The sequence below is a fragment of the Acomys minous genome (assembly GCF_964271855.1).
Source record: "Acomys minous genome assembly, chromosome: 15".
NCBI classification, from domain to species: domain Eukaryota; kingdom Metazoa; phylum Chordata; class Mammalia; order Rodentia; family Muridae; genus Acomys; species Acomys minous.
Genome location: NC_140497.1, coordinates 73,316,616 through 73,388,704, shown reverse-complemented (window position 1 = coordinate 73,388,704; position 72,089 = coordinate 73,316,616). Strand labels below are relative to the sequence as shown.

At 41.0% G+C, this 72,089-nt stretch overlaps 1 protein-coding gene across 1 annotated transcript; it reads left to right on the top strand.

Moving 5' to 3' along the window:
* Nucleotides 1-17,574: 17,574 nt before the first annotated feature.
* BTC (betacellulin) lies at nt 17,575-64,040 on the top strand. Its single transcript, XM_084760547.1, has 6 exons — nt 17,575-17,897; nt 41,978-42,076; nt 55,106-55,226; nt 58,952-59,098; nt 60,621-60,728; nt 62,124-64,040. Exons 1-5 carry the CDS (start codon nt 17,834-17,836, stop codon nt 60,724-60,726), a joined length of 537 nt encoding a protein of 178 aa, XP_084616673.1. The 5' UTR covers nt 17,575-17,833; the 3' UTR covers nt 60,727-60,728; nt 62,124-64,040.
* The last annotated feature ends 8,049 nt before the right edge of the window (nt 64,041-72,089 follow it).

The window sequence follows — 72,089 nt, the reverse complement described above, 5'->3', positions numbered from 1 at the left end:
ATGTACACAGACACACAGAGTATTGATGCTCTGTATGACACATGTTGCATTATGCACAATGTGGAGGATGTAAATAGGTTCTCCACGATGTGATTAAGAGAAACAAACCATAACATAGGAAATCAATACAGCCGCTGTCTTGATGAGTTAGAGCCCTCTTCAGACTACACAAGGGCATGGAGTAGTAAGGAAACCTTCCACGAGGAATTAGACACTAAAGAAGAGCCAGGCAGATGAGTCATCATCCTGAAATTGGAAGTAGTACTACCAAGTAAGAGAGCACAGACATTTGGGTGAGCAGAAGATGCCAGGAAAATGAAAGCATCTTGAACAGTCCATGTGCCTGGAAAGAGGACTGTATGGGGACACCATTAGAGATCAGGGCTAAAGGCAAGTCAGGGGATAATCTTCAGCCCTTTTATATACACTGGGGCCAAGCATGTCAGAAATGCATTCATTTATTTACTCACTTGTTTTATAGGATAAGCATGTTGCATGTCAGCCATTTTTTCAGGTGCCAAGATGTATCAACAAACAACAGATAAACATCTCTACCCTTGTTAGCTCATTTATCAATAAGTTATACAGTACAATAAAAGACCATGAAAATTATGACAGATAGAGGAGCAAGTTAAAGGCAAATAATAATGTTGAGGTGAAGGAAGCAACGCAATGCCAACTAGGCTAAGCAAAGGAGACAGAAAGGAGAATGATGGAGATTGCAGAGGGAGGTAGAAAATGATCTCATGGGAAGAAGGGATGACTGACCCAGACATCCGACTGTGGGAGCAGTCCTGGAGGGTATGAAGGATCCTACTGAGTTCTGCCGTGGCTGAAGCTCAGCAAACATTGGGAATGAGGTTGAGATGAGGGCAGGGAAATAGGACCATGGGCTGTGAAGGGCTTTATTGATCTTTGTATTTTGCTGTGTATTTGTGAGGAGAAAGGCATGCATGTGCACGTACACATGAGAGAGAGAGAGAGAGAGAGAGAGAGAGAGAGAGAGAGAGAGAGAGAGAGAGAGAGAGAGAGAGAGGAGAGTTTGTAATGAGGTGGGGGAAGAGAGAGAGAGAGAGAAGGGAGGAGTGACAAAATCTAATTTAAAACACAACAACCCATGAGTTATCCTGAATTGACATCAGTCTGGGTGGGTGGGGGGGCAGTCAGGAACAGAAGTAGGCAATCTCATCAGGAGTCAATTGGATAATCCAGGCGAAAGATAATGGTGACTTGGATCAAACCAGTACAGACTGAAGAGATGTGGACTGATGGACCTGGATTGATCTGCCTTTCCTCTGCAGAATAATCCAGGAGCCTTGGCACAGCAGAGAGGATAATTCATGTGAAGGTAACATTTCTTAAATGCTTTCTGTGTGCTGGTCTCTTGTTTGTACACATCCGTGCACGAATACCAACAATGATGCTCTACTCACTATTCTCCACTTTACATGGTAAAGGACCGGAGCAGAGAAACGGTGCTGGGTCAGCAGTCAGTCAGCTGGGTGTTGCCAGCTGAGATGTTAAGACCTAAGGTGACAGAGTGGCATCAAGCAGAGTGCAGGAAGTGGGCCTGTGGAGAGGTGGGGGGGTACAGATGACTCTTCCCTCTTTGTCTGCCTTATGTTTTTCTTTTTGAGGAGAGTGTTTCAAAAAATCCCCTAAGCTGGAGCAGGTAGCTAGAATCTCTTTTTGGGTACAAGTACAGTTGGAGATACTTTCTCTGTAAAGACAAGGGGAGGTGCTCACTGCTGGAAGAGCTATCGTTTTGATTCCTGAAGTATTCCAGATGTTAATAAGGAGACGGCTGAGAATAACGGCAGTGTAGATACATCTTTAAGGCAAGACGTAGTGGGAATATATAAACCGAGACGGTTGAGGGGAGCTTTGTATAATAATGTTTAAAATTTTATACTGTCTCTAAAGGAGGGACTGTGTCCTCTCATTCCTTAGAGGACAGGAAATGAGAATGAGTAAGTCTAAATTGACCTGAAGGGATTTATTAATGCAATGCCAGTATTTTTGCATGCCAGATTACTGATTGGATTCAGTCAGAAAAGATCTTAATTCTAGGGTCAGCAGGTGACGTTGCTTACATCTGAGCCTGGTGGCCCAAGTTCAGTCCCCAGGACTGACTTGACAAGGAGAGAACCCACTCCTGGAAATTATCCTTTGACCTCCACACATGTGCCAGGCCATGTGAACACCCACATGCAGACACATACACTTGTGCACACAATGGGAAAAAAATATTTGAGGGTCATGTATTTATTCTAGAAGATCTGTTGGGTCGCTCATTTTCACAGTTTGCCATAAGAGAAGGGTACAACGCTTAAAAGTTATTAAGGCTTAGCATGTCATTTGTCATCAAGGCTGCAGGTCTCTTTCACAAATAGCTTCCCAGTCTAGATGAGATCTGAGGTCACCGTTCATCTACCCAGGCACCGACTGTAGCTAAAAAAGAGCCGCTCCCCCAGCTCTTCTGTGTGATTTTTTTTTCTGCTCCATGTACATGCCATCGGATGTTCTTATCAGTCTGCCAAATCATTTTGTGCACACACTTAAGAAATGTTCTAGGTAATCTACAGGCTTTTGTTCATGCTATGTGAAGACTTAACATAACTTACATTAGAGTGATTTGATAACTGACAGTGGCTTCACCTTCTTGATAGGCTACAAAATGCAGAAATTGTGAGTTTGATTCATTTTTGAGAGCAACGGTCCAGGGTTTGTAATAAATACAGTTAGAATTTGTTTTTGACATCTATGCGAACAAATGAGTATATAAATATTATGGACTGTGAACCTAAAGTACTACAGCTGCAATCTGTGGATGACTAGAATGTGAGGGGGTTCTCTGCTGTTTGTAAGTTAATTAATATATTCAAATTATTTCTTTTTTTAGTAGGATGAATTCTTTAATATGTGAGCATTGCAGAAGACATGATGATTTGCAGAATGACACAGTTGACTTTAAAATCTAAATATAAATAACGGATTAGGTTCTTGAATGGATTTTGTCATGTTTAGAGAAAAGATCATTATACTAACAGTGAGAGTCTCTAGTTTTCCAGACTTAGAACACTGTGTGGGCCTACCAAAATAAGCAACAGAAATAAGTATTGAGGATCTCTCCCTACACAATATTATAAGAAAGTTCCCATTAAACTTTTCTCTTTTTTTCACACTAGAAAGACTATTCATTTTATTGTGTTTATCATATTGTACAACTACATATTAATGATATATACAATATGCTAATATATTTCAAGTAATGCTTTCTTGTCTTTACCCTACAAGCTCCTTATTTTCCACTTATACTTGTGAGGGTCACTTTTCCATCTGATAATGTAGTGAAACATAGTTTCTGTGCCTTGTTTCTGAGTTACATCAATGTCAATCTTTTTTTTATTAATTTATTCAGATTACAACTAAATTCTTATCCCATCACTTGTATCCTCCCATTTCTCCCTCCCTCCCGCTTTCATCCTTAGTAATGAAGATGATAATGGTCATAAATTATTTCTTACTGTTTAATTTTATGGCAGATTTTAAAAAGGAACCGTATGGTCACTTTAAAACTATAGTAAAGTAACAAATCTCACTAACAAATCTTAGCATTTGCATGAGAAGAAGCTGTTTGGGGTCATCTAGTCTTTGAATTCTGGGGTCTCTTGGTTAGGGAGATGAAATTATTTTAATTTCCTTTGCACAGTGTATAAACACCCAGTGCCAAGAGCACACTGTGTTCCTCAGACATGTATTCTGTTATTAGCATCTTAGACTGTCCATTTCTATAGTGAATCCAAAGTTCACCTGCCTCTTTCCCTCACGTAGTCACTGTAGCCTGTGGGCCAGTGTATCCGTATGACTGATCAATTTCACAACATGGCAGAAAAGTGATCAATACTGACAGGTATCAATATGATTTATTTCCAGTGTGTCAGCTCTGCAAGTATTTGAAGACATCCATCTGTCATGCTAGTCACCTTACTTCCTCCCCCCTTTCCCCTGTCCTCTCTGCTGAAAGCTAAGCATGGAGAAAAGCTGTTTCAGGGACACGAAGTCTCTCAGGCCTGCTAAGGCCAGACACTTCTCATGTGCAAGGCATGCGCTACTCTCATTGTGGATCATTAGAAATAAACTTCCTGTTCTGCATCCCTTTAACCCTGATTTCAGTAGATCACTCAAGCTCCCCTCAGCCCCTGGCATGTTGGGATACAATCAGGATGAAATTACAGCGCTCAAATTCATCAGACTTGGGGAAATCTCAAGACCCCCCCCCCCACTGATCTTGGATGTCCATGTGTTTTCATGTGTTTTCCCTGCCCATTTTGTTTACCTCAGTGGAAAAAATTAAATTAAATAATTAAACAATTAAACAAAAAGTCTCACCATATCTCACCCCTACCTTCAATACATGTACACAATGATTTAACTTTTCAGTCAGTTTCTGGAAAGTCGCTGGATTTGAAGATTGCACCAAGAGCTCAGAACATGAACGTAGCAGAGCTCTCTCACCTGTTACATGTAACTTAGTGCACAAGGCTCAAATATTATGTTCTACTTGCCTTGAGTGTGAAATGAGTATAACAAGGGAGCATAGGGCACAGTATGCTGGAGGAAGTGGGTAGAGTGATTCCTGGTACATAACATCGGCATCAGTAAATGCCCAGCACTCACTTTAGCAGCGTGATGAGACTTTCATTGCTGTGGTTCGAAGCATTGTCTCCAGAAGACTCACATATCGTTACACCTTTGGTCCCCATCAAAGTACTATTGTAGGATTGAGTGTAGTATTGTAGTGCTATTGTGTGGTAAGATCTGGGAAGCAGAAACTACATGATGAAGGTCCTTAGGTCATTGAGGGCATGCACTTGACAGGATTGTAGTTCCCTGTTCTCTTTCTCTGTTTCTTGCCTTATGTGTGACTGGTTTGCTATACAATGTGCCCTCTCCATGTCAAGCTACCCTCACCAACAGACTCTAAGCCATGGGATCATTTGATCTTGGAATGGAATCTCTATAGCTATGAGTTGAAATAAAACTTTTTTCTTTATGAGTGGATTGCCTCCAGTATTTCATCATAGTGATTTAAAGTTAATAAGTATACTCATATATCTATAACTGAAGAAAGTCTTCCTCAGCCTGAGAAAGTGGCCTATGGAGTAGTTAAGATGAGCAGAAACACTAGTTCCAGAATAAATGTGGTTCTATTTTGGTGAAAGATGCTACAGGCAGAATATCCTCATCCAGAATGTTCTCACGTGAGTAACACCAGCACTTTCTAACAGAATCCAGAATCCTAGATAGCTAATGAGCATGGGTGTGATGGGCTGGACCAGGAATAGAAACAAAATCTTTCTTCCCCTGACAGCACCGCAGCGACAGTCCACGGGTTAGGAGGGTCCTCTTCATCTGAGCACCTGCTCGCGAGATGACTACCTAACTCATCGGACTTCAGTTTCTATCCCCATTTTTATGTAAAATTTATTTTTTTCTTGGCCCAAGAGTCTCAAAGCGTACACATCTCTCCCTTCTCTGATAAGCTGCGTCCTCGTCCAGTGGCTGTTATGGCTGTGTAGATCTAGGGATAACTTTGAGTTTGTCTTGATTGTTGCCTCGTACTGATGTTTGAATTCTATGAGCCAGGCACCTTAGGAATCTCCCACTTAAATTTTATAAGAACACTGCAAGTTTCCTATTGAAAATGTGGGCATGTGAAAAACCTAAGTAACTCTCATCCAAAGTCATGCTACTCATCAGAACCAGTCCTAAGATTTGAACCAAGCCTCAGTATTTAAATGTTTAGAGTACTCTCTGCCTTGTTTTACAACTTGCTTTTCCTGCTTATGACTTTAGCACACATATGATGGTACCATCAAAAACCTCCTCCCAATTATTTTTATCATGGGATCAGGATTCTCATGGATCCATTGCTAGCCACGTGTGTTCATTTGTAGGAGTGTGTTAGCTCCCTTTCCTGTTGTGTGATAGGATGTCCAACAGCAGCAATCCAAGGGGACATTACAGTTCACCATGGGGAAGGAATGGTGGGGAAGGCGTGGTGGCTGGAATGATTCCATCTGTGGGAATGGGAGATTGGGTCACACTGACGGCAAAGAGAAAATAGAGAGCTCAGGCTTGAAATAGGGTCAGGCTATAACCCTTAGGTCTCAACACCATAGCCTACATTGCTCAGCTCGAGTCCAAGTCAAAAGGTCCTGGAGCCTCCCAATGTAGCACCATAAACCAGGCACCAAGTGCTCAAACACAGGAGCCCGTGAAGGTGATTTCACATTCAAACCACAACAAGGAAGTTCCTTACCCATCCCTTCTTAGTTCATCCCAACAGAGGAATTCTGGCATGGCCCAAGGGCAAATGAAATCCTCAGATTCGATACTGGGTCACTTTGGTAAGAGATCCAGAGAGGCCAGCAAAGCAATTTTCTTTATGTCGTTGCATACTCACCTGGAGAACTGTGAAGCATTGCAGGTTGAGGATGAGGCACAGGGTGAAGGAGATAGGCCGGATAGGCCAGTTTTGTCCCCATCCAGGTGACAGACACTCTTGTCCTTGAAGTTGGCCTCCTGACCTCCTCTTGAAGTCTGTGTGGTAGTGTTTAGAGGGCAGAATTAGAACGTGGCTCAGGAGGGGCTAGGGCAATGGAGTGCTACAGAGGACATGAGTTCAGTTCCCAGCCCCCACATCAGGTGGCTCACCATCATGTGCAACTCTTCCTTTAAGAAACTTGACACCTCTGGCTTCTGTGCACCCTGCATTCACCACATGCTCATAGTGTGCCTCATGCACACGACTAAAAAATAAATAAATTACCAAATGACTAAGAGAAACAGGCCAGCACCTTTTTGGTGTCATTCTGCTTGGTCATTGTACATTTTCTGGGAAAATTTACTGAATAATCAAATGTGGAGCCAATGGCTTTAACAATTTAATTGGCCAAGAATACGCTGATGTAGTACTGGCTCTTTTATTGCTACATTTAAGTCTTTGAAGTTTAGTTCCGTTTCTTGAGAGCTAACCTAGAAGCTGGGGGTATAGGAACCTTCTGAATTTTGTTTACAAAGTTTTCTGAAGTCTTGCTTTCCACCAGAGAAAGAATTACCCACTATTTTCATTGCTAGTAAGTTTTTTCAAATCCAGTTTTCTGGCATTAGAAAACTCCTAGCCTAGATTCATCTAGCTTGGTTTTTGTTTTTGATTCCTAAGCTTTAGGCTGTATGCATCTATGCCACACCCAGTTTATGGAGGCTCAAGGACAAGTTGTCCGAGTTGGTTCTTTCTTGCTACCATGTGAGTGCTGGTGTTTGAACTCAAGCGCTCAGGGTTGGCAACAGGTACCCTTACCATTGAGCCATCCTGCTTGCCCTGGCCTGGTATTTTTAAGAGCATTAAATACTGTTTGATTGTAGTCAGAGCGGCAGTATATCATATCAGCAGTGTAGAAATCCTGCATGCCAGCTCAGGCTGGGAAGAAAGGTGGATCATGGCCTGGAGGCTTCCATAATTAGGAAGTATGTTGTCACCATCCTGTATGCTGGCTGGTCATTGCCACGTATGTAGTTATCTTCCAAACATTGCTGCTTCCTTCCCCAGCTTAGCAGCCCACAGAGAAGCTTCATCTTCTCTAAGCAAGTTTTGTGGTCCCAATTACTAAATACTTAGACAATATTCAGCCAGGAATACTTAGGTAATATACTGCCTTTTATGCAAACAAATTTACCTTGGCCTCAGTTGTACACCTCTAAGATGGGATTAAATGACACAGAGGGGCTTTGTAAAATTGGTAGCTGACATTATCACCGTTTCCTTGCTTCATTTAATCAGACTTTATCTATACAACTATAAATGAAGAAGGGCGAACCCATCCTCCCTCAGTCACCTCTACCCCCATCCTCAGTGCAGGATCAGGCCACACTGATGTGCACTGCCAGTGAAATTGTAGAGATCTATTCCAGCAAGCTGAGACAGGAAGAAAGATTGATTATATAAAAGATCAACAAAACGTTCTGGGTCTTGAGTTCTTGCAAAAATCCATGTGTTACAGGCTTGGTCCAGAGTGGCTCCAGAAGATGACCATGGGTGCTTTATCACATGGGGCTGAGTAGGAGGTCCTTAGATCATAGTGGCCATGACACCTAAGGGGACTGGGAGGTCTAGCTCTTTCCCTTTTCTGCTTTCTGGCCACGAGGTAAGAGCTTTTATCCACCAAACATTCCAGTCACCATGTATTGCCTCCATAGTTTCGAAGGTCTGCAGCCAATTGATAACAGACTGGAATTGCCAAAACCAAAACTGGTGTGGTCTTCCTATCAAGCATTGGGCAGTGAATACAAAGGCTAAACAATGGTCAGCTCAGGTCTTCCTCACTCATCCATTTGTAGCAATTAAGGCCCTTGCCCTGGCCAGCCGGGCCAGCGTTGAGCCTGCCTTACTAGCCTGGAAGTAGTCTTCAGAGACACTTTGGGCAGCAGCCCAAGATTGTGTGTCCACCTATACTGTAGCGCTGAAGGACAGTCAGCTTTCTCAGGTAACACCTCTCTAGTCTTTGCACAGAATCTTAGAGAACTTTACTTAATGACATTAAGATAAATAAAGGAGATTTTAGCAGACCTCATGGGGTGTGGCTTGTTTGATCTCTGAAATCACTAGGCCTGCTCTGCCAAAGGATGACAAGTCCCCCAATGATCAGGTATCAGGGAAGCTACAATTTTCAGTATTTAATGCAATATTTTTTTAACTCTAATATGCCATGATTTATAATTTTTACCACTTTTAATGGAAATTAAGGGAGATATTTTTCAATGAAAAATAACTTTGGATCAATATTTAATACTTAGAGTTTAATTTTTGTCTTATTGAAAGAAATGTTTCAGAAGTAGCCATGCATTTTTTATCATAATGTGGCATTATGTACACAGTAACAGAGAATAAAAGTGATAATCTTAGTACTTTCTAGAGCTTTAAAAATTCCAGCTTTTATTTTTCCTCATCCCTTTCCGTTTGAAACTCTGATGATCCTGCTTTTCCACACAATCCTCCACACCATTGAAGGCATCCATGAGATTACACAACCGAGTGCAGTACTGTCGTCTCTAGGGATTTCTCCTCACCTTGGGGACCGTGCAAATGCAGCAACAACTTCACCATGACTCATACTTGACAACAGTGGACAGTTGGTTAATGCCAGAGGGGTTGACAGTCTAAAACAATATGTACCTTAGCACCGATAATTTCTAAATCAGTTGTGATTGGTAAGGCCAGTACATTATCAGTATGTATTTTTCGATGCAAGACATTAAAATGAGATAACCATGACATTTCGTACCTATATGTAGTTTTGTTATTTCCAAAGCAATTTATCCATATCATCTGATACGTTTGTTAAAACTCTGGCCTAGAGCAAACATCAGCAAGAACATAATTTTTTTTTCTGGAGGCGTGCATATGGGTTTAAGATCGATGCTATTATCCATCAGATATGTACTCACGCACTTCTCATTTTTCCTGCTAATGATGGTAGAGACTATGTTTTTACTGAATCTTTTCTCCCGTCTTCCTTGGGCAAAATATTTTCACCTCCCTCAAACGGCCATACGAGGATTGAGTGTCTGCATGTATGGTGTACATTGCATTCACGCTTATCCTATGAAAACTGTCTTGTGTGGTTGCTGGACCAAGCTGACTCCTGAAATTCACTGTCACACTTCCACTCCTTGTGAAGCTGAAACTCTGCACAAAATTCTCAAAGCTTGTTTAATCATCATATAGAGACAATATTGTTTCCATAGAGAGATGACGCGTCATACTTTTGCTTGACATTATAGAACTAGCCAGCATACAAAAGGAAACACAGGCTTCCCCAAAGAATGCAAAGGCCTTAGGTGCTATTATTCTTCTATGTAATATCCTGTAATTTAAATTCTATAATACAAAATAAAGATCAAGTAAGTACTAATTGTGTAAAGACAATACGTTTTATGACACATGAGAGAAGACAAAGGGATTTGCTTCACACACACACACACACACACGTGCACACACACAGATGCTCACTTACACACACAGAGGCACGCACATATTCAAAACAAAATAGAGAAAGGCCTGAGCGTTATTATCTTCATTTTCTGCATCTGGTCTTGTGCTTGGAGCTGGTTGGTGTTTATGGTTACTTATTTACACTGACCGTCCTTTTCTGTGTCGTTTGTGTATTTTCAGCAGGCTGGAATATGGTGCTAAGTGTGTGACTCCATAGCTCCACCTTAAATAGTTACAACAGAAAAGAAAGGAACTGATGTTTTTCTAGGCCACTGCATTTTGACACCTCTCTGTAGCCATGCCTTGACCAGCTCTTACTGTATTACTGCAAAAATAATTAAATATGTCTAGCTACTCTACCCTCAAACAGGCAAGATAAATATCAGTACCCTCAAAAACAGGTTGGACCTAGGAAGTTTCCCACAGAAAGCAACAATCATGGCAGCAAGCAGGTGGAGAGAGACTGACTAGTCTGGTGGTGGTAGTGATGCACCCCTTAAATTACAGCACTCTAGAGGCAGGGGCGGGTGAATCTCCGAGTTCAAGGCAAGCTTGGTCTACGGATGGAGTTCTAGGACAACCGGAAAATTCAAAAACCAAAACAAATCAAACCAAAACATCAACAACAAAAATCCCAAAACACTAACAAAGTGATCGCATGTGGGTATCAGGTCGACATCAGCAATGCTTGCTTGTTGCAGCCGTCTTATGGTGTGATGTGGCGCTTCAGTATTGGAGCCTTCTGCCTCCTTATCTATAAGCCTCACCTAACTATGAGAAGACCAAGCAGAGCCTCTGTGTTTGGGCCACAGCTGGAAGTTGCTGCCCACTGTGGGTCAAGCTCTTTCGGTGATTCCTCTCCTTTCAGTTAGTTTTTCCTGGAAATGCCCTCTCAGACAAGCCAGAGGCTCTCTTAGCTGAGTCTACATCCAATGCCAATGGTGATTAAGATTGATCACGACCAAGAACAACTGTGGCTTTATTCCATATACTCTGTGCTCCTTGGCTTTTTAAGTCTGTACTTCCTTTGTGTTGTGGATTATATGACTTTGACTTTTAACAGAAACTTTTGTGAGTGATTGTTCTATGCTAATACCAATAATGACATCATTAAAGATTGTAGTCATTCGTGGGGACATCAGCAGAAATCTTTAATGCCTTTTAAAGAGAAGAATTTTATATAGCTGTCAAAGCTTTTTAAAAAGGTGCATAGATTAGCGTTTCATGTCTGTAAGTGTTTTGCCTATACTATGTATGTACACCACATGCATGTAGTTCTCCATGGAGGCCAGAAGAGAATGCCAGAAACCCTGGAAATGGGGTTACATACAACTGTGAGCTGTCATGGGGGTGCTGAGTTTTAGTATTTAAACACTGTATCTATAGACAGATGATAGATACACAGTACTGGACTAAACAAATGCTTTAGAGAAAGAAGAAATCAGCTTAAAGATATCACTGAAGAAACACATTGTCTTCTGTGGAGAAGGCCTAAATGCTAAAGATGGTTAGACTAAGATCATAATTCAATTGATTGGGAGACTCAGGATTTCACTGAAGCTAAGAACAAGTCTTTTGGTTTCTTCTTTGGCTATGAGGAAATACCTTGACAAAATCAGCTCAAGGGAGCTGCTCACAGTTGTCTCACAGTTCAGAGCGCAGCCCACCATGGCAGGGAATTCAAGGCAGCCAGAGCTTGAGGCAGGTGGTCAGTTCATATCCACAGGACAGAAACAGAGAGTAGTGGACATTTGTGCTCTCCCTTTAACACAGTCAAAGCCCCCAGCTAAGGAATGGCGCCATCCATGGGTTGGGCGTCCCACCTCAGTTAGCTTAATGAAGATAATCTCTCACTGTCTTGCCCAGAGATCTTTCTCCTAGGACGTTCTAGATATCATCAGATTGACAACTGAGATCAGCCACCAGATTAAGAATATTCATAATTTCACCTGAAAACCAGAGAAGGATAAAACACGATCATTTTTCAAATTTGAGTATTACATTTTTCCATTCATTAAATTTAAAATGTCCATTCTTCCTCTAAGAAGAATCTTTTAAAGAGTTTTTTTTTTTAATTCAAGACTTTCCATCTCTTTGCCATTTTCTTCTTCTTGCCCTTTCCTTTCATTTGTTTCTCTTTGCTAAGAAGACGTTGGAAGATGGGGGAATAGTCATGTGATGCTTCGGGAAGTTAATATTTTGTCCTCTTGACTGTAATCTCATTGAACGTTGACTTTGGAACTGGGTCATGGGTAGAGGATGGGGCAGTTCTAAACCAAAGATGATTATGATGAGATTGTTGGGGGTCTAGGAAGAGCCAGGAGCTTCTGAGAGAATAGAAATATAATAACGAATGAGGTTCTGATAAGGATCTCAAATGAGGAACAAAGTATTGGATTAAAGTTCACTTTGTTATAAGGGTTCTACGCATTTGACTGCACCGTGTCTAAGCTCTTTGACTGTGTGCAATGTAGGGCTTTAGGACAGCAAGACAGGCCATCTGGTATAGGGAACATTCTAAGCAGCAAGGGATTACGGGCTTCTGTGGAGTTACTTAGTTACTTTTAATCTCTTAAAGGGGGAAAAATGAGAGTACAAAGAAATAACTTAAAGACACGTTTATAATAAAAAGGGAAAGAGCAGAAAAATTTGGAAAATCTTCGGCCTCACTGTGTGGTAGAAAGGAAGGAACATTTCATTTTTATCCTGGGTGACCTTGGGTGACCTCTTGCCTAGATTAGAGTGGAGAGAAGGAATCCCCCCCCCCCCAGGACACTGGAAGACTCATTAAGCATTTCAGAGACCTTCATGTGTGTCCTTCCCACCAGAGTAAAGCACTAGGTAGGAAGCACGGCTTCAGAGCACCCTCTATAAACTCAGATCTCTGGCACCCCAATTCTGCCGCCATTCCTGGTCTACCTGTTTGGTCAAATGAAGTGAGACCCTACCCTCTGCCCTGGAAGGGAGCTGTGCAAAGATGGTGTGTATTCTGCAGGCCTGAAAAGTGCAAGAGCTACGAGGGCATGCACTCCACCCCCTAGATCTCGTAGGATGCTTTGATGTCCCAGAGGCCCAGGCAGAACCTTGAAACAAGGGTTGAGCTTCTACATAAGCCCTTTCTAGGGCAATGCCTCCTGAAACCAAGGACATAGGAGTATCTCTCTGAGAATCCTGGAATATAGAGCGACGATGACAGTCTTGGAGAGTCTCAGACAGGAAAACTCCATTTCGAGCGAGCTAAAGCATGGGGTGAGCCCGGGAAGGCCACAGAGAAGGTGTGTGGCATGCAAAGTCAAAGGATACAGCTCTCTAATATGAGACTGAGTTATTTTCTCTGTTGGCTTTTAGAGTTCTTGGGCTTTATTGCTCCCCGCCACCTCCTTTTTGCCTCACTTTCTTTCTTGGAGTGAGGCTGTCTCATCTCTGTGTTTTGGAAGCACAGAACTGTTGATTCCTCAGGCTCAGAGCTGGCCTGATTGCTCTAGGATTAACTTAGCCATGAATCTCACATCTAATTCAGACGAGACACTGGACTTTAGACTTTTAAATTACTGCTGCATTAAATTAAGATTTGGGATTACTGAGATTGAATGGATATATATATATATATATATATATATATATATATATATATATATATATACATATATATATTCATAAAGTGAAATATATATATTCATAAAATGAAATATATATAATGAAATATATATTATGAAAGGGATTTGCAGGGCTAAGGGAATAATTTTGTGATTTGAGTGTTTCTAACAAAAGCTCATGTTTTAGAAAGTTATTTATGTTAATTATATGTTAAGGGGCCGGGATCCTGAGTGGTAATTAGGAGAATTCCATGAGGTCACAGTGGCATTTGTGGCTTTGTAAGTAGATAATGGGGTCCTAGCAATGCATTCTGTGTCTTGCCATTTGATGCCCTCCCTGTCTTATGAAGAAGGCCTTCATCACATGCCGCTGCTATACTCTTGGGTCCTCCAGTTGCCAGAACTATGGGCCAAATAAAAATTCCATTCTTCATTAACCATCAAGTCTATGGTATTCCGTTATGATAATAGAAACCTGACTAAGACAGAGCTCAGTAAAAGACTGCATTCTGCGTCATTCGCTCCCTTTCCCAGTAAGGAGAACTGAGAGAGGAAGGATGAATGGGAGGGTTAGAGAAGAGAACCTGGAAGGCTGGGGGAGTGTGAGGAGGCACAATAGAGCCTCAGCTCAGTGCCTTATCTCAGCTTAGCCTTCACTCTGTATTTCCCTCACTCTAGCTCAGCTATTAGTAAGAAAACCAAGTCCTCTTACCTTTCTCTAGGAGTGAGCCTTCTAAAGTTTAATAACACAACAATTTAGTTCACTGAGTAATTTCTAATATACCAGACTTCCACCCAACAGGTAGGTATTAGCATAGTGTGCCATATAAACGATGCTGGTCTTCACCGTTACATTCTGTAGACGGGCAAACTGAGGCTTGGAGAAGTGAATCATTTGTGATTCATGGATTTGGCTATCCAGTTCCAGTTTGAACAGAGTCCTACAACAGTAGGACATGATAGGTCACCTGTGTTATCCCACCCGGAGCAGTGTCTACACTGATAGGAATCTGGCTCGGTGTGGGAGGGCATGAAAGCAAGCGTGTTAGTGAGGGATGCTAGGGTCTTGTCACAGAGAATTGAGAGCTGTGGCCCCTCAGGTGTTTGCTTAATTTGCATCCCTCTCCCCATTAACAGAGGACTTTTCTTTCTATAGCATTAATAATTTGAAGAAAAAGGATAATAACAGCAAGCCAAATCTATAATATTCAACAGCCCATAGGTGAACATGCTTGAGATTTGCTCATTTAGCTGCTATACAGAAAAGATGCCGAGTTGAATGGGCATTGTATAAAAAGGTAGCTCTCCAAAATTCTGTATAGGACGGTACCCTAAAGTGGTAATACAGACAAAGTGAAACAGGAGTTAGTCTTCCTCCGGGTAATTTGGCTGCAAAACCCAACCAGGTAAATAGAAGTTTTGAGTAGTAGTTACCAGACAGTGACTCAATACTTTAAATTTTTATTTCACCATTATAGCCGAACACTATATTTTAAAAAGCTTTTCTTTTACTACTCTTATTGAAGTCAGTCATACTTACTAGATAGCCACTTGAAAACCAGATCCTAAAACTGCTGAATCTATGGTCTCTGGGCAAAAATTGGAGACTATGTTGACCCAGAATAAATGCATTCTGGAATCCTACTTACAGCATCATGTGGCCTGCTTGTGTGTTATGACCACAAATAACTACAGGTTTATTTTGCCTTGTCCAGAAGAGGGGGAGGAACGTCTTTAATGGAGGCTACTCTGTGTGGGAAGAGAAAAAGGCCAATGCTTGAAGGCCCTTCAAAGGAATCTTCTTGAGCCTCATGCCAGGTTTGGGAGGGCTGCTTATGTGCCTGACTAATCCTGACCCGGGCTGACATCATGCAAACAATGGCTGGTTCAGTAGATGGTGGATGCAAAATCCATTTTGTGACTCCTGTGCCACACTGAGCTACTCTTTGGTTACAGGCCAGTTTATGAGCTGAGGCCTTGAGACACATCTTAGTAATACAAGTAAGGACGCAGGGAGATCAATGCTCACCTCCAGCTTTCCAACCTGAAATCTTGGATTTCTGCTAGATTCCCCTGTAAACAAGTCAGTGATGGAGGGTGGGGGGGGGGGGGGGGAGAGGAAGCAAGGGAAGAGGAAGGAGAAGGAAGAGAGTGGAAAAGAGGGAGATTTTCTTGACCTTGAGAAGAGACTGGCTCTCTGGTGCCAGGAAATCTAGAAGACACATTTTTGGGAGCATTTTATTTTACTTCTGCCAGCAAATAAAGCTCTCGTGGAAAGATGCTAATTTATCTGGCCTAGTTAGTATATTAAATTACACTATTTCATCCTCTAGTGGCCTGAAGAAGTTAATTTACCATTTGAATGTCAGGAATGCTAAATAGATCTATCATGTCCTAGCCCTTTATAATTTCTCAACAAATAAGCAGTAGGTTTTGCTTAGATGTACTTTTTCTTTATTAGCATTTACAGTTCCTGGGATAGCAAAAGAAGCTATAGAGGTCTGTTGCTGATAAGAGGGCAGATTTTGACTATGGAGCCATCTCAGAGAGTGCTTTGGCATAACAGGGGGAAAATGCCAGCGAATGGGGTGGGGGAGGGGAGAGGGGAAGGACAGGGGGAGGAGGGGAGGGGCAGACACATGCTGAGTGAATGCAGCAATTCTAAAACCCCTTCTGGGTTCCTCAAAAACTCAGCCCTTTGCATCAGTGGTGGGTGATCCTTTATCTCCCAGTCCTGGGATGTTCTTGACCCCACCCTCACACTGAGAAAGGCCCCTCTCCTAAGGCTCTAAATGAATGGACTTAAAAGTCCAATTTAAGAGTCAATTTTCACTCTTTCAGATGCATTTCCTGCCTAAGGCACTAAAATAATTGGGATTGGTTTGGAAACAAAATAATACTCGCTTAATTTATATAATGGGGTTAGAAAGGGGCAGACACGTGACTCACATTTCATATGTAAAACATGCTTATTATACTTTTTTGATGTCAGAAATGTAACTTCCAAAGGTGGTGGCTTATATATGATGCTTTTACAAGATTAGCAAATCAGTATACAAGAGCCACACTTTTGGTCATTTCAGAGGTGAATATGTTTATGCTATAAGGTAAGACTGGGAGCTCTTCTCCTCCTTTGAAGGCTGCTGTGTGTCTTTGGGCTCCTTAAACCGCCTGATGCATAACAATTTCCCATAACTAGGTACACACACACACACCCCTCTCCACAATCTTACTTGGAAAGATCCAACTAGAATTAAGAGGATAAATACATTAAAAATAATGGATAAATAAAATATAAATGAAGTTCTTTTATTTATCTATTTACTTAGTTGATTTGCTAGTAAGTTAGTTTCTGAGCTAAAATTGTTCTTTGTGGGCCAGGCTGACCCCAGAACTTGCTTCTGCTTTGAGTATTGGAATTTACAGGCACATCCTGATGATGAATGGAAACTTCTAAAGTAGATGTTGGTGAGCTAAAATCCCTGAATAATTAATAAATTAATAGGAGGCACTGAAAACAAATATTACCTTTAAGAATTCTACAGACAACAGCGGCCCTTGAGAAACCGCCTGCCTGTGTCAATTGTCAAATGCCTGAGTCTTTTTCAGTGAGCTGGCTCTGGTCTCTTTATTCTAGCTATAAGCCAGAAGGAGAGTTTCAGAAATGTTTGGCTCTGGTTTTCCTTCAGAGGACTCCCTGAGTTGAGGCCACATTGTGGCGGCCAGGTCATCTTCTGCAACTCTTCTGGGCCCAGTTTACCTTGTTTACTCCCCCAGTAGGAGAGAAATGAACAGTCAGGTGAGACCCAGCAGGGGGAGTGGGTGAGCTGGCCTCTGGCCATCTGAATATGTCCTTGGGTGTGGGTATGGGTGTGGGGCAGCTGTGTGGGAGCAGCGTGCTGGCTACCAGCACCGAGTGGTGCGCCTCTCCGGGGGTGTGTGCAGAAGGCTCCAGGATAAATAGGAGGCTCCCAGTTCTCGGGCGACACTGGAGCCCGCTGGCTGCCCGCCCCGGGGTGTTTCCCTGCCCTGTAGCCAGGCTGCCTGCTGCGTAGTTTCGCTTCCTCCTGGCTCAGGGATTAGTTTCCAAGCACCCTCTCGGTGCCGGGGCCCGGGAAGGGCACGAAGAAGAAACAGGGAGACTCCTCCAGGGGCTGCCCTGTCCAGCACAGCGGGGTTGATGGACCCAGCCGCCCCGGGCAGCGGTGTTAGCTCCCTGCCTCTGCTCCTGGCCCTTGCCCTGGGTAAGTGTTCCTTCTGAGAGCTTCAGAACAGAAGGAAAGACAGGGTGCTGGAGTCGCGCGAACCTTGATCAGAGAGTGAGACAGCGAAGTTAAGATCCCGCCTTTGGTTTGCACCTGCTGGAGCCTTCCCTGGGTGTGTGCAAGGCCCCAGGGTGGAAGGGACCCTGCTCAGGTGGCATGGCCAGCGTGAAGTATCCGGAACGGAGGCCAGGGGGAGGCGCTGGCAGGGACCCGGGAGGTGCTTAGCAGGTGGCTGAGGTGGAAGAACCCCAAAGGCAGGAGGGGACAGAATCTGCGCTGTGGATACCAGCAGGAGGCCGAGGAGGGAACTCCTTTGCCATGTAGGCTAGAGAGCAACATGCCTCCGTGTGTGTGTGTGTGTGTGTGTGTGTGTGTGTGTGTGTGTGTGTGTGTGTGTGTGTGTGTGTGTTTTCTAGGAATGTGTAAGAGACAGGACCACTGTTGAGACTAGCAGTGGCTTAGGAGGAATCACACACACACACACACACACACACACACACACACACACCTTTTCTCTTTCTCCTTTTTTTTTTCTCTTGCTTCCATTTGAGAGTAGCTGGAGCCAGGAAGGAGAAGCTGTCTCTTGGGACCTCTTATTTCCTATTTGAAGAAATACTTTTCTTCCTTTGGCAAACTTAAGGCCAGTTGGTTGAGAACGCTTAGCTGTGGTGTCCACAGGAGGGAAGGGAGGGGAAGCAGGTTCCTGGGAGCCAGCACTCAGGAAGAAGAGCCCTCTGCCCTCTGAGAAGGGGACAAGAGGACAGCCTGGTGGGAAAGTCCAACCATCACAAGACCTCTGCTCCGAGGTCCCTGAGGGTTCTGGAAGGAAAGGCTGGTTTTCCAGCCTTAGATGGAATCTCAGGAGGACTGAGACATTGAGAGGGAAGGGGCCTCCCAAGTGTCAAAATGCTATTACCCCTCCTTTCAAGCCAGGAGAGAGAGAGAGAGAGAGAGAGAGAGAGAGAGAGAGAGAGAGAGAGAGAGAGAGAGAGAGAGAGAGAGATACAGAGACAGAGACAGAGACACAGAGAGAGAAAGAGAGAGAGAGAGAGAGCGCTACCGCCTGTGAAAACGGGGGAGATTGTCTCTCACCCTGGAAAAACAGATGAATACAAGTGAGCATGTGCTTTGGCTATGTCCCCAGAATGGGAAAGAAAGATGAAATGGTTGTCAACATGGTGGCAGGTGGATTGGATGTGGGACACAGCTTCAAGAGGAAGGACTAGCTTGACCTTTAGTGGAAGATGTTCATATTGATCCAGCACAGAGTGCTGTGGACCAGGCAGAAGGATGCACCTGACAGGGAGGGCTAGAGGAAGCATTGATGCTATTGTCAGTATCACTTGAATGCAACTGGCCAGTCCCATCCTCTCCCACAGCCAAGGCCTTCACCGCGCTATAGTGAGCAAGGTTGTAAGGCATATAGGAAGTGGGCGGAAGAGTGTTCGAGAGACCCTTAGATGTGGTTCTTGGACTTGGGTTCAGTTAGAAATGCCGACAAAACGAGCTTATGTCGAACTGGGAATATCCAGACTGACAATACAAAACAACTAGGGGAAAGTTCTGACAAGCAGAGGAGGAAGAACTCCACGGCAAATATGGGGTGACGAGAAGAAGCTGCATAGAAATATGTGGGTGCTGGGGGTGCTGGGAGAATCTGAAGGAGGAGAGCAAGCCGGGGTAAGAGTAGGTAAGGCAAAAAAAAAAAAAGCATTTACTGGAGGAATGCTGACTCGCTGCTCCTAAATCTCTACTGGAAAAAGAAGCAATTGCATTGAGCTGAAACGCCAACAGATTCTGAAGACCCCCTCACCCCCCCAAAAAAAGTCAAGTCAAATTAAAATATTTGATCAGAAATCAATAGGCAGTCACGCAGACTCAATTACAAGTCATGAATGAAGGATGCAAACAATGAATCAGAGGAGATAAAACTGGCATTAGGGCGCAGTGTGGGAGGAGAAGGGACAATGGGCTAAATGGCTTGACTGTCTTAAAGAGTATGAGTTAAGCCTTAGCTATGTTTCCGGGCCAGAAGGAGAGTGAGCAAAGAACTGATCTTTCAAGGCTGATGAGCGTTTCCCCCTTTGCTGTCACAGAGTTATTCCATACCCTCAACATGTCCAAAGAGGGGCGGGGGGGGGCGGGGGGAACCTAACCCAGTGTTACAGTCACCCAGGGAAACAAATGTGCAACCTCCTTGATGACTGACAGCTTAGGAGGCTGCTCTCTGTCTCTAGATCCTTACATGCTTGCAAAGTGCCATGAGATGTAGTTTGTTGGCATCACTGTTTCCATTAAGTGTTCCTACTTCTAACACACGCACACACGTGCACACACACACACACACACAGTCCCACTGCTAAATTTAAACCATATGTTATTTTACTTTTGTAAAGACCGTGAGCAATGTGATGTGATGTGACGTGCGTGACATGACCTGTGTGACAGTGGAAAGAACGCTGTCGCCAAGCAGACAGGAGACCTGGTTCCACCCCTACTCCTCTGTGACTCTGGGATACCGCTAAGTCACACATTTCTTGACATCACTTTCTTTACTTGTAAAAGAGATGTTATGTCTTCATCATTACATTCTTCACAAAAAATAAACAAAAAATATATGATCAGTTAGGAATGGCATGTGTTTTAAGTGTAGATGCATCTACAGAGACTGGGCATTTAGTAGATTAATTTATATGAAATTTCATTATATATATATATATATATATATATATATATATATATATATATTATATGATACTACCTTTAGGAATTTTATGAAGGATAAAGTAAGTTGGAGATAGGAAAAAAGAGGCACACCACAAAACAATTAGTTTTGTATAATACACATAAATTTAGCAATATTATAAATCTGTGTAATATGTATTTACATATGTGCTTAATATATCCTTTATATACATCAAGTTGGCTTTATTTTACTAAAACTACCCAACATCATTTTTATAGAGTCAGTAGAAATCTTGACTTTGATTTCTCATCTATATTTTCTTGTTAACCAAATTCAGCTACTGATAGAATCAAATTCCACCACTGAGAGGGGCACCATCCAAGCAGGCACATTGAATACTATCTTTTTTAGCCTTGTCATTGTGTTTGAGAAGTGAGCCTGATGGAATTAGTCCCATCTTTTAGAATTATAGGAGATAAGATGTAGTCAGATTTATGTCCTGTATGATTCCTTAAATGACAAAGAAGCCACTCCACGAGTTGTCATTTGCCAAAAGAAAGGATCACTCTGTAGTGATTTCACTCCTGACCCTGTGTGCATTTGCTCGCTGTGTAAAGGCAGGCCATGAGAACCTAAGCCTGCTTTGGGTGACTCTTGTGTCTTGCTAACTTTAGTGCCCGCAAGTCAAGTGGAAGAAGAAAGCAATCTGATTGAAAGGAGTGTACTTTCTAAGGCTAATGACTGTATCTTAAAAACAAAAACCTCAGGAGTGGTAGGCCAGTCTTTAGTGGTGAGAATTTAAAGAAATAAAGGGAATGTTTTTTAGCTGGTTGGAGAGAGATGGGGTATTTAATCTGAATTTATATCAATTAAGTAATTGCCTATTTTGATTATCAGCTGTTCAAGTCAACTGACCATGAAATACTTTCATTCATTCTTTACATTTTTGAAGGATATGCAGATTGTTATTTTCTGATCTGTGGGCTAATGGCACGAATTACAGAATGAGTTGGAAAATACAGCAGTGTTCACATTCAGTGTTCATGTTTGCAAGTGTGGCACGAATCATATCAAGGAGTGTCTTACTAGTAGACCATTGTCATCCTTTCAAAGTTCCGACTTTATTATTTGCCTGTATTTGCTCATGAGGAGTTGCATAAAGAATGAATGCCTGACATAAAAAGAAGTTCAAAATAGTTAGTTAAATAAATAGGTGCACCCAGCTGTTGCTAAGCGTGCCCCCATCAAATAGGCTGCAAGTCAAATAAATCTCTTGATTTCATGTTGCAAAACAGCAGCCCACAGGTCAGAGATGCTGAAGGACATCTTCATCCCTTGCTGGGTGGGCCCCATGCTGCAGGTGTAAAAGAGCCTTCCACAAAAAGGTTGTGTTTTGCAAAAAGTAAAATCATTTCTTCTAGTCTGTGTTGAAGATTCAAACTTACTCTACATGTCTTATAGGTTTAGTTCTTTGGCAGGTCTGATAAGTGTTTAAAGATTTGAGGTGTATCTTGGTGTCTAGTATGTTCAAAGCCCTGGGTTTACTATCTAACATCAAGGGGAAAGGAAGAAGGGATTAATTGGGGTAGGGAAGGAGAGTGGATTTAAGACGGTCTCCTGTGGCTCATCAAAAATGCTCTTTGAACGTCAGGTGGTTTGTCTCTTGTTTGATTAGAGTAATACTTTTCACCAATAGTGAATAATAAAATTGTTATATTCATGCAATAGTCAATAGCAAAAAAAAAAAAAAAAAAAAAAAACCAACAAAATACAGCATTGGTAGCCTCTGTGGACACTGAAGTAGATTTGCTTTAGAGGCTATGGATCTTGGTCATGTTAGTCCTGGAAAATTCTTCACTTATTCTATATCACACACGAAGGTGGTAGAGCTACCAGTCGCCTAGTTATAAGCACATGGCACACAGACCTTTATCCTCTCTTCTCTGGAGTGAGCTGCATGGTCCAAGCTTGTTCAGAGCAGAAGGGTATCCAGGACAAAGCAACAAGGAGTGAGGCCGAAGGACCATCAGAGAGCTGACTGAAGATGCTTGGAAGGACTTAGACTTGATTTCCTCCTGGGTACCTTCTTAGTGCTCTGCCCTCTGGGCTTCTGGTGGATACAGGATGCTGCTGTGTGCTTAGGTCTCTGCTTGGCCTTTAGTATGGCATTGCAGCATTGCTCCTCTTTACACTTTATAAAATCATCTCGACACCTTGTATCTCATCCGGTCTTTAGCACAGAGTGATGGCACACCAGTAATGTAGTGCAGGTCAGGCGCAGGTCTAAAAGACCGATAACTTATTTAATCTATAAAACATACCCACCCAGGACAGGTGCTAGATAGCATTATTATTCCCACTGTAGAGGAGGAATATCAATATAGGGATTGTGTAATGAGTCCATGTTTCTGACTTTATTGAGCATGAATTTTAAAGTGTGAAGTGAGCTCCTGAGTCCTGGTGGTTAAGCATTCACTGCTGAGTGGGACAGACAGAGACATATAGGATGCTAAAAAGCCAGGGGTGTCTTGCTGCATCAAAGTGGAGAAACTGACACTGGCACCCCATACTCTTGGCTTATTTTTTAAAAAAATAAAGTTTATTATAGCTGGATTCTCACCTTCAGCTCTGTTTCCTCCCCGTGCATCTCTGTCATCTTTGGCTATCTCATGTATTTGGAAGATTCTCGCCTTTCAATCCACCAGGTACCCTGCCTGCCCATGACTCTGGCCTGGGCTTTCCTGGTTGGTACAGTTAGTTTGGAACAGATGTTTACTTAGTCTGTGACCAGCATCACTCCAGACATTTCAGTCTGATGCTACACTTATATCTGAATATACCTTCCCTTGTCTGTATTCAGCCATGACACTCACACAGGCTCCTGTGGGCAGTTGGGGATGACGTTGTTTTATACTATTCTAGATAAGATGCACTTGTTTGTTGCTGAGAATACGTGGAAAGGTCTACTCTGGTCTGGATTAATATAGGAGTTAGGAGGTAGACTCAGCCAGACCACTGGCTGGAATCCCTGGTGCTGTGAACTGCTGACTCTGATACCTCAATCCCTTAAACCTTCCCATTCTTAGTACTCATTTACAAAAGCTGGTAGGTAGGAAAGCAAGGCTATTGCATGGACGACCTTCATCACTGAGTAAAATGCCTGCAACGATTCCAAATGTGAATGTCAGATATGCATAATCTATTACGCTAGGCAGCAGGAACTCACAGAAGGAGTCATTGTGACCAATATCTCCTTAATGGTTTTGTTGCAATTTTGAGTCCGGCTTCATGATTAGAATCAGAATATATTGATGAAAAAAAAAACCCTCTTTTTTGCCTCAGTTTCTCAAGTTTACGATCCCACAAGCTACAAAATTGGCAAGAGATAAAAATCTCCTGAAGAATTTTACTCTGACTGATTTTGTAAGGAAAATGTGCAACATAAATTTGCAAAAGTGAAATGCATATCTACCCTCTGAATATGAAATACAACCATAGATTCTCTTTCATCTGCCAATTCCACCCTGATTTTACCTAGTTAAGAGCTTCACAGAGCTGTGTGACATTGACATGAGGCACAAAGTCATTCTGCAGTGGCGGAATGTATTTAAAGGTGATTTTGATATTTGAAATCATCTCATCACAAGGAGATTGTCTCATTTATTTGAATTACAGAAATAATTGCTTCAATTAAAAAGGATTAGAACTGTCATTTTGGAAGAATTGGTGGTGATGCAATGTCAAAATTTATTTCTGAATATCAGAAAAATGGAAAAGATATGATTTAATAAAGTTTTAGAAGAAAAAGTTTAGATTCTTCAGAGAGCCACTCATAATATTAAGTCATTCTATCACTGGCTTACAACAGAAACAGTCATGTAACTTTTTCATATCTCACACTCTGACATACTCTAATAATAATAATCATCATCATCATCATCATCATCTCTTAGGGATGCAATATCATTTTGCAGAAAACAGAATAATACAGGAAAAGATTTTTAGCACATTAATTGGAAAACAAATGTTTAAGACAGTAGTACGTACTACCATTCTCCACTTTGTGAATATGTCAGTAACTTTCAAAATATTTCCTAGGAATCATTTTAAAAGTAGAAATAGAATCATTGCTCTCATCGAGCCACGCGAAGTGATAGATTTTGCATCCTGAGCAAAGGAAAAGGAAATTGCCACACTCTGGAGGAAAAAAATGCAAAAATCTTTGTCCACAGCCACAACAGAGGTCTTGTAAGAGTGCTGCACACTGACATCTGAGTGCCTAGAGCAATGCATCTATGTAGGAAGTACTCAGTAAATACTTGCTGAGCAAGTAAATGTCAGTCAGTCCAGGAAGTCTTCCTAGACCAGTATCTTCTCATAGTAGGCAACAAAGTGCTTGATGTAGACCTTATACTACCACACACACACACAGAGACAGAGACAGACAGACAGACAGACAGACAGACAGATAGACACACACACACACACACACACACACAAACACTGGGGCGGGGGAGAGAGAGAGAGGGGTGGGGGAGAGAGAGAGACAGATAGAGACAGAGACAGAGACAGAGAGCTCTTTGATAGCAAAAATTTAGGAAGCCTGTACTTTCTCCTATAGTTCTTTGCATTTATGTATTTAGATTTGTTAACAATGGCTTATTTTTCCAAATGGCATCAAAACTTGATTTTTGAGTAAGAATACCTGGCATAATCTGATTTATTCATGGATTTTAGCCACATATCAGTTCACTATAAAATAGTGCTTTTTTTTTTGCATTGGCAAAATGCTTGGGGGTAAACAGAGAGCATTATTGTTACTTATAAAACATATAATAATGAGAAAGTTCTAAGTTTATTTTGATTTTACTGTTTTAAAGTATAACAAATATTACCTTAAAGTATGTCTGTAACTATTAGGCATTAACGAATTAAAAAGAATAATTTAATTATAAACAATTATCTTCTTTTTTTTTAAGAGTGACCCAACAGCTCAACTAACAATTATCTTCTAAAAGGAGTTTATAACATGTTTTGTTAAAACCTTCATTACAAGTGGAAAAGGATCGATTGCTTTAATTATACGATACGGGTTAAGTATGAGCCTCATAACAGGAGAATTCCACGGTTGAATGATGAGGGAATCCATCAATGGGGTGGAGATTGGAGGCGATCGATCCATCCATGCCCGAGGTGGGGGAGTACGTGGGAGAGACTCGGAGGTGGGCAGATGAGTAGCTGCTACTTTCCACGTGGGCAGCAGAAGCATGAGATGCCTAGAACACAAGGTCAGTTTTGTGGGGTATCGAGGCAAATATTGATGACAGGAGGGGCTCTCTAAACTAAAGCTGTTAATCAGGACACTGAATTCTTGGCACAGTCCTCTCTTTGGGGTTTCTAGGAACTGGAGCCAAGTGATTTTGTAATTCAGATGAAGTCATGTTCTTAGGGACAAATGAAACTTTAAAATATTTTATAGTTTCTTATGTGGTGAATTTATTTAAATACTGAGGAAAAATTCCCTTTCCCTTTGCCTTGCTCCCTACTGCTCAGTGATGGGCTGCCTCACCTTACTCAAAGGTCTGGACCAGTAGTCTGGCCCAAGGAGACAAGGTCTCATTATCAAAGTCTGGCCTTGAACTCCTAATCTTTCTACCTCAGGTTCCTGCATGCTGAGATTACAGGTATACACTACCATGCCCTGCTTCCCTTGTCCGTAGTCACTCACTGTGAGGCTTTATAAACCTGGAGATTGCTCACAGCTTGAAGGAAACATCAGGTCCATCTTGCAGTGAGAATACCATCTTCTTTTGTTTCTTTAGTTTTTATTTTGGCTTTTCGAGACAGGGTTTCTCTGTGTAGCCTTGGCTATCCTGGACTCACTTTGTAGACCAGGCTGGCCTCAAACTCCCAGAGATCCACCAGCCTTTGCCTTCCTGAGTGCTGGGATTTAAGGCGTACACCACCACACCTGGATAAGAATACCATCTTTTAAGAGTGACTAAGTTTTAATAATTAATAGGATTAAATATTTAATGATTATGATGTAATGACATGTTTAAGAGAACTGGTTCATGACCCTGATCCCGAAAGAGAGGAAACCCAAATGAAGTGTGCTTTATTCTTTTTCTTCAAAGTTTGTTTTTACTATATGGAGACTCTGTAACATCCAGACACCATTTTTTTCTCTAACTCGTGTCCAATGGCCTTTTCGGGGATGTAATAATAACAGATAAAGGTTCTAGATTGGCGTTCTCAGTAGGGTAGTAACGTGGTGAACGCAGTGCTTCAAGATTGACCTTAACGTAAGGAAGAACAGATGAGGTGAGGGAATCAGAGGGGAAACTGCTGATCAAAAGCTTGGCCGAGAGAAGAAAATTGCCAAATATTTCAGTGTAGGAATTAATCAGCTATAGTGACAGGTCACAGATGCATAAGAAGGAGGGACAAAGATTACAGCCCGTTCTAAAACTAATAGTCTGAAAAAAAACCCTAATAGTCTGAGGCGGAGAAGGAATGTCAAATGTGCACATCAAGGTGCCTCATCCCAGATCTATTAGGCTCTTCTTCAGCACCATCCTAGGAGTATTCATTTGAAAAGAGCCCAGGAGAAGAACGTTTCTTTATAGAGTAATTATAAATACATATATAGACACTCCTTTTAGGAGATGGAGCTTAATTTCTCAGCACCTTTCAGAGGAAAAGAGAGAAGTCCCTGAATCCAACCTAGTTTTCTCTCTGTATAAGACCAATACAACCTTCTGTAAGGCAAAGGAAACAGTCAACAGAGCAAAATGACTGTTTCCTTTGTCTTTCTTTTGTAGGCAAGGATATAGGAGCTGAAAAGAAAGAAAGGGGTATATATAAATATAGAGGGAGGATAGAATAAAAGGTAGATTATTAAATTTACTCCTCAACTCAAGGCTTTAATTGTTACTCACAAATAAGGTTATTTTTAATTCATTGGAATGGAATTTTGTGTATTGATGAAAATCATGGTCATGTCAAATCCTAGTCTAATTTTATCACAAGAGTATATATCCTACATCTAATAGACAGATATGATTCTATAGATATATAAGGTAAAATAGTTAAATAAGGTTTTCAAAAGCCTCAGAGACCTACAGGATATGGCATTTAAAGATGTTTTCACTGTTCTAAAGATTCTTTGACAACAAGACAAGGTAACTCCTGGCAACACCCAGCCTGCCTCAAAGAAGATGATGAGCAAGCACTAAAGAACCTCCTTATGGAGTTGGCTTCAAATGTGGCAAACCAGCCACTGGGCAAAAGGTCTTCATTTCTTCAAGAGACAGAATTCTGCCTAAAAATAGGCAAGCTTAGATGTAGGCAGAGTTGATGGCTGAACTCTGCCAAGACAGGGTAAACAAGTCCTCAATATTTCTGCCTCACAAATGTGTCTGTCAGATATACTGGGCTAGAAGGCCAAAGATGATGCTCCAACATTATGAAGAGTGTTGGATGACTTTTCAGGCAGTAAATTGTGTCAGTCATTTTTTTCCTTTTTGGAAGCTGCTAATCTGAACTTCCAGTTCACTCAGATATTTAAGTTTTATTCCTTCTCAAGACTCTGATGGGGTTGAAGACCAGATAGTTTAGTCACACAATTAAGCTTAGTTGGTTAGGGGCTAAGTTGTTTTTAATCAAGATAGATGTTTTAAGTTAATAGAGATGAGATATGATAGATATTGATCTTCATTCAGAAATATAGATTCAACAAGATAGGAAAGATGTTTACTTCAAGTAAGAAAAGAAAAAAAATAAACGATAGAAGCAGCAATCAGACTGGTGTTTTCCAGAGCTGGGGTGGTTGAGGAATGGGGAGGCGTTACTCTAAGGGTGCTAGGATTCCATTAGGCATATGATAACCCCGGGGGTTCACCAGAGTGAGTGCTGAGCTTGACATGACTGCACCAGGTACCTAAAACATTTGCTGAATTCCTAACATGGAACAGAGTGGGAAAGGGGAATATAGTGACTGTATAGTGCAGAAGTCTAGTGTGACCACCTGAACCAAGCAATCCAGGTTACCACAACCAACACTGTCATTTAGACCCATGTGTTCTCTATTAGATTATAGTGTGAGGAATGTATCAACAGTGTACTCTTCCCAACATTTATCACCACAGCCAAGCTACATAAAAACAGCAGACAACTTGCTTTTAGATCACGTACCCCTAGCGGGGCTGCCTTGTCTGGCCTCAGTGGAAGCTGATGCCCTTAGTTCTGATGGTACTGGATGTGCTGGGGTGGGTGGGAAAGGGGGAATGGTCCCCTTTTCTAAGGAGAAAGGGAGAGGAGGGAAAAAGGGAAAGAGGGTGAGAGGGTAGGACTGTGAGGAGAGGAGAGAGGGGTGCATTCAGGATGGAAATTGAATTTTTTTAAAAAGGAAAAAAGAAAATAATTTCAGGGTAAACCCCTCTCCCCGTAACCCCCAAACCCCCAAACCCAAACCAAACCAAGACTGATGACCTGAGTTTTATTTTCATGGTTCACATGGTGGAGGGACAAAATCAGTTTCCACATGTTGTCTTCTGACCTTCCCATGTGTACCCTGGCAGGCTATGACCAAATATAGATAAGAAATAAAGACATGTAATAACATTGTTCATTAAAAAAAAAAGAAACTCAAAAATTGAGGGACAATCTAGAAGATACTCAATGTGTCAATGAGGTCATGAACACCAAAGAAGGGCAGGCCCATAACAGGGCAGAGGTGACTAACAACCTTGACACAGAAAGACAAGAACAGCAACAGTGATGCAACTGAAATAGCTCTGACACACGGTAACGTGACCAGGTTACATCAGAAGCAGCTAAAAAAACGAGGAAGGGATGTAGTGTTAATGCTTAATGCCTTCCAAGTTTTCTATAAATATGAAATTCTAACATAAAATTGTCTCCTTAAAAGAGATTCCAGCTTGAACAACTACTTGTTTTTTTTAAAAAAAAAATAGGACTAGAAATATAAATGAATTGTTCCACTAATTATTTTTCTAGCACTATGCTGGGCACACAATGTATCCTGGTAACTATTTGTCCAGTAAATTGAGTCTATGGATGTTTTGTGACACTAGATGACACTTCATAAGAGAAGATGGAGGCAAAAACCGTAGAGACAGAAAATAGAACGGATGTTCCCCAATAGAGGAGTTAGAGGATTCAGAAGGGTATTTTATTTGATGAGAATAAAAATATCAATTTTACTAAAAAGTATTCTAAATATGGTTGGTGGTAAGTTTTGCACAATAATTTGAATTTATTTTATGCCACTGAATTATATTTTTAAAAAGGAAAGATTCAATTTTTCATGGTATACTTATTTTTTTTTCACAACAAAGAAGAACAGGAGATGCGGAACAGTGTCGGTGGCATTGTACTCACGATATACTAGTCAGAAAAAGGGGCTGGGGCTGAGGTAAAGGAAAGAGCAAGTCATGAGGCAGAGAGCAGGGATGTTTTTCTGGAAGGTCTGAGTATTAGCCGATTGGGATGCTGGGGATGCAGAAGATGAGGACGCTGGCACAAAAAGTGGACTGTGGACCACTCACTGGCACACTGGAAACCAGGAACCAGGGGCTGATGATGACTGAAGATGCCCAACATGCTCAGAAACAAGTCATTAAGGAAACGAAGTGCTGACTGGTAAGGATAAAACTTGATTTATCAGAAACAACGACATATGTGAGAACCAATTTCGGCTAAAGTCCCCTCCACGTGGTTCACAGTACAAGAAGACAGGCTCACCTTAAGCCAGGAAGAATTCTCTCCCCTTACGAAGCTTTGAAAACAAATGGAAATGGAATGCTGTGGGATGTGAGGAGTTTCCCACACCTGACCACACTGCGGGAGGTCTTAGCGCTTATGGGGAGCATGCAGAAGTGATCTCTAGGAGGGATGTAGGCAGACAACCTTTCACGGTGCATCGTGTTTTTATGATACAGAACTACTCCAGTCCACACTGAGGATGCTTTGAAGCTTAGGGTATCTTCACCTGAAGAAGCTGCCAGCCTTCCCAGAGGCAGAGCCCTTAGAACCGGAAGCGGACAGTGAAGAAGAAAACGCTTTGATTCTTTTCCCAAGCAAGCTTGGGCTCAGTGACTTTTCCTTCCTCATGGGCCGCAGTCTTATGCCAGAGGGTGTTTTCGCATTAAGGGCGCTGCAGACTTGATAGTTGAGTCATAACTGTCAAATGGACCTTAGTGTGTAGGAAATGGAACCGACAGCTCTATCTGCTAAAATATATTGATGGAAATTTCAACTATTGCTATGTCAGAGGCCACTTTTTCTCTAACATTACCCCCTTGCAATAGGAAACTGGGAGAAAAAAAATCCTCACTTTTTAGATAAATTTTAGTCTGTAATGGAGAGCTAGAAAAACGGGTTTGTCTTGATATAGTGGACTAGTGTTGTGAAGTGAGATTGCATACATAATTGTAAGCCTCACTCCCCTACCCCGCCTTTTTTTTTTTTAAGACAAAAGCCCACTGAAAATACCCCTTGTTCTTTCTCATTGATTTCTACCCAGCAGTGGTCGTCACCATTATGCATGAATTGAGTGGTTTTCTAGTCTAATCAACCTCATAATATTGAATCTGTCTCTCAGGATGTGGTGAGCAGACATTTCAAAGAGCCAACTAGAAATACGCGGTGTGACTGTTTCTTAATGAGTCTTATTTTCCTAAATCACACAGGAAAATCAATTGAATTATTTCACAGTCAGAGCACAGGCATCAAGGGGACCCTTGATTCTGGAGACTTTTTCTTCTTATTCTTTCTCCTTCAGCCAAACAGCTCTGCCCACAGTCTCCAACGCACACGGAGCTCATTTCTGCATCATTGCCTCGCCTTCATTTCAGTTTCCTGCTTCTTTGACGGAATTTTACCTATACTATCTCTCCAGCTTAACATATTGTCTCTCTATGGAGTGCCAGTACAATTTCTTTTCTACGTCCCTCGCACTTGAAATACGCTCTTAATGTAATGTGATTTTCACTCTTTTTATTTTTTTTAGTCTTTATGAACAGTTTTACTGATAAATATAATAATAGATGAATGCTAAGGGGAATTGACTTACTCAAACACATTTTTTAAAAACCTCTGGGGCTTGGCTTTGAAAGTACTATTGTTGAAGTTTGGTGGCTTTTTTTTTTAATATAAATTTATTTCTTGAGAATTTCATACAATATGTTTTGATTGTATTTCCTGTTCATCCAACTCTTGCCATATCCTTCCCCTCAATCCTACACACTCAATTTTTTTTTTTGGTTTTTCGAGACAGGGTTTCTCTATGTAGCCTTGGCCATCCTGGACTCACTTTGTAGACCAGGATGGCCTCGAACTCACAGCGATCTGCTTGCCTCTGCCTCCCGAGTGCTGGGATTAAAGGCGCGCGCCACCACACCCAGCTCCAACTTCTTGATTTTGTGAACTGAGTCCAGTTTGTGTTGGCTGGAGACTCTTGGGGCATGGAGTATGCCTTACAGGGCGGCTGGTGTATCTACCTTGTGTCCTCCATTGACAAAAACTGATCACCCGTCTCACTGAAGCTGCCAGTTGCAAATCGGTTCATGGATAAAGGTGGGAATTCATAGCCACTTCCTCTTCTCCCTGCCGATGTCTTGTCTGGCTTCAGCTTGCGTGGTTCTTCCCCGTCGTCTGGGAATGCTGTTTCCTTGAAGGCACCCACCACCTCTGGCTGCTACAATCTTTCTGCCTCCTTTTTCTGCATAGATCCTGGAGCTTTTGAGGAAGGAAGATAACGTAGAGATCCCAGTTAGGTCTGGATGCTGCAGAGTCTCTTACTTCTTTGTGTTTGTGGGTCTCTGTGTTAGATAGGGTCTACTTCAAGAAGAAGCTTGGCTGATGAAGGCTGAATGGTGCGCTGCTGTCCAGGGTGTAGCAATATGTCATCAGGGGCCGTTTCCTCAGCTATGTTCATTTCCTAGAACAATAATAATAAGTCCTTTCCCCTAAGACCCTTTCTCTATCTAGCATCAGAGTCTTGGCCTTATTGTCCATGTCAAGTATGGTTTCCAGTTGGTGGAGCAGGTCTTAAATCCAAGCAATAAGCATTGATTACTCCCATAACATCCATGCCACTAAGGTGGCTTATTTTATCATAGGTCGAAGATTGTGCTGTTGCTGGATCCAGAAGGCAACTACACAATTCCTTCTTCCTGTAGACTTAGATAATCATGCTTGAAAATAAATTGTCCTCTTTGGTCCATTCCTCCTCATTCTCTTTTGGAATATGATAATTCAGTGGGTCCAGAGAGTTTTATTTGAAATGATAGGATGCCTGAATATTTGGTCTGGTGTTATTCTTAAAGGAATGGGAATCAAAGTAAATCAAGTTTTGATAAGTGGTCATTTAATAAACCAGATCAAGGTGGTTGTAGGATTCCCGTTCAGGTTAGCCACCCATGACACATTCAGTAATGGTAAAGTAAACCAGAAATGAGACTGGCCAACCTGCAAAGGCATTGCTGTGTGTCAACAGTTCTTCAGTATACGAATTACGTGTTCCATGTAGTCTACATATGACTTTAAATGGGCTTTAAGAGCAACAGTTTGGAGAAACTTTCTATGTTAAAAATACTATGTTTTATCATTCTGAGTCTTTATTAGACACTAAGATATTGTATCTTCAGTTGAAAATGGAGTTTCATATTGGAGGAAGAAATACTTGTATTTTACTTTCCCGGTTTTGAATGAATTTGTGACGAATTTGTGAAGTCCCTGTGGGCTGCGTCTCCTTCTCTGTGCTTCCCCTTCAGGCCCCAGGAATGCAGAAGCCCATCTTTTAGTTTGATAGCATAGGAAGTTTTCCAGGCGAAATCATTTGAAGGAACTTGGAAACTCTACTTTACCTAAGAACACTTTTTCACTGTTTCCTAAAAGATGTCCTGCTACCTTGAACTCAGTGGTCTGGCTAAGCCTACGAGCCATCCACATAGGTTGTCCTACTTTGGACCTTCGTTAAAATGCCACACCCCACAGGATAAGTCCTGAGGAAATTAGCATCCAGCAGAAGGAATTTTGTCAATGGAGAAATTGGTTATGAACAGGACTGGGCCAATGCATTTCTCTTTCCTTCTGTTTTCTGAAGCATACTTTAGATTCAGTGACCACATGAACTACCAATGTAGCCTATATGTGGGTAATCATCCCTCTGGAGGAATTCCTTTGTCCCTGTGTGAGAAATATTTTAGTAGCTCCTTTCTCACTTTCACTTCCCTTTCCATCATTTTCATGGCCTTGGGATTGTAACCCCTTAATCTATGTCTCAGTCTATGTTCTAGGAAAGTTCTGAGTTAATTTCCTTTCTTCGAGCTTTGCTTTGAAAACAAGCTAGGTGATCTGTTATACCTGAGGGCAGGATTTATAAGGGCAATAGTTTATACACAGTGAAAGAAAGCAACAGAATAAGTAGAAAAGGAGTTGGTTTTGTTTCTTAAAGAAGAGCACAAATACTAAATTTTACCCCTTCACAATTTTCATCTTAGTCAGACCCAAGCCCAGTGTTGAATGGCAGCTTCACTCTGTCATTGTTTCCAGATCTACGTTAGATATGGCTTCTTTCTGACCATGGGAACTACTCAGGTCACACATTCCAGATTCTCTTTCTCTCCTTGGCAATGAAGATGCTATGGGGAAAGTCCTTCAATGCTTACATTTTTGCTCCTTGTATTGACTTACATTGTGAACAAACTTTATTAACTATGCCTTTTGGAGTCTAGAGAAGTGAATATAATTCAGTGAATTGTCACTGAATCGTACTGTCTCAGATCTGACCTTATCAACTATATTTGTGCCATTGACTCAACCAACCAAGTCATAAACTCCAGCTCAAATAAGTGGTGTGCTGACTCACAGAGCTATGCTGAGAACACAAAGACCCAACACACGAGAAAGCCTCCATGCTGCTGTTAATCAGCCAAGACCCCTTAACTTCAGATATCTTAAAATCAAAGCAAAATAAACAAAAATACCTGGAAGAAACAACACATGGAAATGCCCCTACACATTTTTTTTCTCATTAGCTACAAACACACTATAGGAATGCTACATGTGTATATGTATGCATTGATATTTTGCTGTCACTATATTAAACATTTTTACACATAAGTGAAAGTATGCTTAAAATGCAGAAATTAGTATCAATTTACCATTTATAAGAGTGAGAATATAACTTTCTATAAATGCAAAAGGCATTTAAGTAGTTAAAAATCACCATTTCCTCCCCCCTCTTTGTTTAAGCACATAGCTAAATCCTTGCCATGACGTGAAAGTTAAAGTCACAGAAAGCAGTTCGAAGGGCCATAGCTAGTGATGACCACAGTCACAGACGTATTGATGAAAATGGGTCTAGTGTTCAAGTCCTGCTCCATTGGATCCCAAAGCTGCTCTTTTCCTGTTGCTCAATGCTGTCTCTCTTTAATATGAATGCAGCCCCAGGGGCTTGAGCATGAAAGAGTCTCCCTGTTCCTAACGGGACTGGAGTGTGGTTCAAATCTTGTTGGTCTGACAGACGAAATTGAATTCATTAGATAATCAGAGGCCTGCGATGTATCTAAGAAGTCTTGAGTCACTAAGATAGAGATAAAGGAACATTTCGTGATAATATACTTGTTTTTTAAAATACAAAATGTTCTTGGCTTTAAACATGGAAAATCCAGCTCAGAGATGAGGCAAATCCAATGTACATGTTGTATAAGCTGGTCACATATGATCATTTTAAATAGTTGATCCAGCTGGCTTGCTACTTACCTCAGCACCAGCACTGCCTTTGAGACTGTGTGTCATGGGCCTGTCAGGCTGCCTCCTACTGAATGCCTGTATTGTTCGCACTGACTTCATTGCCCACGCTGACTGATGGGGATAAGGCTTTAATATGTTCTGTAATTTCTAAACTTGACGATCTCAAAGTGCATTAACATAGATGGGCTTAGACGTAAAGCTGGATTTCTTTTCCCCTTTCCCTGGATTTCATGAGTAAAATTGATATTTAAAAACTAACTTCAGAAATAAGAACTCAACTTCTGGTCCCTTAGCAAGTATAGCCAGCAATGTACCTTTGTTTTATTCTGGTTTTATTGTTTTCTTTTTGTACACCTGAGAAATTCTATAGGTCATGTGAAGCGGAAGATTTGATAGACTCAATAAAAGAATCCAAATGCAGAAGAAGAAGAAGCTGTGAATTCTTTTGACAGTTAAAACTTTATACAATGCATTTAAAAGGAAGAAAGTAATAAAGAACACTGCCTGCTTAGATGAAACACAAAAAATGAAGCAACAGAGAACAGAAACAAAGGGGAAACATGCCCATCAAGACGCTGCTGCCCAGCAACGTGAGACTTTAGTTGATGTGTTTTATGGTAGAAAGAACAAAACCCCAGTACTTATTGGGACAGCCCGGAGAGGCTGCAGATGATGGGCTTGTATTACGAGAGGTATTGGGGCTTAGACTCCCACTCCTGTCTGTCTTTGGGTGATGCTTTGCATTTAGAAGAAGATGACAGGGCAGTTGACACTTCTAACACAATATGCTTGAAGGTGCCAGGAAGTGTAGCTTGAGAAGAGAAAGCTCCGTAGGGAAACTTAATAGCTAGAAACAGATAGGTTACAAGGTTTTGTAGGAAAGAGAAGCTGTACTTATTTTAGGTGATTCCAAAGAGGAAGGGCAAGAAAAATGGGCTGCACAGACAAAAGGCATTTATAGAGATGTACAGAAAGGCGCTTCAGACACAGGCCTGAATGATGAATGAATGAATGAATGAATGTGATTGACAGCATGCATGAATGCTCTTGAGACCAGCATGCCTTAGGGCCAACTGGATCCTTCTACTGAAATTTTAAATGTGGATTTGACAGAACTCAGAAAGGATAGTTTCTGAATTCAATGTTGGTAGGGTATTTAAAAAACCTTCAGAATTCCTAGTAATTTGGTATAATTTGTGGCTCTTTTGATTGGGAGTTTTATGCTTGCTACATATGCTTTCTATGCATTTTTTTTGCCATGTGTTTTCCTGAACACAGTGCATTCTTGATCTCATAAATACATTGAAATTTTGAATGATACATGCTTGTTAACAATTCTTGTTTTTCATTGATTGTCATAAACTAGATTATGGGATGGGCAGAAAACCTATTATGATCCAACGGTTTCTTGAGGAGAAAGAGTATTTCTTCATTAACTCAAAGCCACATAGTGAACTAGTAACTGAGTCTGGGGATCTTTCCATGAGATGGTGACACCTGAAAAAAAGAGAAAAAAGACCTTATGATGGCTGTGCTGTGCGCAGTTGGGTCACATTAAAGGGCTGTGGTAAAATGCAAGCTGCACTTTGGATTAAAATGTGTGAAATAGGTCGGAGAGAATCACATCGGTTCTCACCTGGAACGGCTCCCCTCCCTAGGAATATTTAGAAGTGTATGGACATTTTTCATAGTGACAGTTCAGTTGTGGTGGGCAGTGGGACACTGGACACTGTTGGCAAATGGCAGGAGAGGCCAAGGTCACTCAGTCACTTTACAGGGTAAAAGCTTTCACAGCAGAAATGTGTTAATAGTGTCATCAGTAGAAAATGCATAGGATGCTTTCTCTTCCTTTTATACTAGAACTTGAATTTCCTTAAACAATGATGTGCTGTGTAGAATATATTTAAGCTCTTATTTTCCTATGATTTTCCAGTTTATTTTCAAGATAACGTTCCACTTGCCAGGATGACTGTCTTGACAGCAGGTACTGAAAGGGTTAGGAGTTGACTAACCACTACCGTGTTCCCCAGACAGTGGCTGCTGGCTAATTATAATCTCTAATTTTATGACAGCTTTTTTTTTTTTTGTAAAATGATCAATATTTCCACTATTACTACCACACGGATGCTAACCACCACCACAACAGATAAAACACGGTGATTATTGTGCTTACACATTTTTTAATCAAGGAATTAATTGGCACTTTAAAAGTCATTTATTCCCCATTAAAAATTCATCATAAACCTCGACTTCTATAAGAACCTCTGTCACCAGGCAGAGTTGATTCTCTTTCAGACTTTGGCTTGTGTCGTCTCTCACTATGCTGACTGTTCAGCACCTTGATGGTGTGTGCATCTTGCAGAGCAGAATATGAGGTCTGTGGTTTAGCCTTGATATCTTTATCTTTGAGACTTCAGTGTCTCTCACATCAGTACCAAGCACATGGTACTTAATGAGTATTTGTTGACTAACGGATGGAACAAGAGTGTTCTTTGTAAAGTAGCCTGTAGAGTTTGGTAATTGGCTTGGTGACTGTCTCACGGATTTCTCAGTCTCTTCTTACAGATTATAAACTCGTTTTGAAGTCCTGTGATGACGCCAGTAGTTAGGATGAGGGCAGTGAACCTTGTGGGGTCCATGGTACTTAAAGATATCCTGTTCCTTAGTTCCAACCAGGTCCTGGGAAGGGAGGCCATCATCTTCTGCTATAAAATGGAGGGTCTAAGTTCAGACCATCTCTGCTTAATTATTAAAATCTGGTCGGACCAAAGAAATGCTTCCTTTTCAGTTAGGCTTGTGGCCACCATGATTAGCCGGAGATGGTGACAGCAGAGGCAGAGCGTTTGTTGTTCAGAACAAACTTCTTGAACTGGAACTGGGTGCTGGTTTGTCCGTGGAGGCCTCCTCTCGTGGCCTTGTCTCTAACTCTGAGGCTGGTGGTCTCCATTTGTTAGCTGATGCCTGAACGTGGAGCGGGATTTAGCCTGACAGTGGGCCTGAGCCTGGCACAATGTTGACTAATCGGGCAGTGTCAATGGAATCAGTGTTCCCTCTATTAGATAGAAGAGGGGAATAACTGGTTAAGTTCTAAATAATACTAAGAGTAAAGGCAGATAGATAAAAATGTAAAATTGTCTAAAACATTTTTGTGATAAAACTTAATGTTTATAATAACCCTGAGAAGTAAATATTTCTACTTACAGTTTGAAGACTTTGAAGCTCTCCTAGATTTAGACCTTCCTTCCTTCCTTCCTTCCTTCCTTCCTTCCTTCCTTCCTTCCTTTATTCCTTCCCTCCCTCCCTCCCTCCCTCCTTCCTTCCCTCCCTCCCTCCCTCCTTCCTTCCCTCTTCCCTTACAGCTCCCTCCCTCCTTTCTTTTCTTTCTTTCATTTCTTTACAATAATAGCATATGTGCACGTATTTGTGTGCATGTGTGTGTGTGAGTGTGTGTGTGTGTGTGTGTGTGTGTGGTGTGCATGTGTGCATGCAAAGGTGTATAAACATGAATATGGAGGCCAGAAGTTGATGTTAGGTATCTTCCTCTGCTGCTCTCCATCTTATTTTTCAAAATAATGTTTTGTTTTGTTTTTCCCTCGAAACTAGAGCTCACCAACTGGCTAGACTGGCTGGGCAGCGAGCTCTGTGGATACCTGTTTCTTTCTTGTCCCCCAGCACCTAGAGTTTCAAATGCACACTGCCGTACTGACTTTTTCATGCCTGCCAGGGGATTTGGACTCAGCTCTCATGCTTGTGCCCTTCACTAACTGAGGCATCTCCTCAATCCTCTCTTTTTTAACCTCCCTTCCTTTGTTCCTCCCTCCCTCATTTCCTTATTCCCCCCCTCCCTCCCTCCCTCCCTCCTTCCTTCCCTCCTACATTTATTTATTTATTTATTTATTTATTGAGCTATTGTAGCACATGAGCTATAGAGTCAAGGCCTCCTCATTTTACCCTGGGGGAACACCAACTTTTGAACTGGATTGTAGAAGTGAGTTACATGTGTTTTATTGTTTCCCAGCAGAATTTGCTGGGGGACTTTTGGGATTTGAAAACTTTAAAAAAACCGGTTTATTTACTGTCATATTTACATTAGCTACTGAGATTATAAAGGTGAGTAGTCTAGAATTCCTGTGCTTGAGGAACCTGCAGCGATTGTTTGCTTCTGGTTGTTCTAACTAGGAATGGAAGAGTAAGTGCTAGAGGAAAAATGTAAATCTCTCTCTCTCTCTCTCTCTCTCTCTCTCTCTCTCTCTCTCTCTCTCTCTCTCTCTCTCTCTCACACACACACACACACACACACACACACACACTCCACACTATGCTAAACCATCATTCCATAGTCTGTTTTCTTATTTGGGAGTATGCTGATATGTACTATTAAAATTTTAGCACCATTTTCATGATTGATTAGCATTTTATTGCAGAAGAGTTGGTCAAATATTTTTAGTTATTTCTATATTGCTAGATACTTTGGTAAGTGTGTGTGTATGTGTGTGTGTGTGTGTGTGTGTGTGTGTGTGTGTGTGTGTGTGTGTGTTGTGGACATATGTATGGGTACAACCTCACAGAAGCCAAAAGAAGATATTGGGTTTCCAGCTCTGTCATAGAACATCTTATTTCCTGACTGAACTAACTTGAAGCTGAGCTGGCAGCCCGGGTTTTTATATGGTTTCACTGGCTGGAACTCATGTTCTCATGATTTCATAGCAAGTGGCCTTATTCGCTGAGCCATTTTCCCGGCTTCCTATTTAAGTAACATAGTGTTTTATAACTTATGTCACACAGAGTCCTTTGTGGGTAATTTATTTTGTGTATACTCTGCATTATTTCCATTGAGGAACTTACTGGTTTGTGATTACTGGGCATAAAGAATTGCACATGTTTAGTTACTTTTGTTTTTATGTTTTGTGTTAAATTGTCCTCCAGAAAACAAAAGTAAATTTGCTCTTCATCAGTGGATTTGAGTTTTCACTTCTGTTCAGTTTCCCCAACACTTGGTACTTTCTTTTCCTTTAAAACAATGTTTTTCAGTTTGATAAATGGCAAAGCTGCCATTATAAAGACTGTGGCATTATAATTTGCTCATCACTGTTTCCTGGTATGTTGCTATCATTTTGTGTTGTGGTTAATTGGCTGGCCCCTTATCTGCTGTGTAGCTTCAGAGCATCTTGAAGGTCAAGTGTGTCCTATGCTCCTGTTTGCTTTTGGAATAGAATGGAATTGGAGAACATGTTGCTTAGAAACTGTTGGCCAGATGCATAATTTCCAACAGCCAATAGGAACGCCCATTATCCCTGTCAGCTGCATCACAATGCGGCAATTTACTGAGCACTGATTATATGCCAGGGCGTGTTTGGTCATCTGTATCCTTAACACATACTTTACATTCTTTACCCTGTCAATAAGGTCTTGAACTAAGGAGCAGCCACTTCCCAAGCCACTTTTCTCTGTCCTCTTTCTGGCTTTTCCACCTTCTCTTGTTCTCTGCCTTTTTCATCATAGAAAAAATTTCACATATGTGAACCAGAAAGACTGGCAGAATAAACTTTGGCCCATCTAACATTCTAACAACTATTAACATGTGCTGAGTTCTACTTCATCTTATACTCTATTCCCATAATAGGTTATTTTACAATAAGACTGAGGGCTAGTGCTGGTCAGTAGTAGCACACTTTTCCAGCATTCCAAAGGCCACGGTTTTGATTGTCAATGTCACAAAATACTAATGATGTCATATAATAATAAAGTGAATTTTAAGTACTTTCTTTACTTAATTAATATTTAAATATATTTACGGTATACAAATTCTTAATATAAAGCACAATGCCACGCTGTGTTTTGAAATGTTTGCATCAATTCTTTTGTAGGGTCTCACATCCAAGTCCACGCTCATTTCCTTGATAGTCTCACATATGACTTCTAGCACTTGAATCGGGATTAACATAAGTACCACTTATTGTTAACTCAGCCATTCCAACCCCAGGGCACTTCTTTTTTTAGAGATTAGTAAGTTAAGGGACCTAAAATTCTTACAAAATCATCATGATGAAGTGAGAGTATGGGGCGATGATGAGGAGCCTGCCTAGTGTACATGAAATCCTGTTTTAATACAGCCACGACCAAAACATTCTTCATGGATTTATACCTATTTGACATCTCCCCCAGTGGAAGTGCACGGGAAGTACACCTCTGTGAAACAGCAGAGCATGGTGGCTATGGGGCAGTGGAACGGCTCCTTTGCCGTGGCTTTATCATTTATTCTCTCTGCTTCTTCACCCATGTGTTTACCTGGCGATGGGGCTCCCTTCCCTCTACTTTCTGCTTTTGTGATGTGTTCCCTGTGGGCTAGAGCCAAGTCTCCTCCCTGAAGATGCGTAAAGGAAGTAGTATTGACTTGAACATTCTGTCTTTACCCTGAGATGAACACATAAGGCATGATGCTCCCTGGCCTGCTCCTTGGTTGGCAGAGGATAGCATGCAATGGAGGCCACAGGCTTACTGTTTTCCACAGTGGGTCACGGCATGTAGGGGATATTTTCCATTAAGCGAAGTTTCAAGTTTGTTTTCTGGTCCTGTTTTGAATCTGCAGGTCTTGCGATTCTCCACTGTGTGGTGGCAGATGGGAACACAACCCGAATGCCTGAAAGCAATGGCTCTCTCTGTGGAGCTCCTGGGGAAAACTGCACAGGTAATGCTGAAGCTTCATAGGTAATCCTGGGAAGTTGACCTCTCCCAGGCCGAATCTTTTCCTTAAATAGTATTCATTATACTATTGGTTCTTTGTACGTATACTAGGTTCTGCACTAAGTAACTTCCATGCGATAATTTATTCATTGCTTGTAAGCTTTCTGAGTGATATAAAAATTTAAAACCAGTATACTGCACTTTATATAGTATTGTGAGAATGATTTGATGACATTTTAAACAGAAGAGATGGGAACATTTCAGGTTACAACCTCCCCGCTTCAAGATTACCTGGCCGATGATCACTCAGCCTATAAATGGCAACTCTGGGATTTGAACCCCAGTCTCCCTATTTCAGTGCCCCCATGCCTAGCTGCCATGTACTCGGGGTCTCAGTTACTTTTCTGGTTGCTTTGGCAAAACACTTGATAAAAGCAACTCCAGGAAGGAAAGGCTTATTTTGGCTCACAGTCTGAAGGTGAAATGCGTCACGGCTACAGCTGTGGTCCTGGGAGTGCAAGGAGGCTGCTGCTCACATCATATACACAGCCAGGAAGCACTGGGAGATGAACACTGGTGCCCTCTAGCTTTCTCCTTTGTATTTATTCAGACACATTCAGGATGGGTCTTGCCACATTAGTTAAATCTCTGTGAAAACATCCCCATAGACATGTCCAGAGGTATGTTTCCTAAGTGATTCTGAGTTCTGTCAACTCAACAGTCAACAGAAACCATTTCCCTCACTGTCACAGATGTGTGGTGTTCCAGACTCCATTGTGTAATATGTTGGCTTGGATTCATGAATTCTTGGTGCATTCCACACTTTTTTGTCTAGTCCATACTGTAAGGGGGTGGGGCCAGGTGAGAAGGAAAGGACTTTTACGTATTTTACTTTGGAGAAGCTTGATTTAATATTCTCAAAGGTGTTAGGCTAGGGTAACAGGCTGTGCACCACACTTGCTATTGTTGGCTGACCTAAGTTGCTTTTGTTTCTCTGTAGATTTTTGTGCTCTGGTCCTCTACAAAGCTTCTTTACCTCTTAGAAAAGAAATTAAAAATCAGGTCACCTTAAATATTTGGGCATACTGGAGAAGGGCCTGGCACATTCCCTGAGAGGTTCACTGAGCTGGAAACATGGCCACCTATGTGAGCACTCTTTGGTTAGCACATTGGGAACACTGTCACAGAGCCAGGGACATGCTAAACAAGTCTTCTTCACTTGGGTCACCAGGTCTGGCTCAGTCTTTCTGTTTCACTCTTCAGAGCAGTGGGTGGGGTGCAGGATGTGCATTGGCCATGGAATCAGCTGCCGTCATAGGTCATGCTCATAGGGGCCAGGCCCTGTCACAGGATGTGCATCAGGCATCAAATCCACTGCTATCATAAGTCATGCTCATGGGGGTCTTGTCATCCTTGTTAGTATACCAAGGTCAACTTTATATGGTTGAATGTTTTTCTTCAGCCTAGTTTCATATATCATAAATGATGGCATTTCCCACATTAACCCTGGAAAATTATTCCATAATCTTATGACTGACAGTGTTCACAAATCTTCCTTGCCATGCTTTTTGACTATTTTTTCTAATTTTAATTTTGTCACAGTAAATACATTTAACAGTTCTACTCTTTATATAAAGGCGTATTACACAGTTGTTATTAAAAGACTGATGTTATATAACAGACATCTTGTCTGTATTCATTGTGCTTAATTAACTTTATGCCTGTTGTATAGCGGCTCCCCGTAACCTTCTTCCTCAAGATGCCTGTGTTTATGATTCTATTGTCTGCTTCTGTGAATTATGCTGATTTAGATAGTTCAGAGAAGGTGGATCATACAGGATTAATCCACCATGACTGTCCAGCTTAGTTTAGAGTGATGTTCTCCAGATGAATTCAAGATGCCATGTATTCAAGGGTTTTCTTCTTTTACATGGCTGACTATTGCCTCATTGTATACAGTGCATTTTCTGTAGCCACTCATCTGTCAACAGACACTTGGGTTATAGCTATATTTGACTCTTCTGAAGAATGGTGCAGTGGACACAGTGCAAATGTCTTTTTGATTTTCTGATTTTATTCCTTTAGGATTAATATCCAGAAATAAGGATCCCAGATAAAGTGGTTTCTCTGTTTTAATTTTGCTCTAGGAACCTCCACTCTTTCATAGAACCCTGGAAGAATACATTCTCAATAGCATGTTATGAAGTTCCAGTCTCGCCACATACTTTCTCTCTCCCTCTCCATCTGATTCTAGTAAGAATGAGGTGATCTCTTATGCTAGCTTTGATTTGCATTTCTCTGATGAACTATGATATTAAGCACGTGTGTGTGTGTGTGTGTATGCATGTGCACACTTTGACCACTTCTAAGTCTTCTTTGTAAAATACTTGTTTAATTCCATAGTCCCATTTTAAAGATTAGATTGTTGACCATCAGTTTAAGATATATATATATATATATATATATAGTATATATTATATATACACAAACATATATGTATATGTTTATATACAGTGTGTATATGCATATATATAGTGTATATATATTGTGTGCATATACATAGTATATATACTAGAGATCAATAACTTACTGTACATGTGATTTGAAAATGTTTTCTCCTGCCCTATAGGTTGCCTTATAATATCTTATACAAATTTTAAAGTTTCAGGTGTTGCATTTTAACCTCAAATCCATTTTCAATATACTATCGGGCATAATGTGGAAAAGGAATAAAATTTTATTCTTTTTTGTATGTATTCATTTTCAAACTTCATTTATTTATTTTATGATATGAGATTATAATACAATAACATCATTTTCCCCTTCCCATTTCTTCACCCTTTCTCATGTTTCTCCCCCATCTCTTTCAAATTCATGGCTAATTTTTCTTTAGTTGTTGTTACTTGTATATGTATATCTCACACACACACACACACACACACACACACACACACACACACACACACACACATTACTAAATGCTCAAGTGCAACCTGCTTGTTCTGTACAAAATTTCTTGCCTGGTTGCTTCAGGGCTGACCGTTTGGTACCAGATAACCCGTTATTGTGCTCTTCCACGAGAAAGAAAATCTCCCTCTCTCAGCATTCCCTAATTGCTTGTAGGGAATCTTCGCTGAGGGTTGATGTCTCATGAACGTTCCCCGCTTCCATGTTAGCATGCTTATTGATGTTATCCTTGATCAGGTCACCTTTAGGCTGACATTTTGGTAAAACTTCATGAGTGTAGCTTCTGACATTTCTAGTAGACACAACCATACAGCAAACTTCCTGATACTCTGGCTCCTGCAGTCTCTCTCTCTTTTGAAATGCTCTCTGAGCCTTAGGTGAAAAGAGCTTTATTGTAGATGTGTCCCTTAGGACTGTGTTTCATACCTCTGCATTTTGATTGGTGATTTTTCTGGAATGGCCTCTTTCTGTTGCAAAGAGAGGTTTCCTTGATGCAGAGTGAGTACTACACTTATCTGTGGCATAAGGACAAATATTTAGAATGTACTTACGGATTATGCTGGTTTAATAAAGTGTCAATAGTTTGTTCTCCCCCAAGATTCACTAGTTCTGGGTAGTTGGCTGGGTTACTGGTACCACTCATAACTTCTCTCTTGTTGGGTGGGTCTTAGGTCCAATTAGAGAGTTGTTGGTTATCACTAGTCTTGTGCCACTGCTTTAATAAACTTCATGTATTAAAGGGTCTATCCCATTCTTTCTTCATTTTGTCTTATTAGTCTTGTTGCAGTTCAATTAATTATATTCACCTGAACTGAATTGTGAGTTTTCAATTTTCTTCTGTATGTCTATGGATCTGTGTTTGTATGTGGTTTTTTTTTTTTGGGAAGAATTTATAAAGTTTTGGCAATAATTACATATTTGATAGAACATCTATGTTGTTTCTAGAACTTGTTCATTTCTTATGGATCATTCAACTTGCTAGTATGTACTTTTTCATACAATGAATTTTTTTCTCTGTGGCCCCAATTGCAATAAGAACGTGTGCAAAGAGAAGAGCACACACTCTGTTGCTGTTTGAGAGAAGCTGTGAATTTGTCAGATCTGTTTTTCATATCTTTATATATTTTAGTTAACTTGTGTTTTTCCTCCTTTTATCATTAGTTATTAGTAAATGTTTATTAGTTACGATTGCTTTTCCAGGAAAAAAAACTTCATTCTGTTAAATTTTTTTGGTATTGATTTTCTGTTCTGTCTGTGCTCTCTTATTTTCACTGAAATATCTGTTATTTGCTTGCTTCTACCAAATTTGGGCTTGATTTGTTCATTTAGTTCCTTAATATATAAAGTTAGTAATCTATTTGAGATCTCTATTCTATTATATTGTAAGTCTTTGTCACTATAAACTTTTAATGCTGTTTCTACTTAATCTATTAGTTTTGATATGTTCTGCCTGTCTCAAGTTGTTTTCAAATTTCCCATTTAACTTCATGTTTGACCCACTGGTTTTGCAGAAGCACGTTGCTCAGCTCCCATACACTGGCCAACCTCCTGCTTTTCCTTCTACTAGCCTCTATTTCTAATTTTCTTTCATTGTGATCAGAAAGGCATTTTGAATGAGTTCAGTGTTCTTAAATTTATCAAGTCACTAATCCCCCCTGAAGAGCACACTGTCTGCACGTGGCAGGAACACGCATTCTCTTGCTGTTTGAGAAAGGCTGCGTGCGTGTCCGTGAGATCTGTTCGGTCTGCAGTGTTCAAGTCCACTGCCACCCCACTGATGTTCTGTCTTGAGATATCGAACCCGTCTAATATTACAGTGTTTCTCTCTGTGGGAAAGTTCTCTGGATGGCCCTGGGCTAACCTAGGCTCCCTTTCTTGCTCGTAGTTCCTAACAATGACCGTGGAATGTCAGCATCAGGAGGCTCTGGCCAGAGAAGCTTGGAGTCTGCTCCTATTCTTCTGGCAACACAATGTCTTACTGTGTTGACGTTACATCTCATTATCAAGGGTATAGATCCGGGCGGGCTTCTCCTCAGCACTCCTCAACTGCAGCGCTCTGTGAAACATAAACAAGATAGAGTCCGTTTTCAGTGCATGGCTTTCCTGAGCCCCGAACAATGTACTTGGTACTAATAACAGTCATTTGTCCTCTCTTGTTGTCTATGAGTAGCTATTAATTTTCACAAATTTCCTGTCTGCTGGACTTAGTGTATGGCAGGAATCATTTCTCTTTTCAGTTCAGTTGTGCCAATATTTGCTTTATATTGTTAGACTTTTCTTACGTTGGATGCATGTATATTTATAGTGAGGAACTGAAAATCTTATCAAATAATGATGCTTCTTTTTGATACTTGGTGCCTGGTGGCAGATTTTGAGCTAAAGCTTCCTCAGTCTAATATATGCATAACCACCACTGATGTCCTTTGCTTAGCAATGGTGTGGGTGCTCTGTGCCCCTTCACTTTCAGCCAGCGCATGCATTTCTCCAAGTCTAAAGTATCTCATTGACAGTGAGTAAAAGGTAAGTCTTGTCACTTTATCTCTTAGGATTGAGGAGTTCAGCTCACTTGTGCCTTACATAATTACTGAAAGGGAAAATTCATATATTTTATTATTTTTTATTTTTCTGCTTATGGTTCTTTTGTTCTTGTTTTTATCTCTTTCTGTCTGCCTTTATGCTTTGTTGAGTTTTTTAACTAGTATATTTCAATTCTCCTTCTCCATGAGTATTTGATCTGCAATCAGCAGGAAGAGTGTATGAACATAATTATATAATATAATAATAAGTTAGTAAAAGAATAAAATAAATAAAAGAACAATTATTTTAAGCTGGAAACAACTAACCTTCAATCACACACAAAACCTCTTTTATTTTATTTTACTACATTTTATGCATATAAAATATATCTATCATTGACACCAACGTCAACAATAACATCTATCCTCTATTAAACTTGTGATATATGCAAAGTACTGTTGTGCTTTTACATCTACTAATTGATTTAATAATAAAATATTACCTTTATTATTTCTTCTTTCATATGAAGGCACTGAGGCACAGAGAGGTTAATATTTTTGTTTATGGTCACACAGTAAACAGAATAGCCTGACATAGAGGTGATACCATCTATAGGATGCATATTAATCACCTGGAAGCCATATTGGAACACCAAAATGAGGAGGATGTGAAGAAACTCCTTAAAGGACAAACTTCCTGAAAGTAAGGTACAGATGGAGTCCAGATAGCTCCTGAAAGGATGACTGACACCAAAAGCAGAACGTTTATGCCTGGCTTTCTCGCCATTAACAACTCACGTAAGCTTTCAGAGCCTGAGGTGGAGCCAGTAGCATAAAGAAGCAGGTTAGATGATATTGAGACATATTTTCTGGCACTAAATAATTCACTTGTTTTTAGTTTTAACAACCTCAGTATCTAAGAATTACATTTTTAGTTTGTCACTTTCTGATGAGTAAGTAGTGTATTCATTCACACTTATAATCATCTAGGGCACAGTGGGTCTTCTCTACTATGCAAACAGTTAACAATGAACAAAGGATGCAAAGATAAGGCCAAGAAAGTAGTGGCAATGGCTCGTAGAACTCCCCGGGTTAATTAGTGCATTTTGTGAGCATCTCTCTGGATTCTGTGTTTCAGATTAGGTAGCTGAGATGTCACAGGGAGAAGCAGGAAGAGTTTGAGGTGTCACAAGAAAGGAAGCACCTTCCAACCTAGAGATGAGCTTGGGCTTAAGCCACAATACAGGGTGTGGTGGGATGATTTTTCATATATTTTAGAGACAGACAATGGTGCTTACTGATAGACTAAATGTAGAGTAAGAGTCAAAGAAATTCGAATGATGCTGAGACATTTGCCCTAATCAAACAGATGGAATTTATATAATTTGTTAAAGTAGAGGGAGAAGCATGCTAGAGAAAAAAAATGAAGGATTCCCTTTTGTAAGTTAAATTGAAATGCCAGTTTAGATATCTGCGTTGTTAGTTGGACAATTCATATTATGTGAAGGCATCTCAAATAGAACATCAAACTTGGAATTATAGCCATAAAAATAAGACCGCATGGATTCACTCTTGGTGTGAGTATAGAGAAAGGACACCATCCTGGGTCTGGAGAGACTGATAAGCCTTAGAAGTTAAGGGAGATAAAAATGACGCTGCATAGGAGGCCAGGAGGCTGAGCAAAAAGAAATGTGACTTCGTTCAAATTTTTATAGCATGTTTGTACCTGGATTTTTGGTCCATTTTTTTAAAATCTAACTTCCTACACCACCCCTAACCCTTTCACTGTCCCTCCAACTCTAGGAGAGAAAGAAGGGTAGAGGGAAATGAGAGTGTCGATATTGTTAGACTACTTCTCGCTGACGAGGGCCACTGAGTTCCTGTGGGAAAAATCACACCCCTGCTAGAGCATGAGGCAAATCATAGTCAGCTGCTGTGGACAATCTGAAGCAGACCCGTATCCCACACCTGGGACTAAAACAAAAACATATTCCCATAACATTTCTGTAATCTTAAAGAAATAAAAAAAATTCTCACTATATTTCCCTAGTTCTATTTTAAGCCATTAATCATACCGTGGTTAGTGATAATTTATAAACAGACATTTTCAAATAAACTAAATGCTTTTCAGATCAGTGGTCAAGTCTAGAGCAGCACTGCCTACAGTAGTATACATGAGATCCACAGTACTTAGTTGTGTCTCTTCTGCTAGCTTGTTATTTCCTGGGTAACAAGAGGGAGACGGCTTGTGCTTTTTGCTGCAGGGGTTCCCCAGATGATAGTCTCCCATTTCATTTCTCAATGGCAAGAAATTGCATGAATATCCTTCTTGGACCTGTACCTATTGATCCAATGGCATTCTTTGCTACACTGTCTGCAAACCCCAGGAAGCCCAGGCACTGAGTTCCTTGGGGCATATTTGATCTTCATTGTCATAGCAACAAACACCTAAGAATGTCAACTGATTATGGAAAAATATTTAGTTTGTCTCACAGTTTTGATAGTTCCACTGTATGGACACTTGGCCCCTGTGGTGCATCAGGACTTCATGGTGAGCATGTGCATCAGAAGAAGGGACTCATTTGATGACACTTGGAAGCCAAGAGAGAGAGAAACCAACATCCCACAGTTCTCTCTCCAGGAACACCCTGACTGAGCTGAGCTCCCACTACACCTGTCTTTCTAAAGGTTCTACCATCTACCAATAGGCTCACTGTCAGGTGACCAAGCCTTTGACATGTGAACTTTTCATCATACTTGTCCAACCCTTAGCAAAAGTGGATTGATCTTTTTTTTTTTTCTTTAGTAGACTAAAGCAGGTCAGCTCTCTGTTTAGAGAAAAGCATTACAAATCTATTGACCAGCCTGGCTGGCTTACTTGGACAAAATATAGTCTAACCTGACTTCAACACCATTCCATGATCCCCACCCCTCTGGAGTCTCAACCATAGATCCCAGCTGCTCAGAAAGGGGCACCTTCCTGCCTGTAAGTCACATGGAGATTCCATAAATTCTGACTTTTTCATTGCTTCAAGGACACTGTGAATTTTTCATGCTTCCAATTCAAGGAGACAGTTGGTAAGACAAGAAGGGAAATTAACTTAAAAAATATATAAAGTTGCCTTCTTTAGATTTTGGCATGAGAAGACTGTAAAATGAGGAAACCTCTGCTGGGAAGAGGCCTAGGAGTTTAGAAGTAGATTATTGAAACCTTTGACAACACAGAACAGCTAGAAGGAAACTTAGCTTCAGCTCATGTACCCTCTCCCAGACATGCTTCTTCATTTTAGAAGTCAGATACGTGTGTGGGAGGATGAATTTGTAGTCATTTGTCTTCCTTGCCCTATGTCTTTCTTTATCTTTTTGGACCTCTATTCCAATGTCTAGCATCTTCCTATACTTAGTACTATTGCATAGGTAACTAGGGGGCTAGAAACAGTGTGAACTTATAATCACTCCAGTAAATATTACAAAAAGCATTGCTGGCCCAAAGGGATGGCTTAGTTGGTCAAAAGCACTTGATACCTAAGCCTGAGAACTGGAGTTTGATTCCTGAAACCTACATGGTAGAAGGAGACAGCCACCTGCTTCACATTGTCCTTTGACATCCATATTTATGACATATTATGTGTTCAGTCACCAACACTGTGTCATGCATGCACCCATGCATATACACATACAAGTTAATTAAGTAATTAATACAAGATGTTTAAATGTCATGATAACTAGTTTAAGTTAATCCTAGCATTAGTTGCTTGCTAAATAGAGTCACTGGTGGCATGCCACTTGCAGAATTATTAAATGCACCTGTAACAAGCACTATTGGTATAGTCAGTGAAGGCTTTATGAAAAATAAACCCAATGTGTCCATTCCGAAGAGCTGCAGTCACAAATGTTACAAAAACTCTATAATACAAAATCTCTGCTATGTAATAAATATGTGTTAATATTGTAAATATGTCAGACTCAGGAATGTTGCATATCAGAACTAAATTATTTAGTTGTCTTATGGATTTTTATCCAATGGCTTAACCACAGGAGTCTGTCATGTCTAACTTAACTAGGTATATGACCCAACAAGAGCAAGCACTTCTCATCAGTTGGCCCATTATGAGCCAAGTAAGATGCATTTGTTTCAGACCCCTATTGAAAACCCTTTAAATCATAGCTTTACATACACTGATCCATCATAACTCTAATGGTTTCTGACTCAATTGACTTTCCAAACCTTGAGAAGCCAGCATCCCACAGCAGATTGAGATACAGCGTCCATAGCTGCCCCCGGGTGTGAGAGTATGCCTGTGGCCTGGCTAGCTGAGAAGTGTCCTTGTAAGGTTCTGTGATAACCACTGTCCCTCCAAGGGAATATTTCAGTTTGGATAAAATGCACTGAACCAGGTTAAGGTGAGCAGGAAAAGAGCAATTACACTCACTCACCTCCAAAATCATGGAGGTTGCTTTGTTTTTCCGGGTTTGTTTGTTTGTTTGTTTGTTGAGTATGCCATTCAATTTTCAAGAGAGAAACACAAGAGTTGGAACTGATGGTACTTTTGTCATAAGATTAACTGCTTTAACTCTTTCTTGAAAAATATTTGTGCACTGGAGGGTGGAATGAACTCTCTCCCTGGCTTCTCTCACCCAAGTTTCTTGATAGTCCTCGGTTCAATTTCAGATGATGCGAAGGAGACAGATGCCAAATGAAAAGTTACTTTAGATGCCATTTGCAGGGAGAATCCTGACATTCAAAGAGAGTGAAAGGCAAGGTCCTCTTTGCTTGCTGTTAAGTGTCAAGATGTGTGATTTACTTTGGTGTCGGCTCTGAAAGTTCCACAGAGAAATCACCAGACATTTTCTGCCTGGTGGCAAAGAAAGGGTTTTTTAAAATCCAAGTGACTCTGGAAATACTTAAAAACACCCTTCTTCAGCGAGGCGAGCTGAGCAATCAAAACGGCCTGGTGACCGCTTGGCTGGCATGGATCTGTGCCGCTCACATGGGCAGAGACTGCTCAAATCGCTACATCCAGCAGCTGCTGGTTAACCAGTCTTTTGGAATGATATTCTAAGTGGTGCTTATTGAAGGTCTGGGTGTATATAAAGGAGTCCAGATATGAGGGGAATTAGTGATGTTTCAGATACAAAGCCTCATGGCTTAGATTTAAAGGCAAGGGTGCTTTGCAAACCAAGAAAGAAAGGCCCCCTGGAGCATAAAAGATCTGCCATGAAGTCTGGCTACATCTTGAATCTATCTCTTTGCTGTCCATCCCCTGGTCCAGGCTCCACATCATTCTTGTGTGCATGCCCCAGCATTCCTTGGCATTCTCCCAGTGCCCAGCATCTCCCTACACGTGTAGTCCACACTTCCTTAACTGCCGTTGACAGGATGCCTCCCTGTGCAGTATTCTTTCCTTCCTTGAACCATGTAACGTCACTGGCTCAAACCAATCTCTTCTCTCTTGTGCTACCCGTCACTGTGCAGCCTGTCCACTGAGACCCATGGGGCTCTAACTCCATCCCCTGCAGTTTTTGCTGTTCCTGCCGAGACCCTCCTACCTCATCACATCCTCCTCCATGTGCCCAATCATGTTAACTCAGAGTGTTTTAGCTCTTAATGTTCCCCAGTGTTAAATTGTTTGCTGACCAACTCTTAACTACATTCTCCAAAAAAAAAAAAATCTTTATTTTGTTAAGGAAATGCTCTTCCTAGTTACACAAGGTTTCTCTTGAAATGGCCAGGATTTTCAAGGACCTAGAATCAGCTCATTTGCTGAGGACTCTTTGGTCCCTTTGTTTTTGTTTTTGTTTTTCTTTTGTCTAAAGGTTTGTTTGTATCTTTGTTTGTTTGTTTTTCCTCCTTTATTAATTTATTCTTGTTACATCTCAATGGTTATCCCATCCCTTGTATCCTCCCATTCTTCCCTCCCTCCCATTTTCCCCTTATTCCCCTCCCCTATGACTGTTCCTGAGGGGGATTTCCTCCCCCTGTATATGATCATAGGGTATCAAGTCTCTTCTTGGTAACCTGCTGTCCTTCTTCTGAGTGCCACCAGGTCTCCCCGTCCAGTGGACATGGTCAAAGGTGAGGCATCAGAGTACATGAGAAAGTCATATCCCACTCTCCACTCTACTGTGGAGAATGTTCTGTCCATTGGCTAGATCTGGGTAGGGGCTTAAGGTTTACCGCCTGTATTGTCCTTGGCTGGTGCCTTAGTTTGAGCGGGACCCCTGTGCCCAAATCTGCCTATCATAATGTTCTACTTGTAGGCTTCTAGGACCCTCTGGGTCCTTCTACTTTGCCATTCTCCCATGCTTCTCTCATCTAGAGTCCCATTTGTTTATAGCTCTCAACAGCCAGTTACGGTAGGCCTATCGCCTTCATTTTGTAGATGAAGACACCAAGGCTCAGGCAGCTCAGTTAGGTTATCTGGACCGAGTTAGTGAAGAAGAGAGCTCAAAATTGCATACTACTATTTCCTCCGAGTTCAGTCTCTTTCCCATCTCCCCAGTGTTCTGCTTTGGGGACGAGTTTGGGGGTACTATAGCTGTTTTCCTGGCTGTTTGTTACTTGTAATTTGTGCTGCTATGCCATTTAAAGCAGATAGAGGGCACTGTACTTTGTTCCTTGAGGCTTCAGTGCCCACACTTAAAGGGCTAGAAAACACTCAGGCAGTAGGAACCGACGTACCAAGTGGTTTGGCAAAATGCACAGGGCTTTGCCATGCAGTTATTTTCTAAGAGAATTACAGTCTTTCTGATGAGTCCCACTAACTGCCGTGCGGGATAGCAAAATATCTGGCATGCATAAGCATTCGGCCTGGCAGTCAAGTGATTCAACAATGAAAACCAGGTCAGCCAGCAACCCAGCAGCAATCTGGCACCTGCCGAAATTAGAGAGTTGCCCTGAGAGCCTGTGAGTTCCGCGTGGAGTCGCTCATCCAACTGTGGCTCAATTCCATACCAGAGAGAAACAAACTATTATTTACTAACAGTACAGCATAACAGCTTATTTGATACTCATGTTGCAGTAGGTGCCATAAGAAATTTAGAGATGACTTAAAATATGAAGAGGATGTATATGTATTGTGTATACACGTTATACCGCTTAACATAAGAAATTTAGATTTCTTTGGGTAAAGGGCCTGGAATCAATCTCCCATGGATCCTGAGAGATCTGTATTACGTCTTCGTGTCATAGAAATCTGTGTGTTGGTTATCCAAAAGTCTTCCAGATTCTTCTGTCTGCCCGATAAAGTTGTTATGTGTTAAGTTGATATTAAGAAGTCTAGTGGTTATTGCTGTTAACAAAACCACAACAGAATATCACTGGCCTGTGTGAAGTGGGCCTCTGCAGTCGTTGCTGTAGGACTTTCTGCTTTCTCTCCTCCCTGTGTCTCAATCCTGCAAACTGTTAGCTAGACCACGAACACGGAAGTTCAGCTCCGGGTGGGAGCTGGCTTGTGGCTGTTTTCTCAGTATCAGGCATATATTAGTTGTGAATCAATGAATGAAATGGGGAGTTAGTATTTTAATACTGTTGATTTTTCCTACTCCAGGCATCACCACCCCTCGGCAGAAATTGAAAACCCACTTCTCCCGGTGCCCCAAGCAGTACAAGCATTACTGCATCCATGGGAGATGCCGCTTCGTGGTGGACGAGCAAACTCCCTCCTGCATGTAAGTAGAAGTCCCTGTGCCCATGAGCAAAAGAGTGCAGCACACTCCCAGCCCGGGGCTTGACAGCATTGGAAAGTCTGAGCTAACCATACCATCTGTCTGGACACGGTTCCATCAGGTCCTGCCTTCAGCCACTTAGTGCCCGGCTCAGCATCTATATTTGGAGAAACTGACGCACGCAGACTTTGCTCCTGAAATACGAGCATGAGAATCCAGACCCAATTCTGCACTGCCAGTGTCCTCTGCAAAGGCGACACTAACTGTGTTACGATGCTCGTCAATCCATTCCAGTCATCTCCTGGGTGGCTCAAATGAAAACAGATTCCTTTGGCATGTGTGAGGCAGTTCCGGAGTTAACGGGAATAGGAAGGAATTTCTGCCAAATTGGACGCTGCTTTTCTTTTGCAGGTGTCAGTAAAGCGAGAGGAAGTCAGACCTGTTTCTATGTAGACATTACCGAGGCCTATCTAGACACTAGGGAGCAGGGGAGAGGAGTTGACTTTTTAAGTCTTAGATCAAGAGTCCACGTTTCAACTTTTTTGTGTGTATTATTAATATTCATTTTTCTCCTAATGGGATGTCTTTTTAAAGGGAATTCTGGGATTTTACTTCACAGAAGGGATCAAGTGATTCTTTAAGCATAATTTTGACCTTGAGTTCAGAGAATATGTACATTCTTTTGCACAGCTTCCTGAATATATATTATTTTCCACAAGTATCTCACAAGCATACAAAAGTCTTACAATTTTGCCTGAGCATTAAAGGTCATGGACTTCCTCAAAATATAATTCAATTCAATTCTAAAAAGAGATATTCATAGACAATACTTAGAGATGGGACAAGAATTATTAACGTAAAACCAGGGAGTGTGTGTAAGAGCAGACCTGATTTTTAAATATTTTCTTTGTTTTTTAAAAACTGAGTTGGAGCCATATCCTAACTGGCTTCCATGTCTGCAGATTTATTGTCCATTAACTGTGCTGTCTTCTGAGAGGAACAGCAGATTAAGCAGTCTCCCTGCCCAAGATCAAGCCACAGCTCCCCCATTCGACAAAAGGTTAATCCCCATTTCGTTAGTCTCCAAAATTCCTCTGATCCCGACTTAATTTTCTTGTTCTATTTCTCACTGCATCTGTAGACACCCTAAAGGATCCGGTGTTCCTTCCCAGGGTTTGGTGTACAAATCCCTCTGTGAGCCTAAAGAGTTTTTTCCTGCTGGTGACGTAAGACGACCCAGGCATCAGTTCCTCCTCCCTCTTACTTGCCACGAGGGAGACACTATAACTGTGTAACTGGTTTGTTGAAGGGTAAAATGACCAGAAAGGTGCTCTGGCCATGCTAAAGCTTGACTTCTAGCATGATGTCATTGAATTACAACCTACAGGAAGTTCTGCTTGCTGAGACAGTCCATTAAATCTACTGAACCCAGAGTTCATACTTAGACAAAAGTTCCTAAAGAGCAGTGTGTAATGGCTGACCATTTATGGACAAAACAGTTGTTTAAGAGTCATATATGTACAGGACAACCAAGGCTACGTAGGGAAACCCTGTATTGAAAAAACAAAAACAAAAAACAAAAGAAAGAAAGGAAGAAAAAGGAATCATATGTAGTAGGCTTGTTAAAGAAATAGTTACACTAATTAAAAGAGAGTGTTTGTGTTTATAAGACTTAACTATATTCTTTATAAACTCCTAAAACACATTCCCTACCACATTAAATTAAAGGGGATCTTTTTCAATCCCATTTTTAAGAGCATTTTTTGATATTTAACATTTTGTTTGGTTTTTACTTTCAAGGCAGGGTGTCTGTGTGTAGCCTTGGCTGTCCTGGAACTCACTCTATAGAGCAGGCTGGCCTTGAACTCAGAGATCCACCTGCTTCTGACTTCATGAGTGCTGGGATTACAGGCATGTGTCACCATGCCCATAGATATTTTAAGTTCCAAGACTCAGCCTGTGGTTTAAAAAAATTTGCTTATTTTATTTTATATGTGTGCATGTGCATGCATGTGCGTGTGAACCTGAGTGTATATATGTGTGTGTGTGTGTGTGTGTGTGTGTGTGTGTGTGTGTGTACTACATGTACACAGGAGCCTGTGAAGGACAGAAGAAGGCATCGAATCATCTGGAACTGTAATTACAAACGGCTGTGAGTTTCCTTGTGGGGGCTGGGAATTGAACCTGGGTTCTTTGAAAGGGTAGCGAGTGCTCTCAACCACCGAGACATCCCTCCAGCTCCTTAGCCTGTGTTTTGACCTTAACATGGAGGCATCCAGTGTTCTTGGATGAAGCAGTTGTCCCCGACCTGGCCTGAGCCTCCGCTGCAGTGTCTTCATGTGTGCTTCACTGTTCTCTGCATAACAGTCCATTTCTTCATTGAGATTACTCCAGCGTTTGTTCCTGTTGGCTTTTGAAGCATTTTTGTCAGCTACGATGCTGGCAATCAGGGTCTTCTTACTGAAGCGATACTGGGTTTGTGGGCATTAACTGCCTTGGCTCTTGTCGAGCGTCGGCTATAGAACAGCTTGACAATAAATCCAGAGGTTTATAAATAAGTGAGGATGCACAGAAATCTTTTCAAGGTGCAAATTTTTATCTTTCTGATATTTAAATAATTATGCATGTGGCCAGCATTTCTTTGTGTTTGGGGGGTATCTGTAGAGAATAAAGGTAAATATTAATGCAAAGATGCTGGTGGTGCAAGGGATAAATTTGATGCGAACGAGCTCAATTAATTATATATCTTTTAAGGTTCTATAGCAACTCAGAGAATGTTATGCAGAGTCCGTATGCCACTGAGGCATTAGATCAGGGAGCCTTGCAGGAATAATTCTCAGCTTGGTTAAAAGTTTCCCTAACTACAACCACAGGCTTAGAAAAATCTACCGAGTTAAAGTGTATCTTGAGTGAGAGGCTGGGGGAAGCCGTAGCCCCATTGCAAGCCCTGACTGGACTGATTCTGGTTGTTTTTCTTTAATAGGGTCAATGACATCAAGAGACACTGCTTAGAGGGAAGTGGAGTAGGGGCAGTGGCGAACACACCTGAAAATATAGCCATACTCACCCAGCTAACAGGATAGGCTAGGACAGGACTTGGGACCCAGCTGTGAGGAGTGCGCGCATGGGCAATAGAAGGTCATTCCTGACATGTAGTTTCTCCAGTCATGGAGTTAGAGCCAAAAGCCTAGCCCTGGCTATGCTGGAGCCAGCTCTGTCGGCCAGCCTGTCTTCACGCTCACAGAGCTCCCCCTGCCTCTGCCTCCTGAGAGCTGGGATTAAAGGCCTGTGCCACTACTGCAGGCTGCATGCAATCATGCAATTTTAAGTTAGTGCATTGATGCGGGGAATGTTTGTCTAACCCTACAATGAAAGGAGACTTTGTGCACCTTTGTCTTCCGTGCCATGAGGTTTTTTTTTTTTTAGGATTTGAAAATGCTATGGAGAGAATTTTACCACCCTCTTCTACAAATTGAAAGATGAAATAGGAAAACATTTTAATAGCTTGCCACGATCCTCGGCTCCGATCAGAGAAGTTAATAACGTTCCGGCGATGGTGGGCTTCAGTGGGGGCAAGGAGCTGCTGCTCCTGAGCACACCGAAGGAGAGCTTGCCTCCTTTGATTTTTCCCCCCTTTAAAGGCACCACGTTCTTTAGTAAGCAATGAAAACAGTGCGAGTTTCTTCCTCAAAAAGCTGGGGACTCATAAACGTGTTTTTCTCGTGCAGCTGTGAGAAAGGCTACTTTGGAGCACGCTGTGAGCGAGTGGACTTGTTTTACCTCCAGCAAGACAGAGGGCAGATCCTGGTGATCTGCTTGATAGCGGTCATGGTGGTCTTCATCATCTTAGTCATCGGCGTCTGCACCTGCTGTCAGTAAGTGGCCTTAAGCTGGACTTGGACTGAGCCTGAGAAATTATATCTCACTTTTCTCCTCTGCTCTTTTCTTCTTTTCTTTTTCCTACCATCGCTTCCTTTCTGCTTTGATTTAAATAAATCAATCTTTCGAGCCTCGTGTTTACTGACGTAAAAATTTTTAGTAGTAGTGAAACACATTGTAGATAATTTTAAAAATCAACTTAAAGGAAAGAAATAAGTTAAAACAATATTTATAGATATCTTTGGGCTAAAAGTTTCAGCCATTTAGCCTTGAAGGCAGGTGTACGTTGTGTGTTTTGGTAAGCTAAACAGAATTTTCATTTTCCAAAACTGTTTCATTACATAGTGACATTGAAGGATAAAACCAAACTGAAACCTTTCTTTTGTGATCATGTTAAAATAATTAATTTCATGCTCATGGGCGATTCTTCTGTTTTTATTATCAGACGTTTTCATTATGCACTTGGAGTTGAGAGACACTTTTCTTTTTCTTTCTTTCTTTTTTTTTCACTTTTCTTTTTCTTTGAGAGAAAATGGCTTAGAACAATGATTAGTATGTCAGCAGCTTCTTTGAAAACCTATCATTAAATTTAATATTTTCTTGCCTTGAGGAGCATCCCTTCCTAACAATTGCATCCACGTCTGTACTCTAGACTATACCAAAAGGAGATGCCTTACAATATAGTGTTCCTGGGATGAAACAAAGAAACAAAAACAAACAAGCAAGCAAATAAACTAAAAAACAAAACCAAAGCCAAAACAAAACAAAAACTTATTTTGACCAGCTTCACAATTAGAGATTTTTTTTTTTTTGAGATTTTCAACAAATTCCTTAATGCCTCTGAGCTTGGATTTTGTATTTTCTGTAAAATTCAGTATTAAACTAGATAATTTACAGGAACCTTTAGCCAATAAATTGAAAAATAGCTTTGAGTTTTCATACTCTATTGCAGAAAGGAATATTTTTAATGTCACATTTAGGGCAGGGGACATGTAAGCACAGCTGGGGAAATGAACCTTTTTACATTAATTTCAAACCATATGTTCAGGCAACTAGAGTGCAGCCCAGAATATTAAACCAATTTCTTCATTAATGTGCCTAGGGATTTAGTAATGTTTCCAGGGGGCTTTTGTCCCCCTTCCAGCTTCTGGTGCCTGTTTCAGTCCCCACTGCTTCTCCCTCACACCAAAAAGCAATAACCGTTCTGCTCTGTGAAGTAACTTTGCATGGGGAATTTCCTTCTGCCCACTAATCTCTATCAATATCCAGGGGCCAGATTCCTGTCTGGTCCAGATTCAGGGACCAGTATGTCATCCCACTGTGGCCCATGGCAGCTAGTACTTGAATTTACAAAATAAATGTGTCAAAAAGTGACGTCAGTGGTCTTAGGACAAAAAAAAAGGAGCTTTCGCATCTTGAAACAGCTTAGAAATAAGGCCACAGTCTCTCTTAGTGACTATTTGCGTGTTGACGTGAGCTCAAATATTCAGACTAATTTCAAACATGTTATTTTTGAAGTCCTCTCCGGAAACACCGTAAAAAAAGGAAGGAGGAGAAAATGGAAACGTTGAGTAAAGATAAAACTCCCGTAAGTGAAGATGTTCAAGAGACCAGCATTGCTTAATGGTAAGGATGCTAAACACAGGAGATGGGAGCCCTGGTGACGATGAGTGGTGAGTTGTGGTTTAGTTATGTGTGATAATTATTGGTTGGCATTGGGTTACGTATACAAACATCTGAAGATAAATTCATTTCTGTAAGTTTTGTCATAATAGTATCATGACATAATAACAGAAAGATATAAACAAACTATTTTTTTTGATCATGCTAAAATAATTTTCATTTCATGCTCAAAGGACAATTACACTCTGTCCCTTTAGATGAATGTATTGCCACAGAAATAGCGTTCTAATGCTCTGTAGTTGTTATTTTGTGTATTTTTTTCTTCCATCCTCTTGAGTAAAAGAAGTATTCTAATTTAAACATATCTTATCAAGAGAGGAAGTACAAGAGCAATAGCAATGTGAAGGTGATGATGGTGATGGTGGAGGTGGTGGTGATGGTGATGATGATGACGGTGGTGATGATGAATGTGTCTTACATAAAGCACACTTCTCAACTCCTCAAGTGTTCACGAATCCAGTAGGAATCACATAGCCTCTCAGATGATTCAGTACAGAGATGCTGATGAGAATACTTCCCCGTCAGTCTCCCAGGAGTCCAGGAGGGCCACCATGCCATGGGATTCGGCAGCAACAAGAAGCTATCAAATGTTCTGTAGCTGGCGGGGCCGTGGCAAGCATTAGCTGGTACCCCTCCAGGAGGAAGCAGATGCTGTGGCAGAAACCTAAACAAAGAAAATAAGATGCCCCAAAGCGTCCTTGCTTTGGGTCCTCTTCACATGCCTGGCACTAGATAGCTGTAACCCCAAACAAACCAAGTGTGGAGCGGAGTCCCGAACATGTAGTTAGTAAGCAGCAGGAGCCCCATGGAAAATCTTCAAGGGGCTCACAGAGCACAAATTGCAGAAGCAAGTGGGATAATCTGGGTTATGATGGCATGAAATCCAACTAAGACCGTTTTTTAAACGAAAAGTAGTATGTTGACCCACATGTGGTGGCTCCAGGTTTTGTGGCACTGAGACTTATGCTTTAAAAAAATGTAATTTTTCTCTTTTTTGCTAACTGGTCATAGCATCGCCCAGATTCCTGGCCAGTTCCTCTAGATTAGAGGAGATGCTGGGAGCAATCTGGCCTGGTGTTTCCTTTTTCACTCTCAGCACGAGAAAGCAGTTGCCTTCCGTAATTCCCTTTGTATGCAATGGCATCCCTTTCCATAAACATCTTAGTAGCCAGTAGTGGCTACTGACACTTGCTGAGGCATTGCAGAGTTCTTATCATTTACTACAAAGACAGCACTAGTGACTTGAGCCACAAATGCCAGCTCTGGACTAGCTGTTACTGCTGTGTTGCATAGTACTTTATTTTGAAGTTGCTGCTCTTATTTTCTTCCTCCTCACAGGTTATAGTTATCACAAGCTGGTGGCGAGCTACAGGAGACCTTACTCATTTGCAGATGGACAGAACTTGTCTCAGGAAAACAGCTAGCAGAAATGAATGTTTAAATATTGTATTTACTTTTTTATTTTTATTTGTAACTTTGTGTTGTTATTGTTTTTAATAGTGATGTTTTTTATTATAGTCTAATAGTTGTGAAAAAGGACCTGGCTAAGTAGCAGCAATAATAAGGGACATTTCAATGTAAACTTTGAGGATAATTAGTCAAATACAAGTGGGAAAAAAGTTAGATTTTTAAGAGCCGTGAAACCAGGTGGTGGCGGCGCATACTTCTAATTCCAGCACTTGGGAGGCAGAGGAAGGCAGATCTCTGTGAGTTTGAAATCAGCCTGTTCTAGGATAGCCAGGGTGACACAGAGAAACCCTGTCTCAAAAAAACAGAACAAATCAACCAACCAACCAAACAAACAAACAAAAAACCTGAGGCAATAACGGGGCTTACTAGGTTTATACACTTACCATATGCTAAGAATTTGAAATATATGATTTCATTTTTCCATTAAGCCATCTGTGAGATCACATATTTTTGCTATCATTCCTATATATGCAAGAGTTACACAATCCCAGTTTGATTTAGAGATAGAGGAATTGATGGAGTCAGAACTGAGATCGACTCAGATTCAAAGCTGGTGTTCTTGTCATTTTTGTTAATTTGAGTTCCTGTAATCTAACTCAATAGTGTAATCCAAGAGTTCCTCCTGAGCTGTACTTTGCTTTGACTCTGAGATGGTTGGGCAATTTCCCTGCATTCACACAGACTGTGGAGTCCTGGCTGGTGCCACGGTCATCATTATGATTTCTGCAGGGTTGGCTTTCATCATCATTATTATTTTGCTTTAATGACATCTCAGTGACATGAGTATGCTTATATTACCAAAATCACCAGGAAAAGTAAACAACTGGTGTCTTTCAACTCTTCCATAGATACCTATGCTCAGTAAAGAATTAATAGTGCTATAAGAGACTGTTAATATCAATGATGGCACAGCTGAACATATGTGACCCTGGTCTCAATTCCAATGCATTTATAAATGCTCTCAGGTGAATTTTGATGCCATGACATCCTGACCACAGCATTTATAATTTGAACTATTTTGCCACTATTACGTTCCTTTGACTTTGTGCTATATCTAGTAGAAACTGTATTAAACATAAAAGGGTAAATTTTATATTTAGTCAGTATTCTATAGGACATAGAACCTCCACACTGATTAGGTGGGTCACTTACAAAATCCAGTGGGAAGATGTCCTCAGACAGTGGTGCTTCCTGCCTGTTGGGGTCCTTGTAAATTTACTTTACAATAGAGATTCCATAGATTAAAATGAAAGAGGGAATTCCCTATGTTTTTCTAGCACAGTGTTCGGAAGTAGGCTGGGTTTCACTAATGATGATACTTGCCAATCACAGCTGAGTCAAAGAAATGACAAGCTTCAAAATGGACTGTCCTCCTCGTAACTTAATGGCCATCCTTGAAACTAGGCTACACACAGTTGACTCAGATTCCAGCTTTATTTAGTCTCCGTGGGCTCATGTTTGTATTTCTCTCCAGTCTTCTTTGATGCTAAACAGGTTTGAAATAAATGACCACTAGAACATTTAAAAATACCACCAAATAATGCTAAATATCTCTGCTTCTTGGTCTCTGGTTGGCAGACCAATGCAATCTCTTAAGTCAATGTCAGGGAAACTCCTCATTTTTATCTGAAACTTTTAGTGGTGTCTCTTGAAGTTCTGATATCAAGAAAGAAACTCAAGAACTTTCATGGTTTTCCAAAGTGTATTTTGTAATTGTTTTTGCATATACTATGTTGTTTATATAGACTGTCAAGGTTATAATGAAATAAATTTATTTTTAAACAATGCAGTCATGTTTTTCCTTGGAGACTTTCCACTGGTACCAGGAATTATTAATGGAAATAAATGTAAAAACAACTGCTCTTAAAAGTTTATCTTTATAGAAACCATTCATTGAAGCATTCTACTTGGCTCTTTGTTTTCTTTCCTGATGAAGCATTTGAAAGTATGGAAACACTGATGTGACTATCTGCCCAGGGCTCTGATCATTTCTTTGAATTCTACTTCCAGCTGCATTTGGTTGTCCAGTTGAAGTAATTTCTGTGAAGCTGGAAACTTGAAATAATTTTTTCTTGGTTTAGGGAATACAAAAATGTCGGCTTAAAAGTTGCTGACATCAGTTTATATCTGATAGTGCTACAGAAAGCACATGGTTTAAGGTACCTTTAAGAGTGTGTACATGTGTGCGTGCCTGTGTGTGTGTATAATAATTCTGAAACAAGTTAATAGAAAATATCTTATATTTATTATTTTGAGCATCAGGCAATGGAAACAATTAAGTACAAAGTAGGTTTAGGCAAACACATAAGCCTACTTCTGTACATAGGCGAAGAAATGTAACCAGTGGTCAGGAAGGGTTAGGCTAAGTGGAAGAAAAGTCATAAGAAAAAAATGTTGACGTTGACACCTGTGTTTTGGCTTATGTGGACTGGAAAAGTAAATGAAGCCCCAAGTAGGGAGAGAGAGAAAGACAGGGGAGGGAAGGAAGAGAAGAAAAGAGGGAGAAGGAGGGAGGGAGGGAGACAGAGAGAGGAGGGGGTGGAAGAAAGTTTCTAGCAAGTGGTCACAGCTTATGTTCACCCATGTATATGGAACTTTCTATGAGTTCCATGAGACCCATCGGTATTTCCACAATAAATCCTTCGTCTGGCTTTAGATGGTTCGGCTTGAGTTTCTTTAACCTGGAACTAAGCACCTGGGTGACTCAAGTGTGTCTTGAGATTGTAAATAAGAGTTTCTTAATGAAAAAATAAAAAGGTGAATTCTGTGAAAATGTTTTCAAATAATGCCTGTTAATGTGAGAGAGAAAGGTCACTCCTTTTTTATTTCAGGTCATAGCTGCTTTATTTATTTTTTTATTATTATCATTTTTTATATTCCTTTAATTTTTTACACATATATAAAACAAACTACATACGTCAGTGAGAACCATGTGACAATCATGAGAATAATGAGTTCTATACATGTTACATTCATAGTGAATTGGTCATCTGCATTCGTCTCGTTTGAAGTAAGTGTCTTTCCTGTCCTGTTGGGGCTAAATTTCCAAATTAGATTCAATATCTATCCTATCTCAAGTCTAATAGCTTAACTTCTTTTTGATCCTTGTCCCTTAACCAACTAAACTTGGTTGTAAAAATATACCATCTTGTCTTCAATGACCCTCAGAGACTTGAGAAGGAATAAAACTTAAATTCCTGATTGAACCAGCAGTGTGTGCTAGCAGCTTCCAAATTGTACAAATTGACTTAAGACAGTTTACTTCCTGACTGGTTACCCAATACACTTTATAATGTTGGAGCCTCATCTTCAGCTTTCTGGCCTAGTATCTCTGCCAGACTTGTTTGCAGGGCAGAAACTATTGAGGACTTGCTCTCCCTGACTTGGCAGAGTGCAGCCTTGGACTCTGATGAGCATCAAAGAGCCTCCTTATGGACATGGCTTCAAAGGTGGCAAAATAGCCACTGGGCAAAATGTCCTCACTCCTGCCACAAACAGAATCTGCCTAAAAATGGGCAACTTAGATGCAGGCAGAGTTGAAAGGTCACTTCTAGCATCAGCATTCCGTTCTCACTGTCCAGCCATTCAGGGCATCATGGAGAGGGAACAGGGCACTTAGATAACACTGGCTGAGCACCACTGCACTACAGGTCAGTCACCACTGATGAAAACCCTAAGAAGGAATAAGACAAGGCCTCTTTAGAAACATCCATGCGAGTAGGTGAATGAGCTGTGCAGGACGATTTCAGTGTGCTTTGGTGCCGTTCGTATGATTGTCAACACCACTGGATAATGCAATATCTAAAAGCTTGGCAAAGCGTTCATTTGGATTTCCTATGAGCATGTTCCCAGAGTAAATTGGTATGCGATTTAAAAAGGGCTTGGTGGGGAAGCCCCTCCCTCAGAGCAGGTGGCTTCAACCACTCAGTCAGGTACCACAAAAGAATACAGTTTGATTCTTGCTAATACCATTTCTTCTGCTTGCTTTGAGTTTGACATGCTTTTTTTCTAATTCTTAAGGTACAAGTTTGCCTGACATTTTTCATTTTTAGTGATGTTTATAGCTATAAGTTACCTTCTATAAACATTGTTAATTGTATCCTAAGATGGGCATATTTTCTGCTGCCTTGGACCTTAGGACTCAAGGCTGTTTAGTGTTGGGTCTCTGAATCTTAGACCAGCATCTCTTTAGGCTCTCAGACACTCAGCTTCCTTGGGACTCTGAATTTTAGACCTCCCAGGCTCCCAGGCTCTCAGCCCCACACCGAAACTTACAGCACTAGGTTTTCTGAATCAAGGGACTTGGATTTGTACTGAGCTGCATTGCTGTTATCCCAGGATCTCTAGATTGCTAAGCAACAGCTGTGTAACGTATCAGCCACCATGGTCACATGAACCAGTTCCCTTAATGGTTCCACTCATGCGACCATAGACATATTCTATTGGTTCTGAGTCCAGAGAGCACTAGCACAGGTGCTCTGAGAACTGTAAGATGTCATCATGAGAGAGGGTGACTTGGACAGTTCAGGGAGCCAAGGAGGAGGTTATACCTAAACTGATGATTTGTTCTTCAAAGATAAAGGTCTTTGTCTCAAATCCAAGTTCTACAGAATTTCCCAGAAAGCTCTGGCAGTTAAGGCACCAGTGGGTATTGCTAAGAGAAAGAAATTGAAGGTTTCATGCCTTATCTTGCATCCTACTCTGCCCTGGTCGTTGTCAGGGTGAGAATGTGGGCGCATACACTGGAAAATGAGATGTTCCCATGCCCGAGGAGAGAACTTATTTCCCTTCTGCAATGAAATATTTATAGTTTCCACTTATATCATTGCCCCTAGTGTGAGTGAATTACATGAAAATTAGAGGAAATGTTCTGGGTCAAGGGCTGGAGAAGGTAGGCAGCAGGGTGCTTCCTTAGTGTGCACAAAGAAGTTTTGAGTCAGATAATGCACAATTGTTCTCTGTTTGGTTTGGTTTTGCACGGTCTTTCTATGCAGGCAGGCCAAGCCATTCTTTCTGCCTCAGGGCTAGTATTAGACACATATTAGAAATAGTATTGCTATTTCCTATCTGTATACTTTGCTAGTTCTAGTATATTTTCATTCATTCATTCATGCATTCATTCATTCATTCGTTTGTTCATTCATTCATTATGTGTACTTGAAACTAAGCCCAAGGCCTTGCACATGCCGGTCAAGTGCTGACTGAGATACATTTAGATAGGAAGACACAAGGACCCACAACTGGACAGTGAGCAGAGAGTGAGAGACTTTGGAACACTCAGTGCTAAATGGGATGCCTCCATCACACCCCTCCCCCCATGACTCAGTCATCTATTCAGACGAGGGACCAGAAAGATTGTAAGAGCCTCAGAGGTAGTTGGGTGACTCAAAGGAAACAGTGTCTTCTAGACACAACAGGACTAACAAGAACTCACAGAAAGTGTGACAGCATGGTTAGGATCTGCAGATGTTCAAGCCAGATGAGGTCCCAGAATTGAGAGGGGGATGTGGATGTAAGGTCCCACTATTCCATTGATACCTAGTGGCTAAGGGACAGTCAATTTTCTCTGATAGAGTGTCATTGGCTATATCAACCACACTTTAGGCCAGGCACCATGCCCTGGAATAGTTGGCCAACACAAAACAAACTCCATGGTTTTATGTTCCTTATTTTTTGTATCTTTTTTTTTGTTTGTTTGCTTGCTTTTGTTTTTCTTTGAGAGAGACAGAGAGAGAGATGTTGACCAAGTAAGAGGTGAGGAAGAACTGCGAGAATTAGGGAAGGGAACAACATAATCAAAACATATGGAAAATATTTTAATCATAACATAAATATGAAAGGACCAGTTTGAGCAAAATTTCATGAAGGAAATGAAGGACGTATTCACTGTCCATGACTTTGGGACCAAGACATTTCCTTAAAAAGGCATTTATTTTAGAATGTCGTATTAACTGTTATGGTGCCCTGATCATTCCTTCATCATTTAAAAGTATTTTCCAAGTATCTAGCAGGTGCCAAGCTCTGTTAGTACCAGATTTATACCAATTACATAGAGCAGTTAAAATGTTAAAAAAAAAAAAAGACTAAAACCTCTGACCTCATGGTCTTTTTTTTCCCTAGGGAATTTACTCTTTCGTAGTGTAGAATTTAAGTGAGACTTCTCCAGAATACTATAACTGTGAGACATTATTATCAGTCTTTAAACCTATGATGCTTTTTACTTATTTCCAAGTGTTTTATTAATTTATTAAATCTACACAGTGTCTTAGAGCCTTAAAGGCAAGATGAGCCTTACCTCATGGAAGAGGCCGGCATATCAGACGAATAGGGGATTTCCCTGACTTTCAGTAATAGGCGTGTTTTATGACTGCCAAGAGCTCCCACGCATAGCTGTAGTTCCTTAGTCTAAAACTAGCTTTAACACTGCTGTTTGTTATGCTTGAGGAGCACGGGTGCCACACTTGGGCACCTGCTGTTCTTCTGAGCCCTTTATGCGTCAATGCAATTCTTTTTCCTCTAAAGGAACCAGTTCCCATGTGATCCTCTTTGGAAGCCAAGCACTAAAGCCAGAACATAACTGTAATTAGTCCACTCTTGTCTCTTTGCTAATGTTACTGGACGCTAGGAATGTGTGTCTTATCATAACATCTGGCTGGCACTTGTGCAAGCAACTCATTCGTCCCGAGGCCCCGTCAGCTACTGACATTTATGGAGTCTGAAACTCTTTACAAGGAAACTATAAAACTACATAACTCTGAAAACTGCATAAATCGTTATTTCAAAGAAATATTAAGATTGTTGCTGGATGTGTTAAAAGGTAGGTCTTGGGGCACAATTGGTCAGCAGTTATAGGCGATACTTACATTCTAAAAGTAAAGTTGACCAACTGTGTTTTCAAAGGATTTTTCCCCCTCTGTGCTTCGCTATTTTCACTTAAGTTTCAATTACATAATAAGTAAGTATGTGACAAAAGTACATCAGAAGCCTCATTCCCTTTATCCTTTGTCTTTAGTTTATTTGAAGAGGCAAAATACTTTACCAACACAGAGCTCCTTAATGGTACCTGTTATGGCAAATATAATTAGTTTGTATACAATGATGAAGAAGAAGAAAATGTTGCCGAACTGCCTGACCCAAGCTAGATAATGGTGCTCACTGTTCTGAGCTTCAGTAAAAAGTAAGGGAAAATTTGAACTTGACTTGATCTCTAGATCCACTTTTGAAGTACTGCAATGTATGAACTAATTAAATAAACTCGTTTATACTTTATATTTTTAACATCCTAGGAACATTTTGTCTACTCAATGAACTGGAAACAAACATTCTAAAATGTCATTTACAGAGTTTTTTTTTTTACCTGCTTGGTTGGTTTTTATTTGTTTCACTCTTTAAAACAAGAATGTATTCTTGGATTATGGCGTGAACACTTTTCTGCCTCTTAACTCTAACTGGACTTTCAAACATCTGAGCTCTTAACCGAATCAGTGCTCCCATCACTGCGCAAATGCCATAGGCAAAGGGAGGCTCACTCTGAACTATTGCGCATTAGGGCTTCAGTCGGCTGCCTGCCCGTGAGGTCCTGCGCAGATTGTTTAACCCCCGCTAAGGTCTTACTCTACAACGCTGAAGTACATCGTGACTAGGGCAAGCTAAGAGGATTCGATGAGATTACAGCACGCAGGTGCCTATGGCCATTCGGAATGTTTCTGGCCCCGGGAGTGAGTGCAAATCTTACTGGTTACCGTTGCTAAGGTCAGTAGCAGCAGTGTCGACGCTAGTCTTGGAAAGCCAGGGGCTCTTCCTTCAAGCTGAATGGCCACACAGGTGCAGTGCAAGCTCACTAAGCGTTTAAGGGGTTCCGAGTCTTCCGGAAAGGGGTGCCTTTCTGTTCCTGACCGAAGAGTCTGTGCTTAGGTACAGCATTCCAACCTGGGGAGCAGTCTTAAGATACTGGCTCCCTTATCAGCTTCCTTGCCTCTTACCTTTCTCTTTCTTCTACCCTTTTCTTCTTTCAATAGAGCATGAGGGAAAAAATTAAGAAACAGAGATAATACCAGTGGGGATTAAACACAAGGACTAGTGATTATTTTTAAACCTATGCCGGGACAGATGTATGTTAGATATGTCTGGTGAGCACCAGGGATGGGCTTAAAAATAATCTGGCAACTGGACTAACCACCGACAGTTATCCACAGTGAGGCTGCACAGCATCACTGTACTATTTCCTAGAGGATAAAGCTAAATCTGGTGAGCTTAAGGACCAAGCCAAAGACTACACTGATTGTCTGTCATTGTCACTTGCATCTTAAATTTGGCATCTTCAATTCTGAAACAAAAGTAGGCTTAACTATCCACCTCTCAAACTGAACTAAAATAAAGAATATATTGTTCTGAGTTCTGGATCACCAAAAAAAAAATTTAGTAAGATTGTATAGTTGGATAGCTTAAAGAGTGAAAACCTAGAAAGGAGCACACATCTGAGGACTTTGCGATCTTTCACCCAGATTTAATAGGGTTAGCTGTCTTTTCTCAACCCTGCTAACATTGAAAACAAGAGAAAGGACTGGGAAGTGCAGTGGACACCCTAACCACAGGATTAGTTTGCTGGGGGGCAGTGCACCTTGGCAGATCAACGAAAAGATAATTCCCAGTAAAAAAAAAATAAATAAATAAAATTGTGGTATGAAGAAGAAAAAGACTGGAAAACTTTGGGGCCATTTTTGATATTTTTATAATCTGTAAAATCTTATGCAAGTTGTCACAATTGGAAAACCATTTTTACTGATAACCCGAATTAACTTGTGACAGTTGAATTTAAAATGGCATTATTAATTTAGCCTCCACAAACATGGAATTTAATCGCTGTTTAGGCATGGACTAGCACATGTAATACTTAAAAGAAAATCATACTACAGCACTTGGGAGGCAGGCAGAGGCAGGGAGAATTTCCATGAGTTTGAGGCCAGCCTGGTCTACATAGTGAGTTCCAGGACAGCCAGCACTACACAGAGAAGCCTTGTCTCAAAACAAGCAAACAAACAAACAAACATACAAACAAACATCACAGGTAAGATATTGGTACTGTGTCATAAAACATTCTAACCCATAGAAAATTATACTTCAACAGCAGCATATCTTTGAGTGATAATGTCCCTTCCCCCCTCCCCCATGATGGCAGACACATATCAAGAACATACATGTTGTCCTATAGTCTTTCTTCAGATTCTCATGGGAATAGCTTTATGTTCTGAAAGGGACACACACACACACACACACACACACACACACACACACACACACACACACACTGAACCGAGTGTGAAGGCCAAGTACAGGTGAGGAGAACTCAAGTATCGGGCAGGGACAGGTGTCTACAACTGGCTGAGAAGTACACACTACCCAGCTGTGAGCTGTACCAAACACATCGTCCCCGTGGAAACTGTACACAAATAGTAATGACAAGAACAACAAGTACTTTTGTCATCCAAACACAATGTCTGCCTTCACATGGCTGTATTCTGTCAAAGTGTCCTTCAGGACGTCTATGGCAGAGTGGGTAGAAGTCCCTAACTTCATGTCATACTCATAGGCACTACAGAGGTTACAGACAGTGATCATCAGTGTCACTCCATTTTGGACACTGAGGCCAAAGGAAGGATGACTGCGTCTATAGACACTTCCAGTGGTGTCCAGTGGTCACAGGCCAGGGCACTGCAGGCTAATTGGAAACAGACCGTTCTTGTCCCATAGCTGTGGAAGCCTATAAAATAAATCACCACAGCCTGTCTTTATAGTTCTGATGTTTTGTTCCATGTGGATTTCTACATGAATTTT

What these genes read in the sequence shown, in the direction of transcription:
- BTC (XM_084760547.1), top strand. Translation starts at nt 17,834, where the DNA reads ATGGACCCAGCCGCCCCGGGCAGCGGTGTTAGCTCCCTGCCTCTGCTC. An exon ending in GCTCCTGGCCCTTGCCCTGG is followed by an intron (nt 17,898 to 41,977) that starts GTAAGTGTTCCT and finishes TTGAATCTGCAG; the next exon opens with GTCTTGCGATTCTCCACTGT. An exon ending in TCCTGGGGAAAACTGCACAG is followed by an intron (nt 42,077 to 55,105) that starts GTAATGCTGAAG and finishes TTCCTACTCCAG; the next exon opens with GCATCACCACCCCTCGGCAG.